Consider the following 72,089-nt stretch of genomic DNA (forward strand, 5'->3'; position numbering starts at 1 on the left):
TATATAACAAAAGGACACAATACAGTTAACTGAAGATATTAAAACAAATATCTTATTGTCAATAAAATATACATCCTTTACACAATAATGGAAAGTTTTTAATTGGAAATGCTTGCATAGAGCATTCTTAACAACAAACAGAATGAGTAAAATGAGTTCTTCCATTGTAAGAACACCAGAGTTTATGGTGTTCTTACATCAGTTGCTTTTTTATGTTTATTCAGTTTGTGAAGTATTTTTTCATTTCCAAGTTGTTAAAATTAGTTCTTCCATAAAAGGAATATGTCACAGATGCGAGCAAGTACACAACGCAGACTGGAACCACATTTTCTTTAAGCCATTTTGAAATGGTATTAATAGCTTTCTACAAGCTTTATTTAATGAATCATTTTATTTAACTAAATCTCTTGTATTATTAAATGTAAATGAAGGTCCTCATTTGAATAGGTTAAACATGTATCTCGTATGGGCTATACTTGCAATTTCAAGGAAGGGTATAACAAGAAGATGGAATGCAAACACAATACCAACTTCAGAAGACTTCTATAGCCTACTGACGACCACAGCATTATTGAAAATTAAAATTAAAGAACTAAGAATTTATCCAAAGCCATTTATCAACAACCCTTGGGGAAAAGTCTTATCGTTGATTGACACTATACAGTAATTGATCAGAAACTCTGATAATGGATTGGAAATACTTATAAAGTAACTGTATACATTAAGATCTGTTATAGTGTTAGACAAATGTAAATAGTGTACATAGTTATATAAGATGTTATGTATAAATACTATGGAATTAATTCAAATGTATTTGAAAAATAAAAAAATTTTAAGGGGAAAAAAACATTTCTGGCAAAATCCAGACATCCTCTTAAAACCAGGAAGAAAACCCATTATAAACACTTTCCCATTTGAAACCAATGATAACAAATCCTAGGATGCAAAAAACTCCCTTACCAGTCTCAGTAAGAAGCTGAGTTCCCTCATAAAATCCTCCAAAGCTAGCTACAAAAATAAAATTGCCAAAGATTCCAAAGGCAACCACAAGGCATTCTATAGCTATGTCAAGAATCTAAATGGCAATGCTCAGATCTGCTCTAAGATACAAAAGAATGGCATTAAATATACTGATCCCAAGGATATTGCCAATATCATGGCAGATCGATTCAGTGCCAACTTCACCCACCTCTCACCCCCTAAAGGGCCCATCTCAATACCGAAAGATTGCCAAATTCTGGTAATAATGATCACATAGGTAAAAACTGCACTCTTCAAAGCTAAGAATACAGCATCCATGGGACCAGATGACATCGTGGGCTGTGTACTACATGAACTACAAAATGAACTGGCACCTCACCTAAGTGTCATGTTTAATCATAGCCTCACCTCAGGTTTCAAGCCCACTGAATGGCACACATCTACAGTTATCCCACTCCACAAGGTGGGATCCACCTTGGATCCTGGGCACTACTGCCCCATCAGTCTGACAAGCCTGATCAGCAAGGCCATGGAACGCATTATCATGGAACTTATAAACAAAGACATTGGCAACCTTCAAACACTGGACCTCACCCCACCCAATTTGGGTTTGTGAATAGCCGATCTTGTCTCCTGAACCTGATTGACTTCTTTGAATCAGTATCCAGAGCTGTGAATGAGGAAAAGGTGGTCCACACAGCCTATCTGGCCCTTGCCAAGGCCTTCAACACCATCCCCCACTCTGGAATCATAGATAAACTTAATAAGCAGGGCATTAATCCCTACATCACTCGATGGGTTGCCAACTAGCTTACTAACAGAACCCACACTGTAAAAGTAGCCAACTCCAAATCCAGCTCTAGACAAGTGACAAGTCAAGTACCTAAGGGTTCAGTCCTGGGACTGCTCTTGTTTGGCATCTACTTCTCCGAAGTACAGGCCAACACTAAGGGACTCTGGCTAACAAAGTTCACAGATGACTGCAAACTGGGAGCTATTATTGAATCGCCAAATGATGTGGATATTCTACAAAAGGGCCTTACAGAAACAAATGCTTGGTGCCAGAGCCATGGGCTCAAGCTCAATGCCAAGGAATGTATAGTTATCCCCTATGGGAAAAAAATGTGTACCCATGAATTACCACATAGCTGGCAGTACACTAAACACCGAAAGTGTGATGAGAGACTTAGGGATACAGGTGGACAGTGGTCTCAGCTTCGATAACCACATCACCACAGCAGTCAGGAAATCCTTCTATGTGGCACATCTCATCACTAAGGGCTTTTCATCCAGAAAAAAAGAGGTCATTGTCCCACTGTACTCATCCCTCATTAGACTCATTATAGAATACAATGCCCCATTTGGTATGTACCTCTCAAGACATCTGCAACAATTGGAAAGGCCGCAGAAATACCTCACTAAAAGAATCACAGGCCTAAAGCAGATGCCCTATGCTGACCATCTAAAAAAACTCCAGCTGTACTCTGTCGCATATCGTCTACTCAGAGGCGATCTCTGCTTAACATACACGGCCATGTCAAACCCAGAGCTGTTGGACATGCTACACATAAAGAAATCCCAATCCCTCAGAACCATATGCTCCAGGGATCTAAACCTTGTCATCACAATGAACAAAACATGCTGGAGGGATAGGTTCCTGATCCAGAGACTCCCCAGACTCTGGAATAGACTGCCCATACATGTCAAGCAGAGTGCCTCTTCAACCCTTTTCAAAAGGAACCTTGACGATTGTATGGGAGATAGCAAATTCACCCCGAGGATCATGTCAGTCGCCCTGCTAGACAAGGGTCCAGGGAAGTAAATATTGTGGGAAGAAATAGGCTTGGAATTGTTATAGCTAGGCTTGTATAGTCCCTAGGGCCAATAGCCTAGTACCAGCCTATGAACCTAATAACCTATAAATTTAATAACCACTTTTTATCCTCTAGCCCTCTCAATGATAATCCCATCCCACACCTTCCTAGGAATCTAATCATGGTCCCCTTATTACCTAGAAAACCATCTCGACTAATGCCTTTAAACAGCAATGACACCTGACTACCTATCAGCTGGATATCTCAGCATAGCTGCCAAAAGTATAAGTTACCCAGTGACCATCGTTGGCAAGGCAACATGGACCATTAACCATGTCCTCCCAAGCAGACAAATATCGGATCCTCTTAGAATGACACCTGAAAGACAGCAAAGCATGATTCATTTTAACAATTGGCTGCCTCAAGGGCAGCACACAGCAGTGTGCTGAACTGGTGATTAATGGTGCCACATTCACTGTGACTAGTGATATAGCAAACCTGTTAGCAGACAAATTCACTTCCAACTTTACCCTTGTCTCACCCCCAACCACCCCCCAAGAAATACCCTCAAACCTAACCTCCAACTATAACGAGGGAGCATGTACTAGCTGCAATAATTAAAGTCAGGAACATAGCCAAAATGGGTCCCAATAACATCACAGGATGGTTCCTGAACAGTCTAAAATATAAATAATCAGGACCTCTGAAATCACTATTTAACTATAGTCTTAAACTTTGTGCCATGAGAATTGTGGACATGACAGTTGTCCTCATTCATAAGGGAGGACTTTCAACAGATTCTGGAACCTACAAACCCATTAGTCTGACTAGTCTTATTTGCAAAACCATTGGAAAGAATTGTCATGGAAATTATCAACAAGGACATATGAAACCAGCAGACACTGAATCCAGTTTAGTTTGGATTTGCCACCTGGTGGACTTCTTTGAAAAGGTCAGTAAGATAACGGATGAGGGGAAAGCAGTGCATGCTGCCTATCCTAATTTGGCTAAAGCATCTGATATAATACCCCACTCTGGCATTATCAACAAACTTACGGAACTAGGCATAAACCCCTTTATAACATACTGGATAGCTAGCTGACTTACGGTTAGCACCCAGAAAGTTAGGATCAGGGAATTCACCTCCACAAAGAGGCCAGTCACCATCTACTTCTCAGAGGTCAAAGTGAACGTCAAAAACCTCTGCCTTACCAAGTTCACACATGACTGCAAACTAGCAGCGGTCAAGGAATCCCCCTGAAGACAAGAACACCCTTCAGGATGGTCTAACACAGACAAACACTTGGCGACAAAGCCATGGCTTAAAACTCAATGATAAGGAATGCATTATAGTATGTTTTGAGAAGTCAGTCACCTTAGATAACTATGTCATCACTAAAATAACCCTAAAGTCAATTCATTAGTCATGGATCTGAGAACTCATGTACATAGTAACCTAGCCTTCAACCAACAAATGACCAAGGTAGTAAGAAAATCCTTCTCTGTTAATGGTATTGCATCTGGGTCCAAAGAGGTTATTGTATCACTGTACTCAACCCTAATCAGATCCATAATAGAGTATAATGCCCCCTTTGTTATGTACTTGACAAGACACATGCAGCAACTGGAATGCCCACAAAGGTTATTTACAGAAAGAATAGATCCTGTTTTGATTAACCTTTTGCACATCTGCAAAACAAACAGAAGAGCTACTAGATCAAAAGACCTACATTTTGCTTGAAACATAAATAGGATGTTGGTGACACAAATATACTTCTCAAGAAATTCCTATTTTCCAGAACAGGCTCCTCATCTACATGAAGCAGATTTCCCCTCTAACTCTATTTAAGCTCAACTTGGACCAATGGATAGGTAATCAGAAATTCACTCCTGGTCTAGTGTCAATGTATCTGATGGGCAGAAGCAGTCATCAAACTACCCCCCTGTATAAATCAAATGTGTTAGCCATATCTGAACTGCACGATCAGGCTTATAAGGCCCTAGTGATCATTAGCCTAGTGTACACGTATGAAGCTGTGAGAGTAACATTTATGAAGCTATGAGAGTAATGGGCTCCTGTTACATTTCTGAGGAATGTGCAAAGACATAACTAGGATGAGACAAAGACTGTAGCTCCCTCATATTTAAGCTCATAGGGTGTGCCATCAGCAGGTGTTGATGGCGAGGAACACAATATGGATATTGACTTATGAAACCATAAGGATATCATGGCTTCATAAATGAATGACAATACTGCATCTGCGGTCACAGCTGAAGTACTGACATGCGTAGAATGTAAAGTAAGTGTGTGTGTGTGTGTGTGTGTGTGTGTGTGTGTGTGTGTGTGTGTGTGTGTGTGTGTGTGTGTGTGTGTGTGTGTGTGTGTGTGTTTGAGTGTATGGTAGCAATGGTAGCAATCTGCTTGTTACAGTTTTAGCAAGCAGCATGCTACAGTTACAGGAGCATCTTTTTTGGCAGGAGGACTTCAACTTGTAAGTTTTGGAAGAATTTTTTTTGCACCTTAACCTTTAGTTGAGGGGGGCACCAGTTTGTCTGTACTTCTGGGATTGTAAGCTTGGCCTTTGGAACTGGGAAAACTTCAGTGATTAAGAGGGAAACATGCTAATTCTGAAATTACTGCATCTTACATAACTCCTCCTAAAAGGTACAGCAATCTCATATTTAGCATACATAAGCAGCAGAATTGTACTAATGCAGGGGTCTTGCATTCTGCAAAAAAAAAAAGTTTAATGTATAACTGTAAATTTTGAATGTTTTTAATTGAAAAAGATTGTATTTAATTTTCAAAGTTGTGGGACACACAGTACTGGGTCTCCAACTTCCAATATGTTACAGATAGCAATTGTTATGCATATTAGTAGCTTGAATATAATCCCTTTATCTCAATATGATGTGAATGACATATTTTTATTTTCAGCACTTACTGTATTGCTAGGATTGGATATGCATGATACTGTTTTGTACAAAATTGTTCACGGGCTTATTTATATAGCTGTTAACCTTGGTAGTTTTGATATTTTGGAGTTTGTTTATACTTCTTGAGTAATAAATCTGGTTCAAAATTTAAGTAAAATTAAACTCAGTCATAAATAATCTGTCCTAAACTTTACCTCTGAAATTATGCAGTAAATGACAAACTTATGAAAGCAAACTGGGATACGCTCCTCAGTGACCGTATTAATTCGGTTCAGCATACTGTAAAATCATTCTGTGATATTAATGCTGCATTCAAGAACACATACTGACAAGACATAAATATACAAGTACAGTAAAAAACAAACAAAAATGGTGGTAGAATCACAAAGTCAATCAGATATATAGCAGAAACAGCAACACTGCATAGCTTTCGAACATTACCTTAGATATAAAAACAAGACTAGACTCCATAAAGTACAGGAACTATTTATTGTTCTTATTTCTTCCAGACTGAACTATGAACTTATGTTCTTTTCAAATGCTAAAAGCAATAATAACAATTCTTTAACTATACTTCAAAACAGAGAAACTTTTGAATGTAATATTATCAATAAACAGTGAAACAATCAGCAACCCACAGAGAGAGAGAGAGAGAAATATGTGCAAAAAATGTATAGATTTAAAAATAAGTAAAGGTATTGTAGCACCCACAATGGAGGAATTCCTATCATCTCTGAAGAAATGCATACTAATGGAGAAAAGAACTAAAGAGATAAGAACTTTTCCTAAGCCACTGGTTAATACTCCGTGGAGGAAAGTTTTGAATTTGATTGATACCCTACAGATGGAATCAAACCCTTCCTAACTATCATAGTTTATATATTAACTTATTATTTAACTACAAATGTTTTTATCTGAATCCTTTTGTCAGGCTGAATGTAAATTCTATAAATAGTTATTGAATGTTATGAAATGTATTAAATTATTGTGTTATTTCATCAAAATAAAAACCATTTGAGTAAAATAAGTAAAGGCATCTACCACAATGGAAAATTTGGACTGCATATGGCATGAAATGCAAAGTCATTATATGAACTAATTGTATCCTTCGTGGAATGCCAAGTTCTAATTATTTTTAGGATGCTTTGATATTATGTCATGATTTTAAGTGACTGTAGTAAATAAAGCTAAATGCCATACTTTTAAATACCTACATACTCCAACTTGCTTTTCTGCCAATGAAATGGAACATATTATTTGCATAATGTGGCATGCTTAGCCAAAGCAGACTCCTTTCCTGTAACTTAAATGGTTTTCCATACTGATCATACATTTCTAAATACCACAAGCCCTGTGAATAAACATATACTGTGAACACTGTGGTATATAATATATTAAAATACACACACACACACACACGCATGCGCACATGCACACATGCACACACACACACTCACCATTGCAAAACTTAATTTGTAGCATATTTTTGTAGTATATACAGATACAAAATGGTAAATAAAACTTAAGAGTTTATTTTTGCTATGACAGGAGTACTGGTGGTCTCCTTCTTCTTTTGGCTTTTCCCAGTTTGGGGTCGCCACAGCGGATCGCCGTCTGCTCATGATTAGCAGTGGAGTTTTATGGTGTCGAGTTGCCAGCCCGGCGCCCAACCTTCCACAGAAGGCACACACACCTAGGGCCAATTTAGTGTGTCCAATCCACCTACAGCATGTCTTTGGGATGTGGGAAGAAACCAGAGCACCCAGAGGAAACCCACACAACCACAGGGAGGGCATGCAGACTCTGCACAGAAGGCACCCCAGCCGAGGATCGAACCGGAGAATCTCTTGCTGTGAGATGAGGCCTAAAACACGTAAAACAATGCCAATATAACTACACCAAGAATGGACTGGTATTTTACTGCTGGTCACCTTCTGAAATTATTTTTTTTCATGGCTGTAAAAATAGTCCTTGAGGAACAAAGACAGTGCACATTATTTAGAGAGATACTTTTAGTCACATCACCAAACGAATAGTAAATTGTAACTCTGCCAAGAATTTCACTACATGAAATACTACAGTTTTACTAGTAATGACAAGATTACACAGATGGTACTTCATTTTGCATGACTGAAAAGAATGTGTGTCGCTAGATGTACAAATCAGATGTCATGAGAATAGCTACTGTTATACTTTTCAGTATAAACCATTCTGGGTATTTCTGTCATATTGCAGCTTTTTGCACAGCACTGTAGCAAGCAAAACCAGTCTTGGTAATGTGATCTTAGCAGTTAATACACTGCATCTCAGATGGTTACTTCCTAATATCACAATGGTTTTATGATGTGGAACAAGGTAGGAATGGAGTTTGATACTACAGAGAACAAACTGCATATTTCTGGCTACACTGCTGGCCCATGTTGCAGAGTGTTCAGGCTTGCTATCATGCTACATATTTCTGACATTGTTCAGGCCCTGTCTTCATGCCTAGAGCACCATATATCCTATGGACACTGCAGCTGCCTTGTTGTGCACATCTAACAATTCTTATATACCTGCTTTGGTGCCTGTGTGTCACACAGGTACACAGAAGCTGCTCCTTCTATATAGACCCCAGTGTTTTGTGTCTCTGCCCTGCTGATCATAGGATTGTACATTCTAATGGGCATGCAGGCTGCTACTTCTGAAGATTTAGCCCTCCTCCCTAATCCTAGCAGATTCCCAGACTGACTTAGTATCATACTGACATCACTAACATATTAATATGGCATATCATACATGACTGTCAACAGCACATGCATTCACTGACAGATGCACCAACATATTAATAAGGCATATCATATATGATGGTAAACAGCATATGCATGTACTAACAGATGCACCAACATATTAATATGCCATATCATACATGATGGTCAACAGTACACACATGTACTGACAGATGCACCAACATATCAATATGGCATATCATTCATGACTCTCAACAGCACACGCATGTACTGACAGATGTGCAAATTCACTTTCCTGCTTCTGATATGCAACATTGTGACATTTATAACTTTCATCACCTGACCTTTTCCCACTCATACTGCTCTGAAAAAAGGTTATGCTTCCGTGGATCAACAGACAAAATACTGACGTCTAAATGCCAGACAAAGTAACACAGATGAGGAAGGTTTCTGCCTTTATATACATAGAAGTTAATAATGGGGCATTTAATTAAACTGAATAGTCTGACTAAAAAATATATGAAGTATCTTGGAGTCATCTGTCTAGTGAACAGCTAGATGGCATGCCTCTCAACTATCCCTGATGTTGCAAAACATTTGGCTTTACATTTTTGTCCTGTGCATAAACTTTTGAATTTTCTAGTAAATCACTGAGGATAACAGTCGATAGATATTGCCAGACATACTTCTCAGCTGCTATGATTTGTGCATGGTACTATGATGTGGTTTTGATTTATGCATGGCAGCATGATGTGGTTATATTCTGGGGGTTGGTATAGTGGTTAAGGTGTTAACCTTACAATCACACAGTACAGGGTTTGATTCTCACCTTTAGGCTCAGTTTACCAGGGCTGCTCAGAGTTTGGCATTCTTAGCCATAGATATGAAGTGCATCCAAGAGAATCCAATGCATCCACTGAAATCTTCAACCAATAAATAGAATTTAAGCCTGTTTTCTGCACTTGTATTGCTTCATTGTATACGTGTTTTGCTGGTGTGATTTATTTTGCACTTGTATATTTTGCTTCATCTGCATTAAATAACACAGGCTAGATTCAGACTTACAGACTCTAGACTGTTTGGTATCACTTGCACACTAAAACCAGCCATCTTACATTAAGAGGGCCCCTCTGCACCTTTGTAGCAGAAGTGTGTAGCTCAGGACCCATCTGAGTTGGAGATTGCTGGAATAAAGGCTCTGTGAGGGCTTTTCTATTGGTAGAGTGTGTTATAACTGTTTAAATTAATTTGTATTTAAGCACCGCATTTGTGCATAACTGCACACTACATAATGGGTGTTAGCAGTGCCTTGTATATACACAAATACCTAGAATCACATTTTTTCCCTGAACACCACTCAATGAAACCCTTTCAGGCTTCCCTGCTGCTCTTCAGGCAACTCAGTTGTGCACTGCAGTACTTCAGGCAGCTCAGCTAAGCAATGTCAAGTGTCACCCCACTTTCTTTGCTAACCCTATACAATGTTAAGTCCCCTTGCTAATCCCAGAGCAACAGCTGATCTTTTGCCCTCTCACAAACCAAGAATTACCTGCTGCTATGGACAGTCAATTTCCTAATATTTCTTCAGCCAGCCTGATTGACATGGGCAACGTGAGGCAATGTAGCAATTGCCTCATGTATACTGACAACCACCTGCTCTTAAAGCAAACAAATACAGTATGTGAGAGACATCACTATACCATGAATCTTGAATCAGTCCTCTCACGTAACAATAGACAAGACATCAAAAAGGTTGTCAGGTCACACACCTCTCCTGTTATACAAGATAAAGTCAAGACACAGAAACCCATATACACAGAGGTACTCACCAAGAACTTACCAAAACACCAGAGACTTAACAAACACAGATAACCATACCGACATATGAAGGGAATCCACCAGTACACATAACAATACGTATAACAGTATCTCACCAGTCAAGCCCCTAAGGCAAAACACTTCAAAACAAATTTCCTAGTCATAAGCAACTCAATAGTGAGACACACAAACACACATATGTCCCTCTCGCTAGGCTGGACAACGAGAAGGTCACTTTCAGCTGCCTTTTGGGTGCCAGGATCTGCCAAGTCACACATGCACTCAAGTCACTCAGCAGCAATTACCATTATGACTGTAATGACTTGAGATGTACCTACTAAGAGAGAGACAGAAGAGAGCTAGATTATGTGTGTTATTCCAGTGTGTCCCCCAGTGTGTCAGCAGCCTACCATGTACTAGGATGATACCTATGATCAAGTAGACATTGAAAAATACAATTTTTTTATTTAGCAATTGTTTTTGTCAGAGAAGTCAGTCCATATCTGTTAGCCTGGGAAGATATATTTGCAGACCTCTCAAATGTTTCTCCAGAGATCACCTTCATTTGTCTCACCAAGGTTTTAGGATATTAATACAATTGCCATTTGCCTAGAGCCTTTTTTTTTAGGCTATGTCAAAACAACAAAACTTCAGACAGAAAAATACTGTAGAGACAAACTCAAGGTCATGCTGCTTAAATGCTAGGAGTCTAAACAGTAAGCTGCACTCCCTGGAAGCATTCCTCACCTGACATCTGTCCAGTCCTGAGTCTTCGTCTTTGTTACCCATTATTTTTCATTTTGTGCCATACCATACTCTTAAGCAAGGAAATTTGGAGAGCTATAGCAGATGGCCAAATTATTCCATAGCTAAAACCAGTCAACCTACACTGAACCCTTGAAAGTTTTTTTTGTTGCACTTCCCTCAGGATGGATCAACTTTCAAGATAAATATATTGAGTACAAGGCAGAGATGCAAGGGGCAAAGCCCCTCTCTGCATTGGGGTGACAGATTCCGCACACAAACAAAAATACCTTTCATTTTTTTGTCTTTGACCACCTTGTTTTGGTTGGTAAAGTCATCCAACCATTTATTTTTTTATTAGACATCCTAGACATGAACTCCCCGCACCACCAACACCACCACCACAAAAAATATAAATTATAGATGCTTGAAGCAAGCTTATTTCATAAATGTTGGGCCAGGACTTCATGGGCGAGTAATCAGTATCAGGGATACATTTTCAGCAATAAGTGATACTTTAAATTTTAACATAATTCTGTTCTTATAATGTTGCAAAAAATATTATAAGAGTAGCACTTCAGATTAGATATACATGAGAAGAATTAATGAATGATATTGCTGACTGTCATTTTATGAGAAGCTTACCAATTTGCAAAGAAAAAAATTGTGAAAGTGGTGGTAAAATGTTTTCTTAAAGTTGACTTCTGAGACAGTTGGCCTTTTAGACATGTTTTTCAGTGTCATTTAGACAGACACACACACACACACACACACACACACACACACACACACACACACACACACAAACACGCTTGAATGACATATGAAAAACAGGGGCAATGAGATAGTTCTATGATATCAGCTTAAAAATGAGAGATTGCCAGATTTATAGAGTTGAACAGTGCTTATATGCAGACAAATTTCCAAGTTTTATTCCTAGATCACTACTGGTTACTACTTGCGTTTTGTGAGTAGAAGAAGATGTTTAAAGACTCAAGTTTATGTGTTTTTGCAAGGATAGCAAACAGATAAGGAGAAAGAAATCGGTTAATCTGTACTAATATATTCTCTAGGCAAACAATACAAAACAATGTCATCATCTAGAGAAGCAGATAAAAAAAACATTACTTCACAGCTCAATAATAGAACTTCACTTGTGCGGCTTGTATTTCTGATAGTTGTGTTAAATATGGATGCTGAGTCATAACTGCCAAGGACAAAGCAGTTAGTGTAACATTCAACTAATGACAGCCTATTTCTAAAAACAGATACACTTACCAAGTTAGTTTACAGTTTTTTTTTATCTTTGATGGCTTCAAAAAAGGAACAGTTAGTCCCTTGCTATATACTAATGAGATATTTTAGTAATTATGGTGAATAACAAAATAAATATATTACTGTTATTTGTTTAAAGCAAATAAAATCTAGATGGATCTGAAATAGATATGCAAAGTTTTTGGTTCATAGGTTCATATGTTCATAGTTGTTTACTACATTAATGACCACTAGGGCCCTTATAATCCTAGCCATTCATCCAAAATGTGACCCACAAATTTGATTTAAATAATTGGTTCACAGCAGGTTACTAGGGTAATTGCCCTAAAGCCTTTAGAAGCTTAGCCATGCAATACCCATGTTCCCTAATTGACCATTGTGTTAGATGGTTCTCTAATTGACCACTGTTAGATGGTTTGATTGTTTCCAGAGCAAATCTATGATCAGTACTGGCTGCCTCTGTCCATGAGGGACACAGGTGCCACCCTGTCGCATATCGTCTACTCAGAGGCGATCTTTGCTTAACATACAAGGCCATGTCAAACCCAGAGCTGTTGGACATGCTACACTTAAAGAAATCCCAATCCCTCAGAGCCACACGCTCCAGGGATCTAAACCTTGTCATCACAATAAACAAAACATGCTGGAAGGATAGGTTCCTGACCCAGAGACTCCCCAGACTCTGGAATAGATTGCCCATACATGTCAAGCAGAGTGCCTCTTTGGTCCTCTTCAAAAGGAACCTTGACAATTGGATGGGAGAAAGGAAATTCACCTCGGGAATCACGTCAGTCACCCTGCTAGACAGGAGTCCAGGGAAGTAAATAGTGTGGGAAGAAATAGCCAGGGAATTGTTATGGCTAGGCTTGTATAGGCCCTAGGGCTGATAGCCTAGTACCAACCTATGAACCCCAGGGGTGAATTTACAGTCTCCCATCCAGTTGTCTAAGTTGCTCTTAAATAGCATCATTGAGGAGCTTTGATTAACGTGAATCTGGAGTTTATTCCAGAGTGGTAGCAGTCTCTGGGAGACATATCTGTCTCGCCAGTATATTTTGTTTAAGTCATAGGTTAGGTTGAGATCTCTGGAGTGAGTGACTCTTGTCCCATTTGATTTGCAGCCATGTAGCATTTCTACTATGGCAGGGTCAGAGACTGCTCTGTAAGACAGGCACAGATTGCCTCGCAGCGGTCTGTAGGACACAGAGTACAGTGATAGGACTTTCAGTCTTTCCATGTAGGTCATGTTTTGGAGTCCCTGAATTCTTTTGGTCAGGAACCTCTGTGGTCTCTCCAGTAGCTGCAGGTGTCTGGTGAGGTACATGCAAAATGGAGCATTGTAATCTGATGAGGATGGAGTACAGAGGAGTTACAACACCCTTGGTCTTGGATGTGATGCCCTTACTTATGAGGTGTGCAATATAAAAGGCTTTCCTTACCACTGTGGACACATGGTGATCGAAGTTTAGAGCGCTAGCAACTTGTGTTCCCAAGTCACGCATCACTGGCTTCAAGTATATTGTAATCTGCAGGGTTTAGCTCTTCACCAAAGGGGACAAAGATGCACTTTTTTGCATTTAATTTTAGATTGTTGCTTTGGCACCAATCATTTGTCTGTGTTAACCCCTCCTGTAATATGCAAATATCTTTAGGGGACTCAATGATTGCTCCCAGTTTGCAGTCATCTTTGAATTTGGGAAAAACACAGGCCATCTACTTTCACCTGGACTTCAGAGAAATAGATTCCAAACAGTAGAGGGCCCAGCACAGAATCACGTGGTACCCCACTGGTAAGTGTTCTACTGGTAGAGGTGGAATCCCAACTTTGACAGTAGAGGTTCTGTCAGTGAGCCAGTTGGCTACCCATCCACTGACATATGGGTTAATCACCAGTTTTTTTTTAATTTCTACAAATCTTTTGGGTTTCTAATACCATAATGGGAATGGACCCTATTCCTAAGTCAAAGTAGGATTAAACTTCATAAAATTAGTAGAAAAATGTATTCAAGCAGTGCAAGGCAGGTAGTCACTTCAGAAATTCAGGCAGTAGCACAGTCTCTTGAAAAAACATATTTTATTACAAACCAGGTAATTCTTTTCACAAATTTAAAATTTGCTTCATCAAACCATCTATTCCAACAGACCATGAGGCAATTTAAATATCCAACTGCTCCCTATAAAATTTTGAATGAACCTATCAGGAACACTCATTACCATAATTACATCAGACCAATAGTTTCTTAAAGCTGCATAAAAGTGCATATAAACTAATAATCTAAATAAAAATATAAATATGAACAATATGGTATTGCATTCAACCATCATAAATATATTAAGGTATACCTATATGATAAAACACAAAATTTGTCTTGATAAAAAACTGTAGTACATTGGAAATATCTTAATATTACTTGTACAACCTCCTATTCCTGAGCGCAGGTGTGATGACAATGTGTTCATTCAAACCTCTCCCCAGATGTGCTTTCAATTTAATAATCCATTTAACTCTTTCTCTTCTGTTCTATTAGACAAGTTTCCCATCCTAGCATCATCCCTCACTACTTCCAGGACATTAAACCTAAACTGATTCTCTACCCCTTGCTCCAACGTGTGTTTTCTGTTGCACTATATTTATGCCCCTTTCTGGTACAATACATATGCTCTCCAGGAAACTGGATAAAGTAGCACTTACTTTTACTTATACCAGTGATAATAAGGGGTTGAAGGTGATATTAGAGAAAAATTTGCATGCATTACAGATAGGGTCTGAAGAAGTTTGGTGATTTAACTAAACAAAAGTGCTAATAAAATTGTTCAAAGAATATTTTGTGTCTTTTTCCACTGTCAGACGATTTTTGGTATTACAGATAGATAGCCATACCAGGGGTGAATTTCCAATTACCCATCCATTGGTCCAAGTTGTGCTCATATAGGGATAAAGAGGAACTCTGCTTCACATGGATAGGGATCCTTTATAAGAGAATGGGAATTATCTGAGAAACATATCTGTCTCTCAAACATGTCCTATTTATGTTGTGAGTAAATATTGAGTCTTTTAATCTAATAGCGCTGATGCTGTTTGTTTTGCAGATGTGCAAAAGGTTTGTCAAAACAGGGTCCATGGATGCACTTGTATGCCAGTCAAAAATCATCTCTCAGAAGTCTGTATGATACCAAATAAAGAGACAGGACTTTGAGGCAATTAATATAGCACATTGTGTTTACTCCCTGTATTCTTTTTGTACGGAACCTTTGTGGATGTTACAGTTGCTGTATGTGCCTGGTCAGGTACATACTGAAGGGGAATTATACTCTGTGATGGGTCTGATGAGGGCTGAGTACAGTGTTATGATGACTTTTCTGGACCTAGAAGTTATGCTCTTGGTTATAAGTTGAGCAACATAAAAGAATTTTCTTATTACCTTGGAAACATGTTGGTCGAAATCTAGGTCACTATCCACACAAGTTCCCAGATCTCTGATTAGTGAATCAACTTTTAGGTGTGTTTTTTGATGATGGTAGTGTAGCTAGAATGAGGCAAGAGGGGCAGCAGTCTCAGGCATAAACTGTTGGGGGGAGGGCAAGATAAGCCCATCATGCTCACTTCTTAATGAAATACCATATTTTAAAAGCTGGTATTCCATTTAAGGTCAAACCTGAGCACTATAGCACTCCATGTGTGGTCTAAACTGTAGCAGAGTCTGCTAGAGTTTAAAAGTAAATTAAAAAAAAAATTAAACTAAAACCTGAGCGCTGTAGTGCTCAGTCCAGGCAGGGTATAAACTGTAACAGCTGTTTGCTGCATTTGTAGCAAGCAGTTTGCTACAGTTCAAAAAAATCTATATATTTTTAAACTAAAACATGAGTGCTGTAGCACTTTGTCCAGGCAGATTCTAAACTGTAGCAAAGTTTGCTGCAGTTTAAAAGTAGATTTTTAAATATATATATATGATTACAGATAGATGTTAAAGGAGGGTTGGGAATAGGGCAGAGAAATGGGACCTGAATTGCTGGGACTGGAGGGAGGGGGATTTAAGCCAATCACTAATGTCTTATTACTGTGAAGTGTTTTTCCTTTTCTTCACTTGAAGAACTGAGGGGTTGGGGTGCTAATTCATACCACCTCCCCAGGATACAAATTGAGCTACCTATGCTTCTGATTGATGACATAGTTACCTGTGGTGTTTGACTTCCCAAAAGATACTATAATGCATTTCTTGGTATTGGGTTTTAAGCCATGGCTTTGTCATGAAGCATTTGTCTGTGTTAGACCTTCCTGAAGGGTGTTCTCATCTTGGGGGGATTTGTTGACTGCTCCCAGTTTGAAATCATCCATGAACTTGGTTAGCCAGGGGCCTTTGACATGAGCTTGACATCTGAGAAATAGAAGTCAAAGACAAGTAGGCCTAGCTCAGAGACTTGTGGGATAGCATTGGTGACCACCCTCTTTGTGGAGATAGCCTCACTGATTCTAACCTCTTGAGTCCTATCAGTGATCCAGCTGGCTATCCAGCATGTTATAAAGGAGTTTATACCTATTTCTGTAAGTTTGCTGGCAAAATCTGAGTGTGGAATTTTATCAAATGCTTTAGCTAGATCTAGGCATTATGCACTGTTTTCCCCTCATTGCCATAGTGACCTTTTTAGAGAACTCCAACAGATTCAGTAAGCATGACTTTCCTTTGACAAAGCCACACTTGGATGAATCCAGTGTCTGGAGGTCTCCTATGCTTTTGCTGATAATTTCCATAAAAATTCTTTCCTTGGCTTTACAAATAAGATTAGTCAGACTAATGGGTCTGTAGTGTCCATTATTTGTTAAAGGTCCTCCCTTATTAAGGGAGATGACCATTGCAGTCCTACTTCCACATGGCACAAAACTTGTTTTAAGACTATAGTTAAATAATGACTCCAGGAGTCCTGATAAGTCACGCTTTAGACTATTTAGGAGGTGTTCTGGGATGTTATCGGCATCCATTGAGGCCTTGTTCTTGGATTTAGCAAGCACAGCCAGTACATGCTCCCTAGTTCTAACTGGAAGGGTTATGTTTAAGGGTTAGGTTTAAGGGTATTTGGGGGGGGGTTGGAGATGAGAGGGGAATAAAGTTGGAAATTATTTTTTTCTGCTCACGGGTTTGCTATATCTCCAGGGTTGGTGAATCTTGCACTATTAACCATCAGTTCAGCACACTGCTGTGTGATGCCCTTGAGGTTTCTAGCATAGCTGAAGAAGGCTTTATGGCTGTCTTTCACCTGGGAGGCTATCTTAATCTCAAAGTTGGCTTTGCTTGAACTAATTATCCCTCTAAGGTGCCTAATTAGTTTGATGAGAGAGTTTTTATCTTCATGGGATCTACTCTTTCTGATTTTGCCATATTTGTTTTCCTTTTGTTCGAACATAGTGGTGAACATAGCTTGCTTTACAGTTTAATTTTATTTTACTTCGTAGTTCAGCTTCTAATATACTAGTGAACTTCACATACTAGTGATGATATCACCACCACATCCATGTGAATGTGATTGTTGTCTGTAAGCCAAGTCATACTCTGATTGAGGCCTAAATGTAATTTGCTTTCATAAATAGTTTCCACTTTCTAAGTGCAGTATAAAGCAGGGGATGGACTGTTCAACGTGTTAGGAAAAACTGTACTACTCACACTGTTGGGCAAGTAGCTCACGGTTCATCACACTGTTGGGCGAGTAGCTCACGGCTCGTCACACTGTTGGGCAAGTAGCTCATGGTTCATCACACTGTTGGGCCAGTAGCTCACGGCTCATCACACTGTTGGGTGAATAGCTCATGGCTCGTCACACTGTTGGGCAAGTAGGCAAGTAGCTCACGGCTCATCACACTGTTGGGCGAGTATCTCACGGCTCATCACACTGTTTGGTGAGTAGCTCATGGCTCATCACACTGTTGGGTGAGTAGCTCATGGCTCGTCACACTGTTGGGTGAGTAGCTCATCACACTGTTAAGCAAGAAGCTCACGGCTCGTCACACTGTTGGGCAAGTAGCTCATGGATCATCACACTGTTGGGCGAGTAGCTCATGGCTCGTCACACTGTTGGGCGAGTAGCTCATGGCTCGTCACACTGTTGGGCAAGTAGCTCATGGTCCCAAGCTGAGAGTCAATTTTCAGTTCAGCAAGAAAGTCAGTGCTGTATCTGAAAGTATATTTTCTTTAAACTGACAAACTGAACACCTGTACTGCCCAAAGGAGATTATGATAGGAGATGTGGTGCCATTTTAATAGACAGATTTTTTTCTACACACCAAGTAATACAAGCAAGTCTGTGCCTTTTCTAAAAAAAAATTGTTAAATTAACTAAATTGATTTGATTCACTACTCTATCCCCACTAGTCTACCTGTCTGTACTCTCGTTGTATGACTATCATGACTCCTGCTTATTCAGTGCTATGAACTTAAACTCCATGCTGAAATATAAAGAGGAGTTTTTACTTGACTTCTAACTGCATTTAATACAACTATGACAGACCTGTGCACTGTTTAATCTTTACATATTGTATTTTTGCTACTGCTGCAGTCTAATCCATTGCTTATTGATAGAGCTTTTGTCCATGGGTCTCTGCTATTAAGGGCCTACCTAGTCAGGCTAAACTAGCATTCAACTGCAATTAAAAAATCAATTAAACTACAGACACTGCAAAGGCATGTGACTGACTGCAACTACTTAAAAAGCCAAATTATTAAATGGTAACAGAACCCTTTGCAACTGGGGTCAAAATTCTAACCATGCAATTCTCTGTCATGTAACATCAATGTAAAACCTTATGTGAGTTAAGCTGAAACATAATCCAAGAGGTCACCAAGTGTCCAATTTGTTTCCTGTGCCACTAGCACAATCTGCAGCTCACACCCACTTATGAGACCAATCTAATCACCGCAGTTGATGTCTAGGAGGATTTCCAAGGGCAGCAGTGGGAAGTCATAACTCTTATACAACCTTTTCAGAGCCTGACCTCAGGGGGATCCTTAATGTAGTGCCATTGATTCATACCTCTCCATCACCAAAGCTTTATATGTGGGACTCTGGTTGCAAATGCAAAACAGTGATCATATCTTTTCAGACCTCACAGTTGTTCCTGTTTAACATACATATTTCAGAATGATTTACCCTTTTGCATGGCGTACCTATTTTTAGAGGTAAGTACCTATTTTTCATGCTTGATTTATCCCTTCCCGTGATAATCTTGCCACCCATAACATATGATTTTAAAGTTGTTTGATACACAGTAAAAAAGACTGCATGACCAATATTCTGGTGACACTAACAATTTAGAGAAACAGCACCCACATTAAGCAGAAATAAATGACTGTCTGAAGCAGATTTTTGCAATATCTTCTATTACAATCTTCAGATTTCGCACTGTATTGTTCATAATATGCTTATATTTTTGCACTCATAGTTTTTTAAATATTTTTTCTGAGTAGTATCCCATAATCCCACTTGAAGTAGGAAACGTATGTGCTATTAGGTACTCAGACTGAAGGCAGACCAGTTGCCTTAATGGTTAAGGTTTTTGCCTCCCCTGCACAAGGTTCAGTCCTGACTTCTGGCCAATGCCTGTTTGGAGTCTGCATGTCCTTCCTGTGTCTCTATGGGGTTCCTCCCACCTACGAAAAACATGCTGAGTGTTGCCATCTCAAATTCACCAATGAATGGAACTGTGGGCAGCAGCACAGCCTCTACATGGTGCCCTATAGGGGAAAAAGTTGTACAGACCAACCACTTGGGGCATCTACTGTGGTGCATAGTATATTCAAAACAGGAGAACTCACAGACTGCATGCTATGGCAGGGCTAGCCAATGGTATAAATATATAGCTCTAGGTGATTTGGTCATGTTAACTAATGTTGCCAAAGTGGGCATGATGATAAATATGTTGAGGACACAACCTACACCAGGGACCCATCCTAATGGGGGGTGGTAGGTGAAAGCTGGATGTAAAACCAATCAACCTTAATCTAGGTTCACTGACATGATGCAGCTTGGAAGTGAATGACATGATAATATGTAGGAGGCTGGACATCCTATGTATTCAAGAGAGAAAGTGGAAGGGTAGTCCAGCAAAGCCACTTCCAGAATGTACTGTGGACAGGCTACAAAGGGTGGTGAGAGAGAGCCTTCAGAAGGCAGTAACAGATGACAGAATCATGGTAATCAGACTCCAGTGTAATGATGGCAGTTGCTAGATAAAGCAGGACAACATGAATTGGTGTTGATAATGGATGACTTGAATGCACATATTGGGAGAGAGACAGAATGGGTCAACATGTTTGGGGCAATAGGAATAAAAGAGAGGCCATCCTAGTCTTCTGTCTGGCAAATGACTTGATAGCAGGCAACACATGATTCAGAGAGACAGGCACAAGATCACATACAAGAGTGACCAACACGCAACTCAGATAGACTTCATCCTGGTAAAGAAAGAGCACTGGGGTAGAATCAGTGACTGCAAAGTCATACCAGTCATCCCACAGCATAAACCACTGGTTGCCACAATCAGCTGCAACCAGTGATCAGAGAAGGCTCTAAAGTCAACAGACACCAGTCTGAAGACCTGGACGTTGACTGGAGAGAAAGCACAACAGTTCAAGGAATTACTCATGGCTCTAGTTCCTCAAGAAGAAGAGGAGAAAGGTGGAGTTGAAGAAGAATGGCAGCATCTCAAACCAGCTTGTGTGAGGCCTACAGAACTGATGTGTGACTGAGCCAGGTATGGAAATAAGGTACATAAGGAAAGCTGGTGGTGAACTGCAGAAGTCCAGGAAGTCATCAAAAGAAAGGAGGAGTGCAGGAAGAAGCGGGAGCTAGAAAAGACCGATCAGACTAGGAAGAAATTCTAGATGGCTAAGAAAGGAGTTGCAATAGCAAAGAACGAGGCATCAGAAGCATTTTATCAGTTCTGGAAAGTGACTCAGTAGGTGGCACAAAGAAACTATATCAGGTTAGAAGGCAAAGACAAAAAGATAAAGAAGACAGTCAAACACCTTTCATAAGGGATGCCAGCAACAACCTGCTCACCAGTCCAAAGGGCATCAGATGGAAGGAGTATTTCCAGCAGCTTCTGAAATAAGAAAACCGTGCAGAATATTTACTGCCCCAGAAACAGCCTACGATGAGAGAAGAAGAGGAGCCCACCCTAGAAGAAGTAGGAATAGCACTAAGGAAAATGAAGTCAGGGAAAGCAGCAGGCTCAGATGTGATAAAGATGCTGGGTGAGATATAGAGGAAATGGCTCCTGAGGGGACTCATCACAGTGTGGAGAGAAAGGCGTATCCCAGATGACTGAAGAATACGCATACTCATGCCAGTGTACAACAACAAAGGGGACATCCACAACTGTGGGCAGTACAGAGGCATCAAACTCCTATCATATTGCATGAAAGTTCTGAAGGGGGTGATTGATAAATGGTTAAACAGAGTAGTAGAATGTAAGATGAGAGATGAGCAGTTCGGATTCAGATCAGGATGCAGCACAACTGACCCAATATTTATAGTGAGACAGATAGTTTAGAAGATGCTAGAGATGAGTAAAGGGTCCAACAGGGTATTCCTAGACTTGGAGAAAGCATATGACAAGCTCCAAAGAAAGCTGATTCATGCAGTACTGAGGTGGTTCGAAGTGCCAGAAACATTGGCAGAATTGGTGCAGGCTATGTAAAGGACACAATGACTCAAGTGTAGACAGTATTTGGTCTCACAAAGGGGGTCCCAGTGAGAGTGGGTGTGCACCATGGTTCACCTCTGAGCCCACTGCTGTTCATACAGTTGATGGACTACATTAGCAAATAGGTCGGATAAGACAGATCAACAAAGTTGCTGTACGTAGACGATGTGGCATTACAGGCAGACTGATCAAGAACTTCAGCAAAGGATGGGGGAATGGAATGCAAAATTGAAGGCACATGGGATGAAACTAAGCATAGATGAGACAGTGGTAATGACAGCAAATTAAGGGGATCAGAAGAAGCTGAGAATTGAGATAGAAGGGAAGATAGTGGAAGAGGTAAATAGCTTCAAGTACCTGGGAGAGGTGGGTGAGGAGAAGGGAAGTCTGAATTAAGAGGTCAAAGCTAGAATCAGAGGGGCTGCAGCCAACTGGCATAGAGTCTCAGGTGTAGTCTATGACAGAAGAAAAAAAAGCTGAAAAGTAAGTTGTACAAGACAGTGGTATGACAAGTACTACTATATGGTACAGAAATCTTGGCAGTAAAGGCAGTGCAGATGAGGAAGCTAGAGGTGATGGAAATGAAATGCCTGAGAAGGGTGGTAGGATGCACACTGTGGGAAGAACAAAGAAATGAGAACATAGGAGCAGAAGCCAAAGTAATTCCAGTTGCGGAAAAGTCAGTAGAGCTGGTCAAAAATCATCTGATCACATACATCAGATTTTTACATTACACAATTCCTGTACAGTGGAGATTAAAAAATGTATCCTTTCTCACTGTATTATGATCTTGGAGCTGCTATTTATAATTAACAGAGGCTGGGAGGGTGGCTGCTTTTGCTTCCCTGCAAAAAACATGTATAAAATATTTTTGTTTCTTTTCCGATTGGCTGGTGATGATCACTTGTTCGATAATTTGGTTTTGTTGTAGAATCATATATTTCCAACTTTAGACCAATCACCCTACTCTCTTCTATTGCTAAAATAATGGAAAAATGTATCCACCAACAACTACTTGACCATCTTCTCCACAACAATTTACTTGCCAACTGCCAACATGGTTTCAGACCATTCCATAGTACTTCAACTGCCCTGCTATCTTTTTCTGACTGTATAAACAAAAATTGTAACAATAACTCTCTTTCCTCCGCTTTGTTTATCGACCTTTCAAAAGCCTTTGATATGGTCAACCATAATCTGCTTATTGAGGTATTAAAAGCCCATTCACTGGATGCACAGGCATTACTCTGGTTTAAATCCTATTTAGACAACTGACATCAAGCAGTCCTTTGGGTTAGTTGGGGGGATATGTAAAGTGTCCAACAGCCAGCTCTCCTACCCTGGGAGAAGGGGAGGGAGAAAATAAATATATGAGCGTGGCACGTCTCAGGTTTAACATGGGGCACTGGTTAATGTCCTGATGCCATTGCACTAGCTGTCACTACAGTTGGGGTGATTGACAGGCTCCCAGGTTCTACACCTGCTGCTCCCCATCAGATTGCTTGTACTCAGGTATAACAATGAGTAGTGTTGAAGTTAAACTCCCGAGGAGTTGGGGTCCCACCCAGGAAAGGGTTATGTCTGGGGTACCTAGCAAGCACCAATTAAGGGATTCAAACATAAATAAGCACAGAAGCTGAGGACGACAACCTGAGACCATGTAGTGGTTCGGAAGGAGTCAGGTAGGGAGATAAAAGTATAGAAATGCCTTAATTTGTTGATATGGAGCCTAGCAAACCCAGCAAACTCTAAGAAAATCTTACAGCTTAACTCTATCCAGAGAGCATAATGCAAACATGTCCAAGTATAGTTTAGTGCACACATATCATAATGCAAAGTATAATAAAAGTTTAAATCAGAAAAATGGGAAGTCTTATTAAAAAACGTCAGCATTTTTAGTATAGGTTACCTCTAGCCATACCACAGGACATAAGGCTTTACTATATACAAATAAAATAGCACTTCTGTTAAATCCTAGTTGTGTTTAACTATTAACTCAGATTACCTAAGCACTATTAAAGTATTATTATTCCACCCCCCCCATACATACATGCACACACAGAAACACATGCACACACACACGTGTGTGTGTGTGTGTGTGTGTGTGTGTGTGTGTGTGTGTGTGTGTGTGTGTGTGTGTGTGTGTGTGTGTGTGTGTGTGTGTGTGTGTGTGTGTGTGTGTGTGTGTGTGTGTGTGTGTGTATATATATATATATATATATATATATATATATATATATATATATATAAGTAATTGTTTGACAATATAAAAGTGGGTGGTTTTTTTTTTTAACATTATAGTCAGTGATCTGACCGTTTGTGAAAGGACGTTTTCGGCAAAGTCTTCTCTTCCTTTTAACTTTCAGGTAAGTGCAATTGCAATCAAGTAAAGGGGACACACACACACACACACACACACACACACACACACACACACACACACACACACACACACAAAGATATATGTATGGCTAGATACACACATGCGCGTGCAAACACATGAAATGCATATACACACGCATGCACATATATGTTGTTATTTAGTCAAGACTGACTCTTCATGACATCGAAGTCTATAGTATACCAGGACTATCTGTCAGCAACTGATTCTTGAAGTTCTGGCAAATTCATATTCATTGCTTCAGTAATAGTGTGCATCCAATCTTTTACAGCAACAGTGTTTTCCCTCTTCACATTTTGTGGTAAAAGCATCTAACTTTTAGTTTAAATGTCAGACCTTCCATTAAATTTACTCCTTATGTATTGACTGATATAATCTCCTTGTTCGTAACAAAATTCTCAGATGTTTTCTCCAATTCTGCACTTCAAAAGCATTGATATTCCAGCACACAGCCTTACTTATATAGTCCAACTCCCACAGCCATATGCATGTGTGTGTGTGTGTCTGTCTATTGTACATGTATGTGTATGTATATATATATATATATATATATATATATATATATATATATATATATATATATATATGTGTGTGTGTATCATTTACTATCAAAATGTTGATTGCACTTCACCATTTATTCACATTGTCGATAAATTTACGTGAAATCTGTAATACCAAATTGCCAGAATGCAAAAAAAATGAATGTCGACATTTCCGACCACTCCACACCTAAAAACAATTGCTAACATTGGTTCTTGAAAAAAAAGAAAAAAAAATATTCTTGTTTCACGCCTTTTCTAAGCTAGTCTAGTCCAGTTTTTAGGTTCTGCTGAATTCAGGGCTGTGGTACAGGTTCCTGTGTTGCCCATAACTTACTTGGATAGAAGGAAGTTTCTCTGTTCACCAGTGAGAGTGGGGAGCTTTGAGCAGCCTATCTGTCCCTGGAGGAGTGGTCTCAGCCCAGCAACTAGTAGTTTATTGGCCATTTTGGGCTAATTTCTATCTCTTTCATCTCCCTGCTTTAAAACCCGCATTTGCACAGTTTTGCTCACCACGCAGCGCCAGTTAGGTAGAGTTTAAGTATTCCCGGCTCCATGAAGTCTGCTCTTCAATTTTTCCCTTAGATCTAGTCAAACTCTCAACTTAAGTACTCTAACCGTCCTTTTACAGTTCAGCACTTGCTCTAAGCTCTCAGTAAGCACTAATAAACGCTAGCACTGCAGCCCCCTTTACTATACAGTTGTACAAGGCTCCCTATTTGTCTCTACTGGACAATCAGTAAAACAGTTCATTTATCCATACAGGCATGTCCAAAGGGCAGTTTCAGGTGTACTGTCCAGTCCAGCTGGTGAATCTGCGCATCCTGAGGCAATGTTACAATTGCCTCATGTACACAGACAACCCTCTCCTCTTTCTAACAAACACAAATGTGTGTGAGAGATGCAACTATACAGCCAAAATGGAGGCCAAGCTCTCTCAACCCAAGACTGGAACAGTCAGTCAGGAGGAGAAGGGAAACACTTGCACCACACTACCAGTCTCACATAGACCAGTCATATCTGCACCAGCAAGCAACACACATAAATACACAAAAACATACTTGGAGGCTCTAAATAAATATCTGCCAAAGCAGCAGAGACCTCCAAAGCAGACATCCAAGCAACCTCCACCCTCTAACAACAACCACGTATCACATACTTCACTAAGTCAGTGTGCCAAGCAATCACAGCCCTTAAGGCTAAATAACACACCCAATACACTAGTAATAGGTGACTCTATTGTCAGGCAGACTGACATCCCACTCACTAGACTGAACAAGGAGAAGGTTACTGTAAGCTGCCTGTCGGGTGCCAGGATCCGCCACATAACACAAGCACTCAGGTCACTCCAAAACAAGTACAAATATGACTCTGTCATTGTCCATGTTGGTGTGAACGACTTGAGACGTACCTCCCTGGACTACATGAAAACAGACATAGAGGAGCTCTCTGATCATGTAGCCCAGGCCGGTATGACCCTGAGTAGCATCTTTCCCTCACCAAGAATGATGCCACGTATAATGATAAAAGGATCAATTTTAACAATTGGCTAAGCTATTGGTATCATTCAGAGGGGATCCGGTGTCTGTCAGCCTGGGATAACATATGCTCAACAAGCTACGCTGCTTTGCCAGAGATGATTTGCACCTGTCACCCTTAGGCTTTCAAATACTGGCAAAGGCTCTTGCCACACCCATAGTACCTTTTTTAGGCAAGGCTCAAAAGACAAACCCACCTCCATAAACAACACAAGTAACCAAAAACTGAGGGTAATGCTACTCAATGCCAGAAGTCTAAACCTCAAAATGCATGCACTCGAGGCACTCCTCAGCATGGAGAAAATCAATATCTGTGCAGTAACAGAAACCTGGTTCAAGGCTCCAGAGAGCACCCCAGCACTACCAGGCTACAACTCATACCATACCTTTCGGCCCCAGAACCCGGACCGAAATACAAAAGGAGGGGGTGTATCCATTTTCATAAAAGATACCCACACCTCCAGGTTAGTGGCACAGCATGAGGCCTCTGAGACCATCCATGTGCAACTAACAGTTGGGAAAGCTGCTTTTCAGATTGTAGCTTGCTACAGATCACACACCTTGTCTCAGGACCCCCACTCAGCATTCCTGAGAACATTGGAAAATATGAAGGTCCTACCAAACACCATGATATTGGGTGATTTCAACTACCCTAACATTGACTGGGAAAACTACTCAAGTACAAACTCCTTTGCCCAACGCTTCCTAGAGTTTATAAACTCAAACGCCCTGGAACAACTGGTCACCACTCCCACAAGAGGTGACAACATAATGGACCTGATCATCACCAACATGGGGGATCAGTATTTCACACCAGAGGTAAACCCCTCGCTGGTAAGATCAGACCATAAATTAATCACACTGGACATCCACATCCCGACCCCACCCCCAGTCAAGGAAACCACTGTGAAAAACTTTTCAAAAGCAAACTTCACACTTCTCAAGACCGAGGTGGAAAGTTTCAAAGCCCACTTGCTAAAAGATAATGCTGCCCAAACCACAGAATCCTTTACAAATGCATTCTATGAGCACCTACAGGAATGCATGGATTGAGCCATCCCAAGTAAAACCAAGACTCACTCCTCCAAAAAGAGGAAACCAGTCTGGTGGTCCCTGACCATAAATAAGCTATACAACTTTTTTTCTGAGAATTAAAAAAGTTCAGTTACAGGCTTGCTGTTCCTGAACTGTTTGAAAGTTTCTGTGAGGCCATTTTTGCTTGGGCTAAAGGAAGGTCTCTCTGTTGATCAGTGGCAGTGAATAACATTGAGCAGCTTCCCTGCCCTCCGTAGAGGTGGTTACTGACTTGAAACTGTAGTTTTATTGTCCGTTTTGGGTCTATTCCTGCTTCTTTCCAGCCCCTGCTATCAAGCACGCTTTAACGTGCTTTAGCACGATTTAGCGTGGAGTTGCCACTAGAGCAGCATCGGGCAGCGCTGGTTTAACAAGGTTAAACTCTTTCTGGCTCCATAAAGTCTGTTCTTCAACTTTTCCCTTACAACTGCTCTGTTAGGAACCTAAACAGTTTACACCTTCACTAAAAAGTGCAGCACTTGTTCCAAATAGCTTTTTCTTCTCAAAAAGCTCAGCACTTGTCTTAAAAGCATATCCCGTGTCTTATAAGCATTCTCTTTGCAGGTCAAGCACTCCTATATTATACAAATCCCTCACTAGCAAAGCCCCTCAGGAGTGCCCACTTCCCTGCTAAGCCCTCTACTTTTCTGTCTCATACCAACTCATAATTCTTTCTAGCATGTCGAAGGGTCAGATGCTGGCGTCCTCTCCTGCCCAGTTGGCGAATTCTGAGGCAATGTTACAATTGCCTCATGTACACGGACAACCCTCTCCTCCTCCCACATAACACTAACACTAGAGATGCAGCTATTTAGCCAAACTGGAGGCTGAGCTCTCTCATCTCAGGACTGGCAAGACCAGGCAGGAGGAGAAGGCAACTACACACACCACAATACCAGTCTCACATAACTCAACCACACCACTGAATCAAACACATAAACACACTAAGACAAACTCGGAGGCTCTGAGTAAAAATTTACCTAAACAGCAGAGGCCTCCAAAGCAGACACCCAAGCAACTGCAAACTCAAGACACCACACAAACAACACATAAACAACAAAATCAGTGTGCAAAGCAGTCACTGCCCTTAAGGCCAAATACAACACCAAACATAACTTGTCATAGGTGACTCCATAGTCAGACACACTGACGTCCCACTCACCAGACTGAACAAGGAGAAGGTCATGGTAAGCTGCCTATCGGGTGCTAGAATCCGCCACATAACACAAGCACTCAGGTCACTCCACGGCAAGTACAAGTATGACACAGTCATTGTCCATGCTGGTGTGAACGACCTGAGATGTACCTCCCTGGACTACATGAAAAGAGACATAGAGGAGCTCTCTGATTATGTAGCCCAGGCAGGTATGACCCTGACCCTGAGCAGTATCCTTCCTTCACCAAGAATGATGCCACAATATAGTGACAAGATGATCAGCTTTAACAATTGGCTTAATTTCTGGTGTCATTCAAAGGGGATCCAGTGCCTGTCTGCCTGGGATGACATGCTCGACAAGCCACACTGCGGGATGGCTTGCACCTGTCACCCCTGGGATTCCGGATATTGGCTAAGGCTCTTGCCACCCCCATAGTGCCTTTTTTAGGCAAGGCTCAAATTCTAAACCTACCACCCTAGAAAACAAAACGGAAGAAACTAAGGGTAATGCTGCTCAATGCCAGAAGTCTAAATCTCAAAATGCACGCACTCGAGGCCCTTCTCAGTATGGAGAACATCGATGTATGTGCTGTGACTGAAACCTGGTTCAAGGCTCCTGAGAGCACCCCGGCACTATCAGGTTTTATCTCATATCATGCGTTCTGGCCCCAAAACCCGGACCACACCACAAAAGGAGGGGGTGTATCCATATTCATCAAGGATACCCACACCTCCAGGTTGGTGGCATCGGAAATCATCCAGGTGCAATTAACCATAGGCAAAACTGCTCTACAATTTGTAGCATGCTACAGGCCACCCTCTCAAACTCAGGAAACCCACACAGCCTTCCTGAAGACACTGGAGGGTATAAATGTATCACCAAACACCATCATATTGGGTGACTTCAACTACCCGAATATAGACTGGGAACATTACTCAAGCCCCAACTTTCTGGCCCAAAGGTTCCTGGAGTTCATAAATTCAAATGCCATGGAACAACTAGTCACCGTCCCCACAAGAGGAGAAAATATACTAGATCTCATCATCACGAACATGGGGACAAAGAAGTATATCCCTCATTGGTGAGATCAGATCATAAACTAATCTCACTAGAAATCCACATCCACCCCAAACAAAAAAGACCACAGTGAAGAACTTCTCCAAAGCAAACTTCACACTACTCAAGACAGGTGTGGTATCCTTCAAGGCCCCTGAGCCAATGGAAACTACAACCCAAGCTGCGGAAGCAGTTACAAATGCCTTCTATGAACACCTTCAGGACTGCATGGATCAGGCAATCCCAAATAAAACCAAGACTCTTTCCACCAAGGGCAAACGTCCAGTCTGGTGGACCCCAGCCATAAACAAACTTTACAAAAAGAGGAGAAAGCTATTACATGATAGAGCAAAATCCCAAAAAAGGGAAGGCATCTTTGATCAGCACTAGCAAGAAACTACGATCCCTCATAAAATCATCCAAGGCCAACTTTGAGAGAAAAATTGCCATAAATTCAAAAGACAATCATAAGGCCTTCTTCAGCTATGTCAGAAACCTGGGTGGAAACTCCCAGATATGCTCAGAATTAGTCCAAAATGATACAAAAATCACTGAACCCACAGACATTTCCAACATACTGGCAGACAGGTTCAGCGCAAACTTCACCCCCCTCTCCCCCCCAAAAGGAGAGATAACTATCCCAACTGAGTGTAGCCTCCCAGACATCTCAAATGTGCAGGTGAAAGCTGCTCTCTCTAAAGCTAAAAACACAGCATCAATGGGACCGGATGGGGTCCCCGGTTGTGTGCTACACGAACTCAATGAAGAACTAAACCCGCACATAAGGCAGCTGTTTAATCTTAGCCTCACCACAGGATATGTGCCCTGTGGTCCCACTCCACAAAGGCGGTGCCTCAACAAGCCTGGTCTGCAAAGCTATGGAGAGGATCATAATGGAACTCATAAACAAGGACATAGGGGACTTGCAGACCTTGGACCCAACCCAGTTTGGCTTTGTCAAGGGCAGATCTTGCCTTTTGAACTTGGTCGATTTCTTCGAAACAGTCACCAAGGCCATTGATGAGGGAAAGGCAGTCCATACAGCCTACCTTGACCTTGCAAAACACAATACCCGGTATTATAGAGAAACTTACCAGCTTAAATGTAAACCCATATGTCACAAGATGGGTTGCAAACTGGCTAAAGGACAGAACCCACAGGGTTAGAGTTGCTGGAGCCACATCAGACTCCAAGCTGGTTACAAGTGGTGTCCCACAGGACTCAGTCCTTGGCCCCCTACTGTTCGGCATCTACTTCTCAGAAGTACAGGCAAACATAGGAGGATTATGGCTGACAAAGTTTGCGAATGACTGCAAACTGGGTGCCATAGTGGATAGTACATCGGACACAGACATCCTTCAGAGGGGTCTCACGGAAACTGATAGCTGGTGCCAGATCCATGGCCTGAAGTTAAGTGTATAGTCATACCAAAAACAAGGTAACCCCAAGCTACCATATAGGTGGCAACCCACTAAGCACAGAAGAGGTTATCAGGGACCTGGGGACCCAGGTTGACAGTGGCCTCTCGTTTGACACTAAGTGGTTCGAAAGACCTTCTACATTGCCCACCTGATCATGAAGGGATTCACATCCAGATCAAGTGAGGTCATTGTTCCCCTGTACTCTTCACTTATCAGACCAATGATCGAGTACAATGCCCCATTAGGGATGTATCTCACCCGACACCTGCAACAATTGGAGAGACCCCAAAAGTTCCTCACCAAAAGGATAAAGGGACTCCAAAACCTGTCATATGCTGCCAGACTGAAGAAACTCCAACTCTATTCAGTTGCATACCGTCTGCTCAGAGGTGACCTGTGCCTGACATACAAGGCCATCACCAACCGAATTAATGGACATGCTCCACCTCAAAAATCCAAATCCACCAAAACCACTAGAGCAAGAGACTTAAACCTTAGCATGGATATAAATAGGACGTGCTGGAGGGATAGATTTATCACCCAGAGACTCCCCATGCTGTGGGTCCATGTGAGGCAGAGCACCTCACTGGCCCTGTTCAAAATCATCTCTGTGTCACTGCTGGACAGAGGCACAACAAACTAATGGGCACAGTATTTCTAACATAAGGATAAATGCCTTAGGGCAGATAGCCTAGTATAAACCTATGAACCTATGAACAGAAGGAGGAAACTATTACATGATAGAGCAAAATCCCAAAAAGGAAAAGCATCCCTGATCAGTATTAGCAAGAAACTACGATCCCTCATAAAATCATCCAAGGCCAGTTTCAAAAGAAAAATTGCCAAAGACTCTAAAGATAATCACAAAGCCTTCTTTAGCTATGTCAAGAATCTAGGTGGCAACTCTCATATCTGCTCTGAGCTAGTGCAAAATGGCAAAAAATACACTGAACCAAATGGCATTGCCAACATCCTGGCTGACAGGTTCAGTGCAAACTTTACCCCCACCCCCATCCCCAAAAGGGCCTGTGTCCATCCCAGAAGAATGTAGAGCCCCAGACATCACAGACACACAGGTGAAAACAGCCCTCTCCAAAACCAAAAACACAGCATCAATGGGACCGGATGGTGTCCCAGGCTGTGTCTTACACGAGCTCCAAAATGAACTAAAGCCTCACCTAAATTCGCTGTTCAAACTCAGCCTTACCACAGGCTATGTACCCAAAGAATGGCGTACAGCAACAGTTATCAGGCTCCACAAAGGTTGTGCCACAACAGATCCTGGGAACTATCACCCTATAAGCTTGATTAGCCTGGTCTGCAAAGCAATGGAGTGCATCATCATGGAACTCATTAACAGAGACATTGGGAACCTCCAGACACTGGACCCAACCCAATTTGGCTTTGTTAAAGGCAGAGCCTGCCTCTTAAACCTAGTTGACTTCTTTGAAACAGTTACCAAGGCCATAGATGAGGGAAAGGTAGTCCACACAGCCTACCTGGACCTCGCTAAGGCCTTTGACACCATTCCCCACTCTGGCATTATAGATAAGCTTACCAGCTTGAACATTAACCCCTATGTCATGAGATGGGTTGCCAAGTGGCTCATGGATAGAACTCACATGGTCAGAGTTGCGGGTGCCATGTCCGACTCTAAATCGGTTACAAGTGGCGTCCCACAGGGCTCAGTCCTGGGACCCCTCCTGGTCAGTATATACCTCTCTGAGGTACAGGCAAGCACAGGAGGACTATGGCTGACCAAGTTCGCAGATGATTGCAAACTGGGGGCCATAATCGACTTTCTGGCTGACACAGACATCCTCCAGCAGGGTCTCACGGAGATGAATACCTGGTGTCAGAACCATGGCCTCAAGCTAAATGCCAAAAAGTGCATAGTCATCCCCTGTGGGAAAAACAAAGTGCCCACGAACTATCACATAGGTGGCAATCCACTAAGTACGGAAGATGTAATTAGGGATCTGGGGACCCAGGTAGATAGCAACCTCTCCTTTGATAATCACATTGCCAAATTGGTCAGAAAATCCTTCTATGTAGCCCAACTTATCACAAAAGGGTTCACATCTAGATCAAGAGAGGTCATTGTGCCCCTCTACTCATCACTCATCAGGCCCATAATAGAGTACAATGCCCCATTTGGAATGTACCTTACTCGACACCTGCAACAGCTGGAAAGACCACAAGAATTTCCTAACCAAGAGGATCATGGGCCTTAAACAGATGCCCTGTGCAGCCCGACTAAAGAAACTCCAGCTCTACTCGGTTGCTTACTGCCTACTCAGAGGTGATCTCTGCCTGACGTACAAGGCCATGTCCAACCCGGAACTAATGACCATGCTCCACCTCAAGAAAACCAAATCTTTTAGAGCCACATGCTCCAGGGATTTAAACCTCAGCACAACAATAAACAGGACATGCTGGAGGGATAGATGCCTCTCCCAGAGACTTCCCTCGCTCTGGAATAGAATCCCAATTTACGTTAGGCAAAGCCCCTCACTGACTCTCTTCAAGAGAAATCTTGACGAGTGGATGGGAAATTGTAAATTTACCCCTGGGATTGCTTCAATGGCCCTGCTGGACAGAGGCCCAGGAAACTAATCTAAAAGGGAGGTGAAAGCCAACACATTCTGGCTAGGCTTATAAATGCCCTTGGGCAGATAGCCTAGTACCTACCTATATGAAACTCAACTGCATGTCATTATTTAGTGAATTCAGTCGTGAATGATTTTCCAGAAATCCACAAATTTTATGAGAAACAGACCAAAAATATGAAGCAAAAATCTGGTCATTCTGTGAAAATCTGGACAGTTGAAATGTATGCTTGGATTCATCACCTAGGGGTATAGAATTATTTTATATGGGTTTTTTATTATTATTATTCACAGCTTTTTTTATTACTTTCTGTTTAAATTGGTTAGGAGTACGTTTTTGTTTATGTGGGATTTTCTGAAGTTTCACAGCTGGACACTGAAGTAAGTTGGGGTTAAGGCCTTTTTATTGTTTTCTTTAGAGCTTAAAGAGTTATGTCTTAAAGGGTGCCATTTTAGATTTATTTAATTTCAGCAGGCCTGATCAGTGAGGGTAGATATAGGAACTGGTGTGGGTGATGTGGAAAAAAAAATGACGGCACCCTGTGAGGCAGCAGCTGTCAGCTCATTCTAGAGATATGCATATTTTGTCTTCTTTTGCACAAAAATACTCAAACAATCAGTTTCTGCACTTCCAATTGAAGATACAAGAAGTTACAGCAGACAGAAGTCACTAGAAATTAAACAGTCGACATCTACATGTTGCTGGACTGATGCCTTGAAGTCTGTGGAGTATCTGAGTCACAACAGCTGGATATTTCTACTTTACATACTCTAATATGCCTGAACCTGGTAGCAGAAGGTTTTGGAACATCCTGGACAAGGAAAAAGAAAAAAAGATGTCAAAGAACAAGGAAAAGAGGATGCAGAGCAAGTATTGCTGTTAAGCTAAAAGCAAACCCTTACAGGCCTGCACTGCCAACAGTACTGCTGGCTAAAGTGAGATCACTGGATAGCAAAATGGACTACTTTAGACTGGAACTCTGCAATAAGAACAAGGTGAAGAATGCTTGTTTATTTTTGCTTACTGAGATGTGGCTGCATGGCAAGATAAATGACAGTGCAGTAAACATAGAGGGTCTAACGCTGTTTTGTGCAGACAGAAACAAAACACTTTGCGGAAAGGCTAGAGGAGGAGGAGGAGTCTGCATCTATGTCAACAAAGGATGGTGCAGTAACTGTGAAATCTTACTATCACACTACTCTTAGAACTTAGAGTTTCTGTCCATCAGATGTAGACCTTTTTACTTGCCCAGGGAGCTGAATGGGGTCACTGTAAACAGTGGTGTATAACCCACCTAGTGCTAATACCACCGAGGCTCTAAATAAACTATGCAATCATATTGGTGAGCTACAGATCACAAATCCAGTCATTGTACATGTGGTAGCAGGGAACTTTAATAAGGCAGGTCTGAAATAAATGCTCCCACACTACCATCAGTATGTGGATGTTCCCACTAGGGGTGATAATATCATGGACAATGTGTATACAAACTTAAAGAAAGCTTACAAGGCAGTGCAACTTCCACAAATGGGAAACTCTGACCATTATACCATCTTGCTATTATTAGCCTGCAAACCAGAACTGATTAGACAGAAACCCACAAAAAATCAAATCGAGGTCTGGCCAAAGGGAGCCATGGAGGACGTCCAAGACTGCTTTGAAAAAACAAACTGGGATATGTTCAAGGAGGCAGCCACAGTTAATCAGCATCTGAACATAGATGAATACACAGAGGTTGTGATGCCATACATTTCAAACTGCATTGATGAGGTAACAAAAGCACCAAGAGCATCACTATCAGAGCTAACCAGAAGCCATGGCTCACCCCCAAGCTATACGGACTTCTGAAGGTGAGAAGTGCAGCTTACAGAACTAAGGACAAAGCAGCCCTAAGGGAAGCCATGGCTCACCCCCAAGCTATATGGACTTCTGAAGGTGAGAAATGCAGCTTACAGGACTAAGGACAAAGCAGCCCTAAGGGAAGCCATGGCTCACCCCCAAGCTATACGGACTTCTGAAGGTGAGAAATGCAGCTTACAGGACTAAGGACAAAGCAGCCCTAAGGGAAGCCATGGCTCACCTCCAAGCTATACGGACGTCTGAAGGTGAGAAATGCAGCTTACAGGACTAAGGACAAAGCAGCCCTAAGGGAAGCCATGGCTCACCCCCAAGCTATACGAGCTTCTGAAGGTGAAAAATGCAGCTTACAGGACTAAGGACAAAGCAGCCCTAAGGGAAGCCATGGCTCACCCCCAAGGTATATGAGCTTCTGAAGGTGAGAAATGCAGCTTACAGGACTAAGGACAAAGCAGCCCTAAGGGAAGCCATGGCTCACCCCCAAGCTATACTGACTTCTGAAGGTGAGAAATGCAGCTTACAGGACTAAGGACAAAGCAGCCCTAAGGGAAGCCATGGCTCACCCCCAAGCTATACGGACTTCTGAAAGTGAGAAATGCAGCTTACAGGACTAAGGACAAAGCAGCCCTAAGGGAAGCCATGGCTCACCCACAAGGTATACGAGCTTCTGAAGGTGAGAAATGCAGCTTACAGGACTAAGGACAAAGTATCCCTAAGGGAAGCCATGGCTCACCCGCAAGGTATATGAGCTTCTGAAGGTGAGAAATGCAGCTTACATGACTAAGGACAAAGCAGCCTTAAGGGAAGCCATGGCTCACCCCCAAGGTATATGAGCTTCTGAAGGTGAGAAATGCAGCTTACAGGACTAAGGACAAAGCAGCCCTAAGGGAAGCCATGGCTCACCCCCAAGGTATATGAGCTTCTGAAGGTGAGAAATGCAGCTTACAGGACTAAGGACAAAGCAGCCCTAAGGGAAGCCATGGCTCACCCCCAAGCTATACGGACTTCTGAAGGTGAGAAATGCAGCTTACAGGACTAAGGACAAAGCAGCCCTAAGGGAAGCCATGGCTCACCCACAAGCTATACGGACTTCTGAAAGTGAGAAATGCAGCTTACAGGACTAAGGACAAAGCAGCCCTAAGGGAAGCCATGGCTCACCCCCAAGGTATACAAGCTTCTGAAGGTGAGAAATGCAGCTTACATGACTAAGGACAAAGCATCCCTAAGGGAAGCCATGGCTCACCAGCAAGGTATATGAGCTTCTGAAGGTGAGAAATACAGCTTACAGGACTAAGGACAAAGCATCCCTAAGGGAAGCCATGGCTCACCAGCAAGGTATATGAGCTTCTGAAGGTGAGAAATGCAGCTTACAGGACTAAGGACAAAGCAGCCCTAAGGGAAGCCATGGCTCACCCCCAAGCTATACGGACTTCTGAAGGTGAGAAATGCAGCTTACAGGACTAAGGACAAAGCAGCCCTAAAGGAAGCCATGGCTCACCCCCAAGCTATACAGACTTCTGAAGGTGAGAAATGCAGCTTACAGGACTAAGGACAAAGCAGCCCTAAGGGAAACCATGGCTCAGCCCCAAGGTATATGAGCTTCTGAAGGTGAGAAATGCAGCTTACAGGATTAAGGACAAAGCAGCTCTAAGGGAAGCCATGGCTCACCCCCAAGGTATATGAGCTTCTGAAGGTTAGAGATGCAGAAGAGGTATAAAGGAGGCAAAGAGGAAGTACGGCAGAAGGGTGCAGAGCCACTTTGATGACATGAGGGATGCAAGGAGACTATGGCAAGGCATTCAGATCACTGATTACAAAATCAGGTCAGCATAGTGTGAGGATAGTATCAAATTCCTGGACAGTTTGAATACCTTCTTTGGAAGATTTGAGGAGAGAAATCACAGGTTGGCACCAAAGCTACCCACTGATGATAAGGATGCTGTGCTCAAACTCAGTACAGAGGATGTGAGAAGAGAGCTATGGAAGGTGAACCCCAGGAAGGCTGCTGGCCCAGACAACATACTGAGCAAGATGTTAAAAGGCTGTGCTGATCAACTGTGCACAGAACTCATGGAGATATTTAACAGTTCTCTTGCCGTGGCGAAGGTACCCTCATGCTATAAGGAAAACCTTTCCCTCCAACCTGAACAACTACAGACCAGTCCCTCTGACATCCACTGTTACGAAATGTTTCAAGTGGCTGATCCAAACACATTTGTCTTTGGGTCTACCTCCCAATTTTGACCCTCTGCAGTTTGCTTACAGAGCCAACAGATCCACGGCTGATGCCATATCATTAGTGCTACACAGCTCTCTTAAACATCTAGAGGGCAATGACAAGTATGTGAGGATACTGTTCATAGATTTCAGCTCAACATTTAATACAGTGGTACCAATGCAGCTGATAGAAAAAACTGGCATATATAGGAGTCAGTAAAAATATCTGTAACTGGATTCTGGACTTCCTGATTGAGAGGCCACAGACAGTGAGTTTGGGCAAGAACAAATCAAAGTGTATCTAGATTAATACCGGGGTTCCACAGGGATGTGTTCTCAGTCCTCTGTTATTCACCATCCTGACCAAAGACTGCTATGCATATGCAAAGCACGAGTCCAACATATCATCAAGTTTGCTACCACAACCATGAGGCTCATCACAAAGGAGGATGAAGAAGCATACAGAGAAGAGATGGCAAATCTTATCATTTGGTGTGAGAGGAACAACCTTGACTTGATTGTAAGCAAGACCAAAGAGATTATCATTAACTTCAGAAAAAAGAAAACAAACCACCCAGTGCTTATGATCAATGGTGAGAGTGTAGACAGGGTAAAGTGCATAAAATTACTAGGCGTACACATATCAGAGGATCTCGCATGGTCAAGAAACACCAAACAGCTAGTCAAGAAAGTGCACCAATGTCTACATTTTTGCTCCCACCTCATATCCTCTCCATCTTCTATAGAAGTGCTATTGAGAGTAGCCTCACCAGCAGCCCTAAGTGTGGTTTGGAAGTTGTACAGCTACAGAAAGGAAGGCACTACATAGAGTGGTGAGGGTTGCAGAGATTTTACTCTGCAAGAAGCATTAGAAGGGCCATCAAAATAATACAAAACACCATGCATCCTGCGCAAGACTGTTTAAGTATCTGGCTTCGGGCAGAAGATACTGCAGCATCCACTGCAGGACTACCAGATTCAGCAACAGTTTCTACCCAACAGTGGTCAGCCTCTGAACTTGGGCAAAAGCCCCAGAGAACTGGACATTAAATAAGTCAGTTCTTTCTTTCTTTTCACAAATATCTACAGTCTGTTGTATAATATATACCTCACAATTTCCAAGTAAGTGCAATATTTATTAATTTATATCATCCCTATTAAGCGCAATATTAGACAGATGACTCAGGCAATGTGCAATCTCTAATGTGTTCTTTATTTAAAGGGAGCAGTTATTATAACTTAGGGAGGGTTTACTTATTCTGTACTCAAGTGTTGGAAATGTTTCTGCTCTTTTGTATGGGTACTGGCAGGAGGATTGTAAGCATTAGTTGTATTCATTCTTTACTTTTATAAGTTATTTTACTTTCTGTTTGCAATCGCAAGAAGGAGCTGATGCACAAAATTTCATTTAAGCTACATGTGTGATCCTAAATGACAATAAAGTTTACTTTGAATCTTTATTCTTTGAGTCTTTTGTGGGGGGTTTCTTTCAGGGCCTAGAGTGATGTGTTAAAGATTATTGCTATGTTTTGCTAGTTGGACAGGTGATAGCTATTTGTAGAATGCTTGTTCAGATGCCCAGTTATCTCCCACCACCCCCCCACCCCAGAAGAAGAGGGCTACTGAAGGACTTTGTGGGATGTTATTACAAGATGGATGCTGGAAGTTTGAGGAAAGTACAGTGGATGGGTAATTGGAAATTCTCTTCTGGTCTGGCTTATGTGTCTCTGATGGACAGAGACAGTCAGTAAATCACCCCTGTAAATCAAATATAAATCAAATTTGTGGGTCACAGTTGGGTTGCACAGCGACAGTTTTAAGGGCCCTAGTGGTTGTTAGCCTAGTATACATGTATGAACCTATGTCATTATATGGGAATATTTGTTTTAATTTATTGTGTTCTTCCACTGTGTTGCTTATATTAATTGAGAGGTTGGGGTGAGTAGCTATACATTATGGTATTATGTTATAGGTTCATAGGTTCATAGGTTTATACTAGGCTATCTGCCCTAAGGCATTTATAAGCCTAGCCCAAAGTTTTGTGGCTTACGCCACCCCTTTTGTTAAAAACAATACTGTGCCCATTAGTTTGTTGTGCCTCTGTCCAGCAGTGACACAGAGATGATTCCTGGGGTAAACCTACAATCTCCCATCCACCGGTTAAGATTTCTCTTGAACAGAGCCAGCGAGGAGCTCTGCCTCACATGGACCGGGATTTTATTCCACAGCATAGGGAGTATCTGGGTGACAAATCTATCCCTCCAGCATGTCCTATTTATATCCGTGCTAAGGTTTAAGTCGCTTGCTCTAGTGGATCTGGTAGATTTCGATTTTTTGAGGTGGAGCATGTCCATTAATTTCGGGTTGGACATGGCCTTGTATGTCAGGCATAGGTCACCTCTGAGCAGATGGTATGCGACTGAATAGAGCTGGAGTTTCTTCAGTCTGGCAGCATATGACAGATTTTGGAGTCCCTTTATCCTTTTGGTGAGGAACTTTTGGGGTCTCTCCAATTGCTGCAGGTGTCGGGTGAGATACATCCCGAATGGGGCATTGTACTCGATCATTGGTCTGATAAGTGAAGAGTACAGGGGAACAATGACCTCACTTGATCTGGATGTGAATCCCTTCATGATCAGGTGGGCAATGTAGAAGGTCTTTCTAACCACTTTAGCAATGTGAGTGTCAAAGAAAGGCCACTGTCAACCTGGGTCCCCAGGTCCTGATAACCTCTTCTGTGCTTAGTGGATTGCCACCTATATGGTAGCTTGGGGTTACCTTGTTTTTCCCGAAGGGTATGACTATACATTTTTTGGCATTTAACTTCAGGCCATGGCTCTGGCACCAGCTATCAGTTTCCGTGAGACCCCTCTGAAGGATATCTGTGTCCGATGTACTTTCCACTATAGCCCAGTTTGCAGTCATCTGCAAACTTTGTCAGCCATAGTCCTCCTATGTTTGCCTGTACTTCTGAGAAGTAGATGCCGAACAACAGGGGACCAAGGACTGAGCCCTGTGGGACACGACTTGTGACCGGCTTGGAGTCTGACATGGCGCCAGCAACTCTAACCCTGTGGGTTCTGTCCTTTAGCCAGTTTTCAACCCACTTGTGACATATGGGTTTACATTTAAGCTGGTAAGTTTCTCTATAATACCCGAGTGGGGTATTGTGTCGAAAGCTTTTGCAAGGTCAAGGTAGGCTGTATGGATTGCCTTTCCCTCATCAATGGCCTTGGTGACTGTTTCGAAGAAGTCGACCAAGTTCAAAAGGCATGATCTGCCCTTGACAAAGCCAAACTGGGTCGGGTCCAATGTCTGCAAGTCCCCTATGTCTTTGTTTATGAGTTTCATTATGATCCTCTCCATAGCTTTGCAGACCAGGCTTGTTAAGCTTATGGGGCGTAATTACCAGGGTCCAGAGGCACCGCCTTTGGGAGTGGGACCACAGTTGCCGACGCCACTCCTTGGGCACGTATCCTGTGGTAAGGCTAAGATTAAACAGCTGCCTGGGAAATTTTTTAACCCTCTTCTGTTTTGGGGTTTTAGTGGATTTTTCCCCCACCTTTTTTTTTTGGGGAAGGGTTGGGGTTTCCCCTTTTTGGGGTTTTTTTCCCAAGGGTTTTTGGGATTTTTAACATTTTTTTTGGCTTTAATTTTAAAGGCTTGGTTTTTCCCTTTTTGGAAAAAAAAATTTTTTTTATTTACTTTTACAGTTTTAAACTGTTTGGGGGCCTTTTTAAATTTCCGTCTTTAAAAGAGGCCCACCCAAAGGTTAAATTAACCATTGGCCCCGGGGTCGAATCCCCACAACCTTTGGGTTTTTCCCTTAGATTGGGAAACCCTCTTTTGGGGGGTTTTTTTGGGAAGCATAAAAAGGAAAATAAGGCCGGGTGTTTTAAAAATTTGGGGCGTTTCAGTACAGCAAAAGCATATTTCCCTTACAAAGAAAAGGGTGGGCAATTTTAATTAGCTTTTTTGGGCCTTTTCCCCCTTAGTTTCCCATTTTTTTTTTTGGGGGGGTTTTTTAAAATTACCGCCAAAAGGAAAAGGGGGGGGAAATTACCCATTTCCAACCCCGGGAAGGGTTTAAAAACGCCCTTATGGGGTTTTTTCAACAAAAAACCCCACCCCAAAACCCCCCAAAAACACCAAAATTGAATGTTAAACTACACTGCTTATGTTTTCCCCCTTTGGGGGAAGGGAAGGTTTTAACTGTTTCGGGGAGGGAAATGCCTTGGGGTTTTAGGATTTTTTCTTTTAAATTAGTCGGGGGGACCCAGGCCCTAACCCCCTGGAAATGTTGTGTCATTTTTTTTTGGGTTGGGTGGGGGTGTTTTTTTTTGGGGTTTCCCTTTTGGAGTTATTGTATTTCTCTTTTTAAATTTTTAGTTCCCCAGGGCCTTTTTCCCTTAAAATTTTTGGTTTTATTTGGCCCCCTTTAAAGCCTTGATGCTTTGAACTTGATTTTGTTTTATTGGGGCCTTTGGGTTTAAAAAATTTAAAGGGGGAATTTTTTTTGGGTTCTCTTTGGGGCCTTTTTGTTTGGGTAAAGGGTTTTTCCAGGGTTTATTTAGTTTTAAAATTTTCTTACTTTTGAAAAGGGGGGAATGAATTTTTTGGGGATTTCTTTTGAGGAAAATAAAAAAAGGGAATTGAAACAAGAAGTCAGAATCAAAAAAACAAATGTTTTGGAAATCATAAAAATCATGCTAAAGGGGGGGCCTTTAAAATGGCCGTGGCAAAAAAGAAAAATTTTGCCAGAAAATTGAATTTTCCATTTTTGCCAAACATGGAAATCCAAATAAAACCCTTTTGTCCGGGGCGACAAAAAAAAATAGTGGGGGGGAAACGGGGTTTTCACAACAAAATCTGCCCCAAACCCATGCATTAGTGGTCCATTGGGAAAATCCCCAAACCCAAATCGGGGTTAGAAATTTCCCCTTTGCCAAAAAGGCAAAAAGGGGGAAAACCCAAAAAATTTAATCAGGGGCAGTAAAAGGCCCCAAAAATGGTTGTCAAAAAATCACCCACAAACAAAACCCAAAAACAAAAATTAACAATTGTTAAACAAAAAACTGCTATGGAAAAACACAAAAATATGGGGGTCGGGATACCTGCTGGTTTAAAAGGAGAAAGCTTTTTTTGGGGGAGTACCCCCGGGACAAAAAAACATGGAAAAATGCTGGAAACGTGTGTACAATGGGGGGGGGTTTTCGGTGTCTTTTGGGGTTCCTTTTCAGTGGTATCCCGGGCAAATATAAAATTTTGTAGGGCCAAAGGGGCCCAAAAACTTTTGGGAGTCTGGGAAAATGCAAAAGGTGGATTTTTTTCCAAATCCAAAAAAAATAAAGGGTTTTTACACAAAAGTTTTAATAGGGTTCATGGCAAAGAAAATAAAGTGGTCAAAAAAATTCAAAATAAACAAATTGAAAAACAAAACAGTTGCGTTGAAAATTTAAAAGCATTCATGGTGAAATAAGATAAAGGAAAGCAAATACAAGGTAGGGCGTAAAAAAAAAGGAGGTGAAAAAAAAATGGGGTCTTTTTAAAAAGGGAAAAAACAAAGGTGAAAATGTAAAAGGTGTAACAGGGGAAAAATGCACAAACATAAACAAGGTCAGTAAATGGAAACACAAACAAAATCTGATATAACAGTGGCAAACAAAAAAAAAACATTCAGTAACATGGAAACAAAACAAAATAAGGGTATAACATCAAAAAAACAAAACCAAAAACCCAAAACCACAAATAAAACGGGTATAACATAAAAATGCAAAACAAAAAAATCATGGTCCCCAGTAACCCGGGCAAAGGCCAAAAAAATAAAATACCAGAAACCCCTTTGGCAAGGGGAAAAAACAAAAAATTTGGGGTCAGTAACAGGGCAAATAAAAATAAACAGTGGTTTTTGGGGTTTTTTTGGGTCTTTTTAAATGGCAAAGCAAAAATAAAAATGGCATAAGGGCCCCCCACAAAAAAAAGGTCGAAAAAAATCACAAACATAAACATTCTAACAGGGAAATCAAAACATAAAAAATGGTAAAACAGTAAAACAGAAAATAAAAAATGGTCAAATTGGCAAACAAAAAAACATAAAATTAGAAAAAGTGAAACAAAACATAAAAATGGTCAGTAAAACAAAAAGAATAAATATTCAGTCAGGAAAAAAAAACATAAACATGGTAGAAAGGAAAAATGCAAAAAAAACAAGGGTCAGAACATGGAAAATGAAAACATAAAAAAGGGTCAGTAAAGTGGCAAACCAAACATAAATCTTTTCAGTAACGGCAAACAAAACATAAATCAGGTTAGTAACAGTGGTACATGCACAAACATAAATCACCGGTCAGTAAAAGTGGCAAATGTACAAACATAAATCCGTGGTCAGTAACAGTGGCAAATGCACAAATATAAATCACTGAGGAGGGTTAGTAACAGTGGTACATGCACAAACATAAATCACAGGTCAGTAAAAGTGGCAAATGCACAAACATAAATCAATGATCAGTAAGAGTGGCAAATGCACAAATATAAATCAGTGGTCAGTAACAGTGGCAAACAGACAGACATAAATCACTAGTCAGTAACACTGGCAAATGTACAAACATAAATCCGTGGTCAGTAACAGTGGCAAATGCACAAATATAAATCACTGGTCAGTAACAGTAGCAAATGCACAAACATAAATCAGTGGTCAGTAACAGTGGCAAATGCACAAACATAAATCATTGGCCAGTAACAGTGGCAAATGCACAAACATAAATCAGTGGTCAGTAACAGTGGCAAATGCACAAACATAAATCAGTGGTCAGTAACACTGGCAAATGCAAAAACATAAATCAGTGGTCAGTAGCAGTGGCAAATGCACAAACATAAATCAATGGTCAGTAACAGAGGCAAATGCACAAACATAAATTGGTCGGCAACAGAGGCAAACACACAAACATAAATCAGTGGTCAGTAAGAGTGGCAAATGCAAAAACATAAATCAATAGTCAGTAACAGTGGCAAATGCAGAAACATAATGCAATAGTCAGTAACAGTGGCAAACACACACACATAAATCATTGGTCAGTAACAGTGGCAAATCCACAAACATAAAGCAATGGTCAGTAAAAAGGCAAGCACACAGACATAAATCAGAGGTCAGTGACAGCAGCAAATGCACAAACATAAACCAATGCTCAGTAACAGTGACAAATGCAGAAACACAAAGCAATGGTCAGTAACAATGGCAAATGCACAAACATAAATCAGTAGTCAGTAACAGTGGCAAATGCTCAAACATAAATCAGTGGTCAGTAACCGGGCAAACACACAAACATAAATCAAAGTTCAGTAACAGTGGCAAACGCACAAACATAAATCAATGGTCAGTAACAGTGGCAAATGCAGAAACATAAAGCAATGGTCAGTAATAGTGGCAAATCCAAAAACATAAATCAATGGTCATTAACAAAACAAGCACACAGACATAAATCAGTGGTCAGTAACAGTGGCAAATGCACAAACATAAATCAGTGGTAAGTAAGTGGCAAATACACAAACATAAATTAATGGTCAGCAACATTGGCAAATGCACAAACATAAATCAGTGGTCAGTAACAGTGGCAAATGCACAAACATAACCACAGTGGTCAGTAACAGTGGCAAATGCACAAACATAAATCAATGGTCAGTAACAGTGACAAATGCACAAACATAAGCCAATGGTCAGTAACAGTGGCAAATGCACAAACATAAAGCAATTGTCAGTAACAGTGGCAAACACACAGACATAAACTGCTGATCAGTAACAGTGGCAAATCCACAAACATAAAGCAATGGTCAGTAACAGTGACAAATGCACAAACATAAGCCAATGGTCAGTAACAGTGGCAAATGCACAAACATAAAGCAATTGTCAGTAACAGTGGCAAACACACAGACATAAACTGCTGATCAGTAACAGTGGCAAATCCACAAACATAAAGCAATGATCAGTAACAGTGGCAATTGCACAAACATAAATCAATGATCAGTAACAGTGGCAAATGCAGAAACATAAAGCAATGGTCAGTAACAGTGGCAAACACACAGACATAAATCACTGGTCAGTAACAGTGGCAATGCAGAAACATAAATCAATGGGCAGTTGTTGTTGTGTCTTCTGGCTTTTTCCAGTTAGGAGTCGCCACAGCGGAACTCCGATCTGTTAATGATTGGCAGTAGATTTTTATGTGCTGAGTTGCTGGCCCTGACGCACAACCTTCAATGAAGGTACGCCCATTCACCCATGTATCCACACAGAAGACGCTCTAGCTGAAAATCGAACAGGACAATGACTTACTGTGAGGTGACAACACTACTGCAGCACCACCACTGCAGTTATAAATCGAAGGTCAGTAACAATGACAAATGTAAAAACATAAATCAGTGGTCAGTAACAGTGGCAAATGCACAAACATAAATCAGTGGTCAGTAAAAGTGGCAAATGCGCAAACATAAAGGAATGGTCAGTAACAGTGGCAAATCCACAAAAATAAAGCAATGGTCAGTAACAATGGCAAATCCACAAACATAAAGCAATGGTCAGTAACAGTGGCAAATGCACAAACATAAATCAATGGTCAGTAACAGTGGCAAATGCAGAAACATAAAGCAATGGTCAGTTACACTGGCAAACACAAAGACATTAATCATTGGTCAGTAACAGTGACAAATGCAAAACATAAATAAATGGTCAGTAACAGTGGCAAATGCAGAAGCATAAAGCAATGGTCAGTAACAACTGCAAGCACACAAACATAAATCACTAGTCAGTAACAATGGCAAATGCAGAAACATAAATCAATAGTCAGAAACAGTGGCAAATGCAGAAACATAAAGCAATGGTCAGTAACAGTGGCAAACACACAAACAAATCATTGGTCAGTAACAGTAGCAAATGCAGAAACATAAATCACTGGTCAGTAACAGTGGCAAATGCAGAAACATAAATCAATGGTCAGTAACAGTGGCAAATGCAGAAACATAAAGCAGTGGTCAGTAACAGTGGCAAATGCACAAACATAAATCAATGGTCAGTAACAGTGGCAAATGGAGAAAGATAAAGCAATGGTCAGTAACAGTGGCAAACACACAGACATCAATCATTGGTCAATAACAGTGACAAATGCAAAATATAAATAAATGGGCAGTAACAGTGGCAAATGCCGAAAAATAAATCAATGGCCAGTAAAAGTGGCAAATGCACAAACATAAATCAATGGTCAGTAACAGTGGCAAATGCAGAAGCAGAAAGCAATAGTCAGTAACAATTGCAAGCACACAAACATAAATCACTGGTCAGCAACAGCGGCAAAAGCAGAAACATAAATCAATGGTCAGTAACAGTGGCAAAAGCAGAAACATAAAGCAATGGTCAGTAACTGTGACAAACACACAAACATAAATAATTGGTCAGTAACAGTGGCAAATGCAGAAACATAAATGGCTGGTCATGAACAGTGGCAAATGTAGAAACATAAAGTAATGGTCAGTAACAGTGACAAATACATAAATCACTGGTCAGTAACAGTGGCAAATGCACAAACATAAATCAATAGTCAGTAACAGTGGCAAATGCAGAAACATAAAGCAATGGTCAGTAACAGTGGCAAATGCACAAACATAAATGACTGGTCAGAAACAGTGGCAAACACAGAAATATAAAGCAATGGTCAGTAACAATGACAAATACACAAACATAAATCACTGGTCAGTAACAGTGGCAAATGCACAAACATAAATCAATAGTCAGTAACAATGGCAAATGCAGAAACATAAAGCAATGGTCAGTAACAGTGGTAAATGCACAAACATAAAGCAATGGTCAGTAACAATGACAAATACACAAACATAAATCACTGGTCAGTAACAGTGGCAAATGCACAAACATAAATCAATAGTCAGTAACAGTGGCAAATGCAGAAACATAAAGCAATGGTCAGTAACAATGGCAAATCCACAAACATAAAGCAATGGTCAGCAACAGTGGCAAATGCAGAAACATAAAGCAATGGTCAGTAACAGTGGCAAACACACATACATAAATCACTGGTCAGTAGCAGTGGCAAATCCACAAACATAAAGCAATGGTCAGTAACAGTGGCAAATGCAGAAACATAAATCAATGGTCAGTAAAAGTGGAAAATGCAGAAACATAAATCAATGATCAGTAACAATGGCAAGCACACCAACATATATCATTGGTCAGTAACAGTGGCAAATGCAGAAACATAAAGCAATGGTCAGTAACAGTGGCAAATCCACAAACATAAATCAATGGTCAGTAACAAGGCAAGCACACAGACATAAGTCAGTGGTCAGTAACAGCGGCAAATGCAGAAAAAAAATCAATGGCCAGTAACACTAGAAAATGCACAAACATCAATCAGGGGTCAGTAAGAGTGGCAAATGTAGAAACATAACTCAGTGGTCAGTAACAGTGGCAAATTCAGAAACATAAATCAGTGGTCAGTAACAGTGGCAAATGCACAAACATAAATCAGTGCTCACTAACAGTGGCAAATGCACAAACATAAATCAATGGTCAGTAACAGCGACAAATGCACAAACATAAGTCAATAACAGTGCAATGCAAAAACATAAATCATTGGCCAGTAACAGGCAAATGCACAAACATATATCACTGGTCAGTAACAGTGGCAAATGCAAAAACATAAATCAATGGTCAGTAACAGTGGCAAATGCAGAAACATAAACCAGTGGTCAGTAACAGTGGCAAATCCACAAACACACAGACATAAATTAGTGGTCAGTAACAGTGGCAAATGCACAAACATAAATCAGTGGTCCCACACAGTGGCATCAATAATCAGTAAATCAATAAGCACACAGACATATAGGAACGGTACATAGGTCAGTAACGGCGGCAAATGCAGAGAAAAGAAAATCAATGGCCAGTAACAACACTAGAATGCACAAACATCAATCAGGGGTCAGTAAGAGTGGCAAACAAACATAAAGCAGTAATCAGTAACAGTGGCAAATGCACAAACATAAATCAGTGGTCAGTAACAGTGGCAAGTGCACAAACATAAATCAGTGCTCAGTAACAGTGGCAAATGCAAAAACATAAAGCAATAGTCAGTAACAGTGGCAAATGCAAAACATAAATCAATGGTCAGTAACAGTGGCAAATGCAAATCAAGTGGCAAATGCAAAAACATAAAGCAATAGTCAGTAAAAACGTTAAACACACAAACATATATCACTGGTAAGTAACAGTGGCAAATGCAAAAACATAAATCAATGGTCAGTAACAGTGGCAAATGCAAAAACATAAATCAATGGTCAGTAACAGTGGCAAATGCACAAACATAAATCAGTGGTCAGTAAGAGTGGCAAATGCAGAAACATAACTCAGTGGTCAGTAACAGTGGCAAATGCACAAACATAAATCAGTGCTCAGTAACAGTGGTAAAGGCACAAACATAAATCAATGGTCAGTAACAGTGACAAATGCACAAACATTAGTCAATGGTCAGTGACAGCAGCAAATGCAGAAACATAAAGCAATGGGTAAGTGCAAATGCAGAAACAGAAAAGCATGGTAAGTAACAGTGGCAAACACACAGACTTAAACCACTGGTCAGTAACAGCATTAAATCCACAAACATAAAGCAGTAATCAGTAACAGTGGCAAATGCACAAACATAAATCAGTGGTCAGTAACAGTGGCAAATGCAAAAACATAAATCAATGGTCAGTAACAGTGGCAAATGCAGAAACATAAAGCAATGGTCAGTAACAGTGGCAAACACTCAAACATAAATCATTTGTCGGTAACAGTGAAAATACAGAAACATAAATCAGTGGTTAATAACAGTGCCAAATGCACAAACATAAATCATTGGCCAGTAACGGCAAGGTTCATAGGTTCATACTAGGCTATCTGCCCTAGGCTGCTTATAAGCCTAGTCAGAGTGTCATTTGGCTTTGGCTTTCGCCACCCATTTTAAATTAATTTTGCTATGCCCTTTTTCGTATAAGAATGTGCCTCTGTCTAACAGTGACACATAAGTGATAACCACCGTAAACGATCTCCCATCCACTCATCAAGATTCCTCTTGAAGAGAGTCAATGACGGACTCTGCCTAACCTGTACTGGGATCTTATTCCAGAGTGAAGGGAGCCTCCGGGTTATGAATCTGTCCCTCCAGCATGTCCTATTTATTTCAGTGCTGAGGTTCAAGTCATTCGAGGGCATAGCTTGATGGGATTTGGATTTTCTGAGGTGCAGCATGTCCATTAATTCTGGGTTGGACATGGCTTTATACGTCAGGCACAGATCGCCTCTGAGCAGGCGGTATGCCACTGAGTAGAGCTGGAGTTTCTTTAACCGGGCAGCATATGGCATCTGTTTGAGCCCTTTGATCCTCTTGGTGAGGTACTTTTGGGGTCTTTCCAGTTGCTGCAGGTGTCTGGTAAGGTACATCCCAAAAGGGGAATTGTACTCAATTATGGGCCTGATGACGGATGAGTAAAGAGGCACGATGACCTCCCCTGATCTAGATGTGAATCCCTTCATGATTAGGTGGGCTATATACAATGTTTTTCTAACCACTTTGGCCACGTGGTTGTCAAATGAGAGATTGCTATCAACTTGGGTACCCAGGTCCCTAATTACTTCTTCTGTACTTAATGGACAATTAAATGCACAAACATAAATTAGTGATCAGTAACAGTGGCAAATGCGCAAACATAAATCATTGGCCAGTAACAGTGGCAAATGCACAAACATAAATCAGTGGTCAGTAACTGTGGCAAATGCGCAAACATAAATCACTGGTCAGTAAAAGTGGCAAATGCACAAACATAAATCAATGGTCAGTAACAGTGGCAAATGCAGAAACATAAATCAGTGGACAGTAACAGTTGAAAATGCACAAACATAAATCAGTGGTCAGTAACAGTGGCAAACACATAGACATAAATTACTGGTCAGTAACAGTGGCAAATGCACAAACATAAATCGGTGGTCAGTAACACTGGCAAATGCAGAAAGACAAATCAGTGATCAGTAACAGTGGCAAATGCACAAACATAAATCAATGGTCAGTAACAGTGGCAAATGCACAAACATAAATCTCCGGTCAGTAACAGAGGCAAATGCACAAACATATATCAGTGGTCAGTAACAGTGGCAAATGCACAAACATAAATCTCCGGTCAGTAACAGAGGCAAATGCACAAACATATATCAGTGGTCAGTAACGGTGGCAAATGAACAAACATAAATCAATGGTCAGTAACAGTGGGAAATGCAGAAACATAAAGCAATGGTCAGTAACAGTGGCAAATGCACAAACATAAATCTCCGGTCAGTAACAGAGGCAAATGCACAAACATATATCAGTGGTCAGTAACGGTGGCAAATGAACAAACATAAATCAATGGTCAGTAACAGTGGGAAATGCAGAAACATAAAGCAATGGTCAGTAACAGTGGCAAACAGACAGACATAAATCACTGGTGAGTAACAGTGGCAAATCCGCAAACATGAAGCAATGGTCAGTAACAAGGCAAGCACATAGACATAAATCAGAGGTCAGTAACTGTGGCAAATGCACAAACATAAATCAATGGTCAGTAACAGTGGCAAATGCAGAAACATAAAGCAATGGTCAGTAAAGGTGGCAACTGCACAAACATAAATCAGTGGTCAATTACAGTGGCAAATGCAGAAACATAAATCAGTGGTCAGTAACAGTGGCAAATCCACAAACATAAATCAATAATCAGTAACATGCCAAGCACACAGACATAAATCAGTGGTCAGTAATGCTGGCAAATGCACAAACATAAATCAGTAGTCAGTAACAGTGGCAAATGCACAAACATAAATCACTGGTCAGTAACAGTGGCAAATCCGCAAACATGAAGCAATGGTCAGTAACAAGGCAAGCACATAGACATAAATCAGAGGTCAGTAACTGTGGCAAACGCACAAACATAAATCAATGGTCAGTAATAGTGGCCAATGCACAAACATAGATCAGTGGTCAGTAACAGTGGCAAATGCACAAACATAAATCAATGGTTGGTAACAGTGGCAAATTCAGAAACATAAAGCAATGATCAGTAAAAGTGGGAAACACACAAAAAAAAATCACAGGCCAGTAGCAGTGGCAAATGCACACACATAAATCAATGGTCAGTAACAGTGGCAAATGCAAAAACATAAAGCAATGGTCAGTAGCAGTGGCAAATGCACACACATAAATCAATGGTCAGTAACAGTGGCAAATGCAGAAAGATAAAGCAATGGCCAGTAACAGTGGCAAACACACAGACATCAATCATTGGTCAATAACAGTGACAAATGCAAAATATAAATAAATGGGCAGTAACAGTGGCAAATGCCGAAAAATAAATCAATGGTCAGTAAAATTGGCAAATGCACAAACATAAATCAATGGTCAGTAACAGTGGCAAATGCAGAAGCAGAAAGCAATATTCAGTAACAATTGCAAGCACACAAACATAAATCACTGGGCAGCAACAGTGGCAAATGCAGAAACATAAATCAATGGTCAGTAACAGTGGCAAATGCAGAAACATAAAGCAATGGTCAGTAACAGTGGCAAATACACAAACATAAATCACTGGTCAGTAACAGTGGCAAATGCAGAAACATAAATGACTGGTCAGGAACAGTGGCAAATGCAGAAATATAAAGCAATGGTCAGTAACAATGACAAATATACAAACATAAATCACTGGTCAGTAACAGTGGCAAATGCACAAACATAAATCAATAGTCAGTAACAGTGGCAAATGCAGAAACATAAAGCAATGGTCAGTAACAGTGGCAAATGCACAAACATAAATGACTGGTCAGAAACAGTGGCAAACGCAGAAATATAAAGCAATGGTCAGTAACAATGACAAATACACAAACATAAATCACTGGTCAGTAACAGTGGCAAATGCACAAACATAAATCAATAGTCAGTAACAGTGGCAAATGCAGAAACATAAAGCAATGGTCAGTAACAGTGGCAAATGCACAAACATAAAGCAATGGTCAGTAACAATGACAAATACACAAATATAAATCACTGGTCAGTAACAGTGGCAAATGCACAAACATAAATCAATAGTCAGTAACAGTGGCAAATGCAGAAACATAAAGCAATGGTCAGTAACAATGGCAAATCCACAAACATAAAGCAATGGTCAGCAACAGTGGCAAATGCAGAAACATAAAGCAATGGTCAGTAACAGTGGCAAACACACAGACATAAATCACTGGTCAGTAGCAGTGGCAAATCCACAAACATAAAGCAATGGTCAGTAACAGTGACAAATGCAGAAACATAAATCAATGGTCAGTAAAAGTGGAAAATGCAGAAACATAAATCAATGGTCAGTAACAATGGCAAGCACACCAACATATATCATTGGTCAGTAACAGTGGCAAATGCAGAAACATAAATCAATGGTCAGTAACAGTGGAAAATGCAGAAACATAAATCACTGGTCAGTAACAGTGGCACATGCAAAAACATAAATCAGTGGTCAGTAACACTGGCAAATGCAGAAACATAAATCAGTGGTCAGTTTGTTTGTTTGTGTCTTTCGGCTTTTCCCGGTTAGGGTTCGCCACAGTGGAACTCCAGTCCGCTAATGATTGGTAATGGATTTTTATGTACCGGGTTATCAGCCCTGACGCACAACCTTCAAGGAAGGCACACCCCATTCACGTATGCCTCCACACAGAAGACGCACTAGCTGAGAATTGAACGGGACAACGTCTTGCTATGAGGCGACAACACTACCGCAGCACAACCACCGCAGTATAAATCAGTGGTCAGTAACAGTGACAAATGCACAAACATAAATTAATGGTCAGTAACAGTGGCAAATGCAAAAATATAAAACAATGTTCAGTAACATTGCCAAACACACAGACATAAATCACTGCTCAGTAACAGTGGCAAATCCACAAACATAAAGCAATGGTCAGTAACAAGGCAAGCACACAGACAAATCAGTGGTCAGTAACAGTGGCAAATGCACAAACATAAATCAGTGGTCAGTAACAGTGGCAAATGCACAAACATAAATCAGTGGTCAGTAACAGTGGTAAATGCACAAACATAAATCAATGGTCCGTAACAGTGGCAAATGCACAAACATAAACTAATGGTCAGTAACAGTGGCAAATGCAGAAACATAAAGCAATGGTCAGTAACAGTGGCAAATCCACAAACATAAATCAATGGTCAGTAACAAGGCAAGCACACAGACATAAGTCAGTGGTCAGTAACAGTGGCAAATGCACAAAAAAAAATCAATGGCCAGTAACACTAGAACATGCACAAACATCAATCAGGGGTCAGTAAGAGTGGCAAATGCAGAAACATAACTCAGTGGTCAGTAACAGTGGCAAATTCAGAAACATAAATCAGTGGTCAGTAACAGTGGCAAATGCACAAACATAAATCAGTGCTCAGTAACAGTGGCAAATGCACAAACATAAATCAATGGTCAGTAACAGCGACAAATGCACAAACATAAGTCAATGGTCAGTGACAGTGGCAAATGCAGAAACATAAAGCAATGGTCAGTAACAGTGGCAAAAACACAGACATAAACCACTGGTCAGTAACAGCATTAAATCCACAAACATAAAGCAGTAATCAGTAACAGTGGCAAATGCACAAACATAAATCAGTGGTCAGTAACAGTGGCAAATGCAAAAACATAAATGAATGGTCAGTAACAGTGGCAAATGCAGAAACATAAAGCAATGGTCAGTAACAGTGGAAAACACTCAAACATAAATCATTTGTCAGTAACAGTGAAAATACAGAAACATAAATCAGTGGTCAATAACAGTGGCAAATGCACAAACATAAATCATTGGCCAGTAACAGTGGCAAATAGGTTCATAGGTTCATACTAGGCTATCTGCCCTAGGGCATTTATAAGCCTAGCCAGAGTGTGTTTGGCTTTCGCCACCCATTTTAAATTAATTTTGCTATGCCCTTTTTCGAGGTTAGTATAATGTGCCTCTGTCTAACAGTGACACATAAGTGATACCCGGGGTAAACCTACGATCTCCCATCCACTCATCAAGATTCCTCTTGAAGAGAGTCAATGATGGACTCTGCCTAACCTGGACTGGGATCTTATTCCAGAGTGAAGGGAGCCTCTGGGTTATGAATCTGTCCCTCCAGCATGTCCTATTTATTTCAGTGCTGAGGTTCAAGTCTCTCGAGCGCATAGCTCGATGGGATTTGGATTTTCTGAGGTGCAACATGTCCATTAATTCTGGGTTGGACATGGCTTTATATGTCAGGCACAGATCGCCTCTGAGCAGGCAGTATGCCACTGAGTAGAGCTGGAGTTTCTTTAACCGGGCAGCATATGGCATCTGTTTGAGCCCTTTGATCCTCTTGGTGAGGTACTTTTGGGGTCTTTCCAGTTGCTGCAGGTGTCTGGTAAGGTACATCCCAAAAGGGGAATTGTACTCAATTATGGGCCTGATGACGGATGAGTAAAGAGGCACGATGACCTCCCCTGATCTAGATGTGAATCCCTTCAGGATTAGGTGGGCTATATAAAATGTTTTTCTAACCACCTGGCCACGTGGTTGTCAAATGAGAGATTGCTATCAACTTGGGTACCCAGGTCCCTAATTACTTCTTCTGTACTTAATTGACAATTAAATGCACAAACATAAAATAGTGGTCAGTAATAGTGGCAAATGTGCAAACATAAATCATTGGCCAGTAACAGTGGCAAATGCACAAACATAAATCAGTGGTCAGTAACTGTGGCAAATGCGCAAACATAAATCACTGGTCAGTAAAAGTGGCAAATGCACAAACATAAATCAATGGTCAGTAACAGTGGCAAATGCAGAAACATAAATCAGTGGACAGTAACAGTTGAAAATGCACAAACATAAATCAGTGGTCAGTAACAGTGGCAAACACACAGACATAAATTACTGGTCAGTAACAGTGGCAAATGCACAAACATAAATCAGTGGTCAGTAACACTGGCAAATGCAGAAAGACAAATCAGTGATCAGTAACAGTGGCAAATGCACAAACATAAATCAATGGTCAGTAACAGTGGCAAATGCACAAACATAAATCTCTGGTCAGTAACAGAGGCAAATGCACAAACATATATCAGTGGTCAGTAACGGTGGCAAATGAACAAACATAAATCAATGGTCAGTAACAGTGGCAAATGCAGAAACATAAAGCAATGGTCAGTAAAGGTGGCAACTGCACAAACATAAATCAGTGGTCAATTACAGTGGCAAATGCAGAAACATAAATCAGTGGTCAGTAACAGTGGCAAATCCACAAACATAAATCAATAGTCAGTAACATGCCAAGCACACAGACATAAATCAGTGGTCAGTAATGCTGGCAAATGCACAAACATAAATCAGTAATCAGTAACAGTGGCAAATGCACAAACATAAATCACTGGTCAGTAACAGTGGCAAATCCGCAAACATGAAGCAATGGTCAGTAACAAGGCAAGCACATAGACATAAATCCGAGGTCAGCAACTGTGGCAAACGCACAAACATAAATCAATGGTCAGTAATAGTGGCCAATGCACAAACATAGATCAGTGGTCAGTAACAGTGGCAAATGCACAAACATAAATGAATGGTCAGTAACAGTGGCAAATGCACAAACATAAATCAATGGTTAGTAACAGTGGCAAATTCAGAAACATAAAGCAATGATCAGTAAAAGTGGCAAACACACAAACAAAATCACTGGCCAGTAGCAGTGGCAAATGCACACACATAAATCAATGTTCAGTAACAGTGGCAAATGCAAAAACATAAACCAATGGTCAGTAACAGTGGCAAATGCACAAACATAAAGCAATGGTCAGTAACAATGGCAAATCCACAAACATAAAGCAATTGTCAGTAACAGTGGCAAATGCACAGACATAAATCACTGGTCAGTAACAGTGGCAAATCCACAAACATAAAGCAATGGTCAGTAACAATGGCAAATCCAAAAACATAAAGCAATGTTCAGTAGCACTGGCAAATACACAGACATAAATCAATGGTCAGTAACAGTGGCAAATGCAGAAACATAAAGCAATGGTCAGTAACAGTGGCAAACACACAAACATAAATCACCGGTCAGTAGCAGGGGCAAATCCACAACATAAAGCAATGGTCAGGAACAGTGACAAATGCAGAAACATAACTCAATGGTAAGTAACAGTGGCAAATCCACAAACATAAATCAATGGTCAGTAACAGTGGCAAATGCACAAACATAAATCAATGGTCAGTAACAGTGGCAAATGCAGAAACATAAAGCAACAGTCAGAAACATTGGCAAACACAAACATATATCACTGGTCAGTAACAGTGGCAAATACAAAAACATAAAGCAATGTTCAGTAGCAGTGGCAAATGCAGAAACATAAATCAGTGGTCAGTAACAGTGGCAAATGCACAAACATAAATCAGTGGTCAGCAACAGTGGCAAATGCAGAAACATAAAGCAATGGTCAGTAACAGTGGCAAACACACAGACATAAATCACTGGTCAGCAACAGTGACAAATCCACAAACAAAGCAATGGTCAGTAACAAGGCAAGCACACAGATGTAAATCAGTGGTTAGTAACAGTGGCAAACACACAAACATAAATCACTGGTCAGTAACAGTGGCAACTGCACAAACATAAATCAGTGGTCAATTACAGTGGCAAATCCACAAATATAAATCAATTGTCAATAACATGCCAAGCACACAGACATAAATCAGTGGTAAGTAACACTGGCAAATGCACAAACATAAATCAGTAGTCAGTAACAGTGACAAATGCAGAAACATAAATCATTTGTCAGTAACAGTGAAAATGCAAAAACATAAATCAGTGGTCAATAACAGTGGCAAATGCACAAAGATAAATCATTGGCCAGTAACAGTGGCAAATAGGTTCATAGGTTCATACTAGGCTATCTGCCCTAGGGGGGCATAAGCCTAAGCCTAGTGTGTTTGGCTTTCGCCACCCATTTTAAATTAATTTTGCTATGCCCTTTTTTGAGGTTAGTATAATGTGCCTCTGTCTAATAGTGACACCTAAGTGATACCCGGGGTAAACCTACAATCTCCCATCCACTCATCAAGATTCCTCTTGAAGAGAGTCAATGACGGACTCTGCCTAACCTGGACTGGGATTTTATTCCAGAGTGAAGGGAGCCTCTGGGTTATGAATCTGTCCCTCCAGCATGTCCTATTTATTTCAGTGCTGAGGTTCAAGTCTCTCGAGTGCATAGATCGATGGGATTTGGATTTTCTGAGGTGCAGCATGTCCATTAATTCTGGGTTGGACATGGCTTTATACATCAGGCACAGATCGCCTCTGAGCAGGCGGTATGCCACTGAGTAGAGCTGGAGTTTCTTTAACCGGGCAGCATACGGCATCTGTTTGAGCCCTTTGATTCTCTTGGTGAGGTACTTTTGGGGTCTTTCCAGTTGCTGCAGGTGTCTGGTAAGGTACATCCCAAAAGCGGAATTGTACTCAATTATGGGCCTGATGACGGATGAGTAAAGAGGCACGATGACCTCCCCTGATCTAGATGTGAATCCCTTCATGATTAGTTGGGCTATATAAAATTTTTTCTAACCAGTTTGGCCACGTGGTTGTCAAATGAGAGATTGCTATCAACTTGGGTACCCAGGTCCCTAATTACTTCTTCTGTACTTAATGGACAATTAAATGCACAAACATAAATTAGTGGTCAGTAACAGTGGCAAATGCGCAAACATAAATCATTGGCCAGTAACAGTGGCAAATGCACAAACATAAATCAGTGGTCAGTAACTGTGGCAAATGTGCAAACATAAATCACTGGTCAGTAACAGTGCACCCAGTGTCAACAACATAAAAATAGTCAGTAAAAGTGGCAAAGGCAACCGTAACAACATCATGGTGGTAAATTGGCAAAATGCACAAACATAAATCAGTGGTCAGTAACAGTGGCAAATGACATAAATTACTGGTCAATGTCAGTAACAGTGGCAAATGCAAAACATGAAGCAATGGTCAGTAACAAGGCAAGCACATAGACATAAATCAGAGGTCAGTAACAGTGGCAAATGCACAAACATATATCAATGGTCAGTAACAGTGACAAATGCACACACATAAATCAGTGGTCAGTAACAGTGGCAAATGCACAAACATAAATCAATGGTCAGTAACAGTGGCAAATGCACAAACATAAATCAATGGTCAGTAACAGTGGCAAATGCACAAACATATATCACTGGTCAGTAACAGTGGCAAATGCAGAAACATAAATCACTGGTCAGTAACAGTGGCAAATGCACAAACATAAATCAGTGGTCAGTAACAGTGGCAAATGCACAAACATAAATCAATGGTCAGTAACAGTGGCAAATGCAAAAACATAAAGCAATGGTCAGTAACAGTGGCAAATGCAAAAACATAAAGCAATGGTCAGTAACAGTGGCAAATGCACAAACATAAAGCAATGGTCAGTAACAATGGCAAATCCACAAACATAAAGCAATTGTCAGTAACAGTGGCAAATGCACAAACATAAATCAATGGTCAGTAACAGTGGCAAATGCAGAAACATAAAGCAATGGTCAGTAACAGTGGCAAACACACAGACATAAATCACTGGTCAGTAACAGTGGCAAATCCACAAACATAAAGCAATGGTCAGTAACAATGGCAAATCCAAAAACATAAAGCAATGGTCAGTAGCAGTGGCAAATATACAGACATAAATCAACGGTCAGTAACAGTGGCAAATGTAGAAACATAAAGCAATGGTCAGTACCAGTGGCAAACACACAGACATAAATCACTGGTCAGCAACAGTGACATATCCACAAACATAAAGCAATGGTCAGTAACAAGGCAAGCACACAGATGTAAATCAGTGGTTAGTAACAGTGCCAAACACACAAACATAAATCACTGGTCAGTAACAGTGGCAAATGCACAAACATAAATCAATGGTCAGTAACAGTGACAAATTAATTCAGAAACATAAAGCAATGATCAGTAATAGTGGCAAACACACAAACATAAATCAGTGGTCAGTAACAGTGGCAACTGCACAAACATAAATCAGTGGTCAATTACAGTGGCAAATCCACAAACATAAATCAATTGTCAGTAACATGACAAGCACACAGACATAAATCAGTGGTAAGTAACATTGGCAAATGCACAAACATAAAGCAGTAGTCAGTAACAGTGGCAAATGCACAAACATAAATCACTGGTCAGTAACAGTGGCAAATCCGCAAACATGAAGCAATGGTCAGTAACAAGGCAAGCACATAGACATAAATCAGAGGTCAGTAACTGTGGCAAATGCACAAACATAAATAAATGGTCAGTAATAGTGGCCAATGCACAAACATAGATCAGTGGTCAGTAACAATGGCAAATGCACAAACATAAATCAATGGTCAGTAACAGTGGCAAATGCACAAACATAAATCAATGGTCAGTAACATTGGCAAATTCAGAAACATAAAGCAATGATCAGTAACAGTGGAAAACACACAAACATAAATCACTGGCCAGTAACAGTGGCAAATGCACAAACATAAATCAATGGTCAGTAACAGTGGCAAATGCAAAAACATAAAGCAATGGTCAGTAACAGTGGCAAATGCACAAACATAAAGCAATGGTCAGTAACAATGGCAAATCCACAAACATAAAGCAATTGTCAGTAACAGTGGCAAAAGCACAAACATAAATCAATGGTCAGTAACAGTGGCAAATGCAGAAACATAAAGCAATGGTCAGTAACAGTGGCAAACACACAGACATAAATCACTGGTCAGTAACAGTGGCAAATCCACAAACATAAAGCAATGGTCAGTAACAATGGCAAATCCAAAAACATAAAGCAATGGTCAGTAGCAGTGGCAAATATACAGACATAAATCAACGGTCAGTAACAGTGGCAAATGTAGAAACGTAAAGCAATGGTCAGTAACAGTGGCAAACACACAGACATAAATCACTGGTCAGTAGCAGTGGCAAATCCACAACATAAAGCAATAGTCAGTAACAGTGGCAAATGCAGAAACATAAATCAATGGTAAGTAACAGTGGCAAATCCACAAACATAAATCAATGGTCAGTAACAGTGGCAAATGCACAAACATAAATCAATGGTCAGTAACAGTAGCAAATGCAGAAACATAAAGCAATAGTCAGCAACAATTGCAAGCACACAAACATAAATCATTGGTCAGTAACAGTGGCAAATGCAGAAACATAAATCAATGGTCAGTAACAGTGGCAAATGCAGAAACATAAAGCAATGGTCAGTAACAGTGGCAAACACACAGACATAAATCACTGGTCAGTAACAGTGGCAAATCCACAAACATAAAGCAATGGTCAGTAACAATGGCAAATCCAAAAACATAAAGCAATGGTCAGTAGCAGTGGCAAATACACAGACATAAATCAATGGTCAGTAACAGTGGCAAATGCAGAAACATAAAGCAATGGTCAGTAACAGTGGCAAACACACAGACATAAATCACTGGTCAGTAGCAGTGGCAAATCCACAACATAAAGCAATGGTCAGTAACAGTGGCAAATGCAGAAACATAAATCAATGGTAAGTAACAGTGGCAAATCCACAAACATAAATCAAAGATCAGTAACAGTGGCAAATGCGCAAACATAAATCAATGGTCAGTAACAGTGGCAAATGCAGAAACATAAAGCAATAGTCAGCAACAATGGCAAGCACACAAACATATATCACTGGTCAGTAACAGTGGCAAATGCAAAAACATAAATTAATGGTCAGTAACAGTGGCAAATGCAGAAACATAAAGCAATGGTCAGTAACAGTGGCAAACACTCAAACATAAATCATTGGTCAGTAACAGTGGCAAATGCACAAACATAAATCAGTGGTCAGTAACAGTGGCAAATGCAGAAACATAAAGCAATGGACAATAACATTGGCAAACACACAGACATAAATCACTGTTCAGCAACAGTGACAAATCCACAAACATAAAGCAATGGTCAGTAACAAGGCAAGCACACAGACGTAAATCAGTGGTCAGTAACAGTGGCAAACACACAAACATAAATCAGTGGTCAGTAACAGTGGCACATGCACAAACATAAATCAGTGGTCAGTAACAGTGGTAAATGCACAAACATAAATCAGTGGTCAGTAACAGTGGCAAATGCACAAACATAAAGCAATGGTCAGTAACAGTGACAAATGCAGAAACATAAAGCAATGGTCAGTAACAGTGGCAAATTCACAAACATACATCAATGGTCAGTAACAAGGTAAGTACACAGACATAAGTCAGTGGTCAGTAACCGTGGAAATGCTCAAACATAAATCAATGGTCAGTAACACTGGCAAATGCACAAACATAAATCAACGATCAATAATAGTGGCAAATGCACAAACATATGTCAATGGTCAGTAACAGTGGCTAATGCAGAAACATAAAGCAATGGTCAGTAACAGTGGCAAACACACAGACATAAAACACTGGTCAGTAACAGTGGCAAATGCACAAACATAAATCAGTGGTCAGTAACAGTGGCAAATCCACAAGCATAAATCAGTGGTTAGAAACACTGGCAAATGCAGAAACATAAAGCAATGGTCAGTAACAGTGGCAAACACACAGACATAAATCACTGGTCAGCAACAGTGGCAAATGCAGAAACATAAATCAGTGGTCAGTAACAGTGGCAAATGCACAAACATAAATCAGTGGTCAGTAACAGTGACAAATCTACAAACATAAAAGCAATGGTCAGTAACAATGCAAGCACACAGACGTAAATCAGTGGTCAGTAACAGTGGCAAATGCACAAACATAAATCAGTGGTCAGTAACAGTGGCAACACTACCTCCTCCATCTTCCCACTACTATCACACCTCCTCAACTAGCATGTACAAGCATACCTTTCCTATGCTCCTGCATGCACTCTCCTTGCATATCTTACATCCTACCAAAGCTCCATCATTCCCCCACTCAACCACTATCACTGTACCACTACTCACACCACCACTCATGTCTCACCCACATTCAGCTCCCCTCCCACCAGCTCAAGAACCATCCCTATGCACCCCCTTCATATTCTACCAACTATATTACTCAAAAATAAATCATCCCTACAACTTAACATAGTTACCCTACCACCATACCTATTACCCACAGAGCACAATCATAAAGTTTCCCTTATAAACAGACATATTCAAAAACTGAGAAAACTAATAATCTCATGCTTATCAAAACTAGCCCTAAGTGGAGACATCCACCCCAACCCTGGCCCTACCATCTCCAACCCCAATCTTCATAATCAGACTAGAAACCACAACTTCTCCCATATTACAGCCAATAGAAAGCCAAGTGACTTCCTTCTACTATGCCTAAATATTAGAAGTATATCCAACAAAGTCCATGAACTCCATGCCACCATAGACTTGTACTCCCCAGATATAGTCATCCTGACAGAAACCTGGCTAAAACCTCACATTACCAGTGAGCAAATACTCCCTACAGGTTATGGCATACTAAGAGTAAACCGGCTAAAGAAAAAAGGAGGTGGTGTAGCTATAATATTTAAACAGCATCTAAACATCCAGATCTTAAAATCATCAGCTCCCCAAATAGGCAATGAAGAAATAATATATACCAACCTCAAAATTAACCAAAACAAAACCATCAACATAATTGGATGCTACTTCCCACCTGGCCAAAACATCCCTCTCCTAGAAAACCTCCTCAGCCGGTCTACCCACCATCTCCCCCAAGAAACTATCATCTTAGGTGATTTCAATATTGACTGGCAATCCTGTTCTGGAAACAATCCAACCCATCATGTACACCTTCATGGCTTCACTCAACTAGTCCAGTCACCAACCAGGATAAATAAAAACTCCACCAAGCACACTACCCTGAATTGGATACTAGTCAGTAAGAGCCCCCAGTCATATATAAAAGGCTGCTTATCAGATAGCCTCAGTGATCACTCCCTAACATTCCTACTCAAAAAATACTTATACCAAGCTAAACCTGTCATCTACCATCAAATACGTAAAAAACTAAACTTTAACCCACTCACATTCATCTCATCCCTCAAAGAATGTAACTGGCATCCTCTAAAGTACCTCAGTCTAGATGATGCAGTTGGATTTTTTAATACTACCTTCCTGAACATCCTTAATTACCATGCCCTCATAAGATTCTCCAGAACCAAAGCACAACCCTCCCCATGGCTACAGAAAACCACTAAGTCAGAAATGAAAAACAGGGATAAAGCCTGGGAGCACTGGCGCAAAACCAAAACCCCCTCAGCTAGACAGAAATTCCTAGAACTACGCAATAGAGTCAAAAAGCTAATAAAACAGGACAAATCCCAATACTACCAGTCTGCCCTAGACTCCTCACAACACAGCCCTGGTCCTCCATAAACTCCATCCTCCACCCAGGTAAAGTCAGTACCCCTCCTCCTAACATCCCTCACTCCTCAGAAAATATTGCTACCTCATTCAACAAACACTTCACCCAAACCATACTATCACTAGCTAAACAACACAACCCCCCTCCCCTCCAACCCACACCTTCAACTAGTAATCTCCCCACTGCCTTCTCTTTTTCTCCTGTACCTACCTCCAACATAAAAAAACTCTTAACTAAACTTAAACCCACCAAATTAGCAGCAGACAGCCTCCCAAGTGAATATCTACAAATCGCAGCTGATGCTCTGGCCTACCCAGTATCCATCTTAATTAACCGATCTCTGTCAGAAAGTTACGTTCCCACACTGTGGAAAGTATCACATATAATTCCCCTCCACAAAGGCGGACCCTCCACAGAACTATCCACTTACCGCCCCATAGCTATTCTCTCTCCACTCTCCAAAATACTAGAGAGATGCATACACTCTCAGGTCTCAGACTACCTCCTTACTAACAACCTCCTTTCCAGTACTCAGCATGGTTTCTGACCAAACCATAGCACCACCACTGCCTTACTCTCCTTTACTAACACTATCCTTCAGCATAAAAACAATGGCTATCTCTCCTCTGCTACTTTCCTAGACCTATCTAAAGCATTTGACATGGTCCCACACAAACAACTTATCTCTGTCCTCAATAACCTATCCTTCTCACAATCGGTCACCAACTGGTTTCAGAGTTACCTGTCTGACCGCCAACAATCCACTGTATGGCAGAATGACATATCTCCCCAACTACCTGTCTCCATAGGGGTTCCCCAAGGATCCATCCTTGGACCCCAACTCTTCTCTGTTTGCACCAATAATCTAGCCTCTGCCACCAAACAAGGCACACTCATACAATACGCAGATGACTCGACCATCATCTGCTCAGGCCAGTCCCTACCAAAACTGCAAAAAGTCACACAGGAAGCCTTTTCCTCTGTTGAAACATGGTTATCCGATGCCTGATTAATACTCAACCCAAACAAAACTAAACTACTCATCTTCCAACCCACCAAACATACTCAAAACAACTCTCACTTTAACATCACGGCAAAAGACAACACCACTATATACCCAACTGAACACACCAAATTGCTAGGAGTGGAACAAGACAATAAACTAAAATTTGACATTCACATATCCATGACTATAAAAAAAGTCCACAAAAAACTAGGAGCGTTATACAGAAATAAGCAATTTCTCACCAAAGCAGCAAAGATTTCAATAGCAAATTCCCACCTTATCTCCACCCTACTTTATGCCTCTCCAATATATACCAACCTAAGGCAATGTGATCTAAACAAGCTAGAGACCTGCTACAACAAAATCGCCAAATTCACCACAAGGGCATCCTACCATAGTCACCACTATCTCTCACTTGCTGAACTGGGCTGGCTTGAACTCCCTCACCTCCTTCAGTGGTATCAACTCTCACTCGCCCACAAACTAGTAAACCATCCACTAAATGTCCCATCCCTCCAGAATCTACTCCAACCCTATCGCACCTCCAGACCACTAAGATCCAGCAGCAAAAATCACTTGCAGATCACTAAAGCCAATAACTCTGCTGGTGAAGCACTATTCTCTTGCGCCATAGCCAAATTATGGAACTCACTCCCACCCACAATTACCTCCATATCATCATGCACCCACTTCAAAACTTTACTAAAAGCGCAACTAAAAACATGCTGGCTATGCCCTTGCAACTCCTACTCTAATATCATCCACCCCATCCAACCACTACCTTTCTTTCCACTCCACTAACTACCTTGATTATAGCAAGCTCAGATGCTTATAAGCCAGTACTTATTATACAGCACAAACTTCTTCATCTTGTAACATTTGTTAATGTCTGGTATGCACTTCACAGATAAAGATTCTAGTTGTCTACTGATGTACTATGTTCTTCATCTGTAAATATGTTGTAAGTAATTGCTATGTAAATTGTTAATCACTATGTAATCCAATGTAAATACTGTCTGTTTATTTTAACTGTGGAGCTTTTCTCCCCGGGCCTCCACTGAAAATGGACCTACGTCCAGTCGGACACTCCCAGTCAACAAATTTAAATAAATAAATAAAATAAATAAATAAATAAAATGCACAAACATAAATCAGTGGTCAGTAACAGTGGTAAATGCACAAACATAAATCAGTGGTCAGTAACAGTGGCAAATGCACAAACATAAAGCAATGGTCAGTAACAAGGCAAGCACACAGACATAAGTCAGTGGTCAGTAACCGAGGCAAATGCTCAAACATAAATCAATGGTCAGTAACACTGGCAAATGCACAAACATAAATCAGTGTTCAGTAACAGTGGCAAATGCACAAACATAAATCAACGATCAGTAATAGTGGCAAATGCACAAACATATGTCAATGGTCAGTAACAGTGGCAAATGCAGAAACACAAAGCAATGGTCAGTAACAGTGGCAAACACAGAGACATAAAACACTGATCAGTAACAGTGGCTAATGCACAAACATAAATCAATGGTCAGTAACAGCGGCAAATGCACAAACATAAAGCAATAGTCAGTAACAGTGGCAAACACACAGACATAAATCACTGGTCAGTAACAGTGGCAAATGCGAAGACATAAATCAATGGTCAGTAACAGCGGCAAATGCAGAAACATAAATCAGTGGTCAGTAACAGTGGCAAATGCACAAACAAACCAATGTTCAGTAACAGTGGCAAATGCGCAAACATAAAGCAATGGTCAGTAACAGTGGCAAATCCACAAACATAAAGCAATGGTCAGTAATAGTGGCAAGTGCACAAACATAAATCAATGGTCAGTAACAGTGGCAAATGCACAAACATATGTCAATGGTCAGTAACAGTGGCAAATGCAGAAACATAAAGCAATGGTCGGTAATAGTGGCAAATGCACAACATATGTCAATGGTCATTAACAGTGGCAAATGCAGAAACATAAAGCAATGGTCAGTAACAGTGGCAAACACACAGACATAAACCACTGGTCAGTAACACTGGCAAATGCACAAACATAAATCAATAGTCAGTAACAGTGACAAATGCAGAAACATAAAGCAATGATTAGTAACAGTGGTAAACACACAGACATAAATCACTGGTCAGTAACAGTGGCAAATGCAGAAACATAAATCAATGGTCAGTAACAGTGGCAAATGCAGGAACATAAATCAGTGGTCAGTAACAGTGGCAAATGCACAAACATAAACCAGTGGTCAGTAATAGTGACAAATGTGCAAACATAAAGCAATGGTTAACAGTGGCAAATCCACAAACATAAAGCAATGGTCAGTAATAGTGGCAAATGCACAAAAATAAATCAATGGTCACTAACAGTGGCAAATGCGGAAACATAAAGCAATGGCCAGTAGCAGTGGCAAACACACAGACATAAATCACTGGTCAGTAACAGTGGCAAATCCACAAACATAAAGCAATGGTCAGTAAGAATGGCAACTCCACAAACATAAAGCAATGGTCCATAACAGTGACAAATGTACAAACATAAATCAATGGTCAGTAACAGTGGCAAATGCAGAAACATAAAGCAATGGTCAGTAACAGTGGCAAACACAGACATAAATCATTGGTCAGTAACAGTGGCAAATCCACAAACATAAATGAATGGTCAGTAACAGTGGCAAATACACAGACATAAATCACTGGTCAGTAACAGTGGCAAATGCAGAAACTTAAATCAATGATCAGTAACAGTGGCAAATGCAAAAACATAAATCAATGGTCAGTAACAGTGGCAAATGCACAAACATAAATCAATGGTCAGTAACAGTGGCAAATGCAGATGCATAAATCAATAGTCAGCAACAATGGCTAACACACAAACATAAGTCACTGGTCAGTAACAGTGGCAAATTCAGAAACATAAATCAATGGTCAGTAACAGTGGCAAATACAGAAACATAAAGCAATGGTCAGTAACAGTGGCAAACACACAAACATAAATCATTGGTCAGTAAGAGTGGCAAATGCAGAAACATAAATCACTGGTCAGTAACAGTGGCAAATGCAGAAACATAAAGCAATGGTAAGTAACAGTGGCAAACACACAAACATAAATCACTGGTCAGTAACGGTGGCAAATGCACAAACATAAATCAATGGTCAGTAACAGTGGCAAATGCAGAAACATAAAGCAATGGTCAGTAACAGTGGCAAATGCAGAAACATAAAGCAATGGTCAGTAACAGTGGCAAATCTACAAACATGAAGCAATTGTCAGTAACAGTGGCAAATGTACAAACATAAAGCAATGGTCAGTAAATGCATAAACATAAAGCAAAGAAAAAGACAGACATGGAGGCATTGACACACTGAGGGCGGAGGAAGACAGTGGATTCAGAACTTACAAACAAAGGGAGGACAGCGGTAATGGAAAGGATTGAGAAACAGTCTGGGGTGGGAACTGAGACAAAGGAGTGAAACACCTGCATGTGAGTTAGGGAGGGTATGGTCTTCCATATTATACTGCCTGTGCAATGCCCATCAGTCAATCAGACAACACCCTAACTATCCTTCCCACTGGCCCCTGTCTGAGGGGTTGAGGGCAGGGGCAGAGCAGTGGTGCAACTCTACCAGCCACAAGAGGAGTCTTTCTAGGTGGCTGATGCAGGCTTCCAGACACTGGTTTAATATCTCCCCACCACATTCAACATCTTCCTAAACTTGACAAAAACCTGTATCCATGGTAGCGCCCCCAGACCGACCAGTGTCACTCCCAGCCAGTGAAGCACCACCAGGGGCAGAATAGGTGGCCACCTGACTGTCCCTCGCTGTAACTTGCGTGTTGCTTGGGAAGGCACAGGGGATGGCTGTGCCTTTTGGGAGACCACAGACCTTGGTTGTACCATTAGCATTATTTTGACAGTTGTAAAAAGGGAAAAATAAATACAGCAAAATAAAATAACAAAAAGAAAATAATTTTAAAAGAAAGGATAGTAACAAAGGAAAGGAGAAGAATAAAAAAATGAGCATGACATAAATATAATTAATACAAGAAATACAGCATCATACAAATATATAAGTACAGCTGTATAAAGCTACAGTCTGACTAACTGCATGACAGTGGGATGTGAAATGCTGCTTACACTACATCATGCAATTTGCACAGGGTAGACATAGGCAGCACTCCTGATGTGTGCAGCTGTGACTGTAAAAGTTATGAGTATTTATTTATTTATTTATTTATTGGCATTTGATTGGGTAGGAATAGTAATTTGTCTGTACAGCACTGGGACAATCTGATGAGCCTGTTCCCACCTACTATTCATTACTTATTCTGTTTTCTAACAATGGAAGAGATACAGGAATCTAACTGCAAAAGTCACACACTGAGAACCTAAATAACTGTATTACTCATAAACCAAATAGCATTCAAACTACACTATCAATCTCTGTACATTTAAACATACCACTCTTACCTATCCAGGATGACACATATGCATGCTGTTGTCAGACAGTTAATGCAGTAATATATAATTATAACATAACTGCAATTACAGAAAGAAATGAAATAATACTTACCCCTATTAAGAGGGTTCGTGGTCTGCACTCTTGTGGGAGGAGAGGCTGGACTCTGCCCTTCTGAGCTGGGAATTTCTGGTTAAAGGCTTATAGTGCCTGCATATTTGAACTGTTTCTTACTAAATTGGTACACCTTGTTTGCTGTAGCATAGACTAGATCCAGGCCTGCTGAATCTAGCTTTGTTTGTATAACTTGAGCACTAATCCAGGCATTCTTTAAAGTATTCAGTTGTATTTATTACTGTTTGGTAGTAACTTGATTAAAGTGTAGCTATAATTCTAAGTCTTTTGGATTAAGCACTTGGGCTCAGACCAGTTGTTTTACATACGACCAGAAAAGGAGGGGGAGTATCAATATTCATCAAAGATACCCACACCTCCAGGTTGGTGGCACAGCACGAAGCATCAGAGACTATCCATGTGCAACTAACAGTGGGTAAAACTGCCTTCCAGTTTATAGCCTGCTACAGACCACCCTCCCAAACCCAGGAACCCCACTCGGCCTTCCTGAGAACACTGGAAAATATGAAGGTCTCTCCAAACACCATTATATTGGGCGACTTCAACTACCCATACATAGACTGGGAGCATTACTCTAGCTCCAACACCCTAGCTCAAAGGTTCCTAGAATTTATAAACTCAAATGCTATGGAACAACTTGTTACCACTCCCACAAGAGGGGAAAACATACTGGACCTGATCATCACCAACATGGGGACTCTATGCTCCAGACCAGAAGTGTATCCCTCACTGGTAAGATCAGACCATAAACTAATCTCACTGGATATTCACATCCCGACCCCACACCCTGCCCAGAAAACCACAGTGAAAAACTTTTCTAAAGCAAATTTCACACTCCTCAAAACTGAGGTGGAATCCTTCAAAGCCCCCGAGCCTGTGGAAGATACAGCCCAGACTGCAGAATCCTTTATAAATGCATTCTTTGAACACCTTCAGGAATGCATGGATCATGCAATCCCAAATAAAACCAAGACCCAATCCTCCAAAGGCAGACGTCCTGTCTGGTGGTCCCCAGCCATAAACAAACTATACAATAGAAGGAGGAAGCTACTACATGATAGAGCAAAATCCCAAAAAGGGAAGGCATCTCTGATCAGTGTTAGCAAAAAACTACGGGCACTCATAAAATCGTCTAAGGCCAGCTTCGAGAGAAAAATTGCACAGGACACTAAGGATAATCGCAAGGCTTTCTTTAGTTATGTTAGGAACCTGGGTGGGAATTCCCAGATATGCTCAGAATTAGTCCAAAATGACAAAAAATACACCGAACCCACAGACATTGCCAACATCCTAATAAACAAAAAGCAAACGGCTATACAGGTAAAACCCAGTATATAAAAAGAGAAGTATATGAGAGAAAGCACTATACCGGGTACCACACAATAACGTCTTTATTTAAACAAAGTAAAAAGGAGAGGTGAGCGCTTTCACAACCTTCGTTGCTTCATCAGACAAAGAATTAACTGTTCAACTGCTTGTTTTATATCACTCTCAGTCAAAAAAAAAAAATTTTTCCAATTAGTGACATCATACAACTTTTGAAAATTTAAAGGCATATATGACAAGAATATTGTAAAATACGCATATGAATATAAAATATATATATAAAAATGTAAAGTATGTTCATATTTATGCCTATCTAATTTAGAACAGTTAAATAATCTCATTAAAAATGCATATATATAAAAAAAGCATATAAATAAAAATGCATAGTATATTCATATTTATGCATATACAATTTAAAACAATGAAATAATCTCATAAAAATGCATATATATAATATATATATATAAAAAATGCATATATATAATATATATAAAAAAAGAATGCATAATACAAAATATATAATAAAAGAAATATATGTATAAATATATATATTTATTTTATGCAAAAAATTAATTGTGTTGAAGGCGTCTAGCTTTAAGAAATGGAACCAGTGATGTACAACCATTTAAGCCTGGATATCTATCAGCATTGAGCTTGATAATCCATCTTTGTTCTCGGCTCTCTGTGAAATTTTCTATATCTCCTCCCCTCACATTTCTATGTATATGTTGTAAAACAAAGAACTTGAAAGAGTGTGAAGGGTCAGTGTTTAAA

Source organism: Protopterus annectens, chromosome 11.part0 (genome assembly GCF_019279795.1).
Source record: "Protopterus annectens isolate FY-2018-M chromosome 11.part0, PAN1.0, whole genome shotgun sequence".
Lineage (NCBI taxonomy): Eukaryota > Metazoa > Chordata > Ceratodontiformes > Protopteridae > Protopterus > Protopterus annectens.